The sequence below is a fragment of the Lathyrus oleraceus genome, chromosome 6, assembly GCF_024323335.1.
Source record: "Lathyrus oleraceus cultivar Zhongwan6 chromosome 6, CAAS_Psat_ZW6_1.0, whole genome shotgun sequence".
In the NCBI taxonomy this organism is placed as follows: domain Eukaryota; kingdom Viridiplantae; phylum Streptophyta; class Magnoliopsida; order Fabales; family Fabaceae; genus Lathyrus; species Lathyrus oleraceus.
This window is the reverse complement of record NC_066584.1, coordinates 51526788-51598876: the sequence shown is the minus strand read 5'-3', so window position 1 is coordinate 51598876 and position 72089 is coordinate 51526788. Positions and strand designations below refer to the sequence as shown.

Sequence of the window (72089 nt, the reverse complement as noted above, 5' to 3'; positions counted from 1 at the left end):
AGCAAATTGATGCGGGGTTTCTGATGACTTCTACATATCCTCAATGGGTGGCCAATATTGTGCCCGTGCCTAAGAAAGACGGAAAAGTCCGGATGTGTGTGGACTATAGAGACTTGAATAAAGCTAGTCCGAAAGATGATTTCCCTCTACCACATATTGATATGTTGGTAGACAATACAGCTAAATTCAACATCTTCTCATTTATGGACGGATTTTCCGGATATAACCAGATCAAGATGGCACCCGAGGATATGGAGAAGACAACATTCATCACACCTTGGGGAACATTCTGTTATCGAGTGATGCCCTTCGGTTTGAAGAACGCCGGAGCCACGTATCAACGAGCTATGACCACCTTGTTTCTTGATATGATGCACAAGGAGATCGAGGTGTATGTTGATGATATGATTGCTAAGTCAAGAACGGAAGTTGAACATGTAGGGCACTTGTTGAAGCTTTTTCAGCGTTTGAGGAAGTACAAGTTTCGTCTGAATCCCAACAAGTGTACATTTGGAGTCCGTTCTGGAAAGTTATTGGGCTTCATTGTTAGTGAAAGAGGTATTGAGGTTGACCCTGCAAAGGTCAAAGCAATACAAGAGATGCCTGCGCCCAAAACTGAGAAGCAAGTCTGAGGTTTTCTTGGCCGCTTGAATTACATTTCTAGATTCATATCCCACATGACTGCCACATGTGCGCCAATATTCAAGCTCCTCCAGAAAGATCAGTCTCATGATTGGACCGAGGATTTCCAGAAAGCTTTTGACAGTATTAAAGAATATCTGTCCGAGCCTCCGATCCTGTCTCCGCCTGTGGAAGGGAGACCTTTGATTATGTATCTGACTGTTCTTGAAGACTCAATGGGTTGCGTCCTTGGTCAGCAAGATGAATCAGGGAAGAAGGAGTATGCTATTTACTACTTAAGCAAGAAGTTTACTGATTGTGAGTCTCGATACTCAATGCTTGAGAAAACATGTTGTGCTTTGGCTTGGGCGGCTAAGCGCTTACGCCAGTATATGTTGAATCATACGACTTGGTTGATATCCAGAATGGATCCAATCAAGTACATATTTGAGAAGCCTTCTTTAACTGGGAGGATTTCCCGTTGGCAGATGTTGTTGTCTGAGTATGATATTGAGTACCAAGCTCAGAAAGCTATCAAAGGTAGTATTTTGGCTGACCACTTGGCACACCAGCCGATCTAGGATTATCAGTCAGTTCAGTATGACTTCCCAGATGAGGAGATTCTGTATTTGAAAATGAAAGATTGTGATGAGCCTACACTCGATGAAGGGCCGAAGCCGGGTTCCAGATGGAGTATGGTATTTGATGGCGCTGCAAATCAATATGGAAATGGTATTGGGGCAGTGATTATTACTCCTCAGGACACACATATTCCTTTTACAGCAAGGCTAACTTTCAAATGCACGAATAATATGGCAGAGTATGAGGCCTGTATCATGGGATTGGAGGAATGCATTGATCTAAGGATCAAGCATCTTGATGTATATGGTGATTCGGCCCTCGTTGTTAATCAGATTAAGGGTGAATGGGAAACGAATCAGCCTGGCCTCATTCCATATAGAGATTATGCGAGGAGGATATCAACGTTCTTTACTGAGGTTGACTTCCATCATATTCCTCGAGATGAGAATCGGATGGCAGACGCTCTTGCTACACTTGCTTCGATGATTGTGGTTAAATTGTGGAATGAAGTTCCCAATATCATCGTGATGCGCTTGGATAGACCAGCTCATGTATTTGCAGTAGAAGAAGCGAAAGACGATAAGCCATGGTATTATGACATCAAGTGTTTCCTTCAGAACCAGATTTACCCACCTGGGGCATCTGTGAAGGACAGGAAGACTTTGAGGAGATTGTCAGGTAGTTTCTACCTCAATGGCGAAGTACTTTATAAGAGAAATTTTGACATGGTTCTGCTCAGATGCGTGGATAGACACGAAGCAGACCTGTTGATGACTGAGGTCCATGAGGGTTCATTTGGTACTCATTCCAGTGGACATGCCATGGCTAAAAAGATGTTGAGAGCATGCTATTATTGGCTGACAATGGAGTCTGACTGCTGCAAGTACGTGAAGAAATGCCATAAGTGTCAGATTTACGCGGATAAGATTCATATTCCCCCGACACTTCTGAATGTGATTTCATCACCATGGCCTTTCTCCATGTGGGGAATTGACATGATTGGCATGATAGAGCCGAAAGCGTCCAATGGACACAGATTTATTCTCGTAGCAATTGATTACTTCACCAAGTGGGTTGAAGCGGCGTCATACATAAATGTGATCAGGTAGGTGGTAGTGAAGTTTATCAAGAATCAACTCATATGTCGTTATGGTGTGCCAGATAAGATCATTACTGATAATGGATCTAACTTGAACAACAAAATGATGAAAGAGCTGTGTAGTGAGTTCAAGATTGCACATCATAATTCTTCTCCTTACAGACCCAAGATGAATGGGGCTGTTGAAGCTGCTAATAAGAACATCAAGAAGATTATCCAGAAGATGGTTGTCACGTATAAGGATTGGCATGAGATGTTTCCATTTGCTTTGCATGGATATCGTACATCTGTCCGCACTTCAACAAGGGCAACCCCTTTCTCTCTTGTTTATGGCATGGAGGCCATACTCCCAGTAGAGGTGGAGATCCCATCAATGAGAGTCTTGATGGAAGCCAAGTTGACTGATGCTGAATGGATTCAGAGTCGTTATGACCAGTTGAATCTGATTGAAGAGAAGAGATTGACTGCCATGTGCCACGGTCAGTTATATCAGCAGAGAATGAAGAAAGATTTTGATAAAAAGGTCAAGCCTCGTGTGTTTCAAGAAGGTGACCTTGTACTCAAGAAAGTCTTGTCTTTCGCGCCCGATTCCAGGGGCAAGTGGACTCCAAACTATGAAGGTCCATATGTTGTTAAGAGAGCCTTTTCAGGCGGCGCTTTGATACTTACAACTATGGATGGGGAGGATTTCACTCGTCCTGTGAATTCAGATGCAGTCAAGAAATACTTTGCCTAAAAAATAAAAAAACAGAATAGCTCGCTAAGTTGAAAACCCGAAAGGGCGGCTTAGGCAAAAATGAGCGTCTCGGTGGATTGAAAACCTGAAAGGGCGGTCCAGGCAAAAGTTAGAGACATGAAAAAACAAATAATATATCCCGCTAGATTAAATACTTCATCCTGGAGCAATCTAGGCAAAAATTAGGGATTTGACAAGTAACTGCATCCTGACAAGACTTTGTTCTACAACTGTCATCCGTCAGGGATTCTTGTTCATTCGTTATCAACCAAAGCTTCAAATACATCGGATTCAGAATTGGTGGAGAAATGGTCATTATGTTCAATGTAGCCCTTTTCTAATATATATCACCGATTTCAAATTTGTAAAGATCTACGGAGTCTTGCCATTTGCAGACTACCATTCCATCAAATAAATTTGAGCCTTTATCCAATTATTTGCACTCTTATTTGTTTCCAATCAGCAAATGTTTCACATGCTTTAATTGAGAAAATGTCATTGTTTTAAACAATCAATTTTTTTTTGATAAACTGTTTTTAAACAAAGTGAACATTCACAATGACGAAAGGATACTTAAGAGATCCCCATTGCTCTCCCAAGGGTGGTGTGATCTCCAACAGGGTAAGACATTTGTTCATATTTCTGGCATAACTGTATCCTCTTCCCCCTGAATATTGTTGTGGTTTATCCCACCAAGTGGAGTGCTTGTTGAGGTTATTCACCTCTCTTCCCTTCAGCAGAGCAGTGATCTTTCCTCCTCAGTGTAGCGGTGTATTCGTCACTTTATGATTTATTGATTAAATCAAAAGCAAAGCATACAAAGAAATCGAGTCGCCACCGCACTTTTATTTATCCAAAGGATTGGCTAAAAAGCGAACAAAAGCCTAAGAAGTTTTACACATAGAAAACTAATGAAAAGATCAGAGAATCTAGGTAAGGGGTTAATTACGCAATGGGAAGGTGTTAGGCACCCAAAACGTCCTAGGTACTCCTAGGGAGCCCTTTTCACACTTGTTGTATAAAAATGTTTATTTGTTTATGACATATTGTGCAAACATGATTGGGAAGATGAGAAAAGAATGTACAATTTATTATTTTTGTGTTTGAACGGATGAACCCGTTGCCTACGTACCTTTCCATAAAAGGTAAAGGATCAAAACACCGTAGTTCGGCTAAAAGATTTCCAAAATATGAATGGATTCATTTTAAAACAAGAGCACTAAGGCTTTTCACTATCAACGGGAGAAAACTCAACCAAGACCAACAATCCACCATGCGAGGATAGCTTCAACATACTAGTGAGGGGTTAACCCTATAATAAGTATGGAAGACTTACAATCAACTCACTAAGGATGTGGTGAGATTTACATCAACCACTATGAGAATTGAAACCTATGGCTAATGTATGAAAACATATCAACAATGGACAAAGCCACCAAAACAATTGAATGGGTGAAGTTAATTGATTATGAGTATTCACAAAAGGATGGTCAAAGTGTGATTAGTATTCAATTCAGAAAGAAGTATTATAAAAAGGAAGTTTGAAAAGTCAAGGACTTAAGGTCCAGGTTTCTAATTTGAAAAAGACATGAAAATGTTTGCACAATATGTATTTACAAGTTTCAAAAAGTCAACAAGTGAAAAGGGGTTTTGAGACAAAAAGGATGTGGATGAAGGAGTGTAAAACTTCCTAGAAGTTCGCCTCTTGAAATCATATAGAAGATGATTCAAGTGTGTCCTTTGGAATGAAGCAACAAAGCAAGTAAGCAAATGCAAAACAAGGTGATACCGGATGCCAATAAATGGACTTATACCAATCTCACAAACAAAGGTGGATACCAAATACCAATCAATGGATTTACACCAATCTCCTAAAACAAAACAATGATATCGGATGCCAACAAATGGACTTATACCAATCTCACAAACAAACACGGATACCGGATACCAATCAATGGATTTACACCAATCTCCTAAAACAAAATAATGATACCGGATGCCAATAAATGGACTTATTCCAACCTCACAAAACAAACAACAAAACATGGATATCCGATGCCAATCTATCTGGGCTTATTCTAATCTCCAAAGACAAAACAAAATATGGATATCAGATGCCAATCTATCTGGACTTACTCTAATCTCCAAAGGATGATCATAGGAGTACAAATGCCAACAACATGGACTTACAATTGTATCCTCACATACAACAAACAAACAAGCACTAAGCAAAGAGGACATAAGTGGCCAATGAAATGGTCTTACACTCAATCCCTTCCAAATTATAGGAACAATGGCCAATGAATGGACTTACAGTTGATTCCTCAATGGGAAAACTCAAACAAATCACAAAGATATGAAATGATGATCATGCAATAATGCACAATTAATGATGATAAATGCACAAAGGCAAACAAGCAAACATGTACAAATGAATCAAGCAATCAATCAAACAAAGTCATTTAGCACACACTATACACAAGCAATTAGGCTCAAGCAAGGGTTAGACTTTAAAGCCAACTGGAATGGGGTAAGTGGTGCTCTTAACCTTAACATTGAGGATTAAGGTGAAGCAGATGAAAGGATATGAGGGGTGTGCCTCATTGCTCTTATCCCTAGCCTGGGAGAGCATTGAATATTAGAAGGGGTGGGAGTTCAGAAAGTTGGAACTCTCTCCACAAGTTAATGACTCTATAGATCTTGGGTTAAGATCCACAATGCTACAACATGTAATGTGAGCAAAGGGATGACACACAAAATAGTAGGAGATGGACTACACATCTCTTTTATCTACCAATTGCCTTATCAAAAGGACTTTTCCTGCTTGGGGACAAAGATAAACAATCACAAGCATTGCCTCTTAAGGAGGACTTCAGACAGGTGCCTGGCCAAGTAACAGGCCAGGTCTTCCAGACTACATGAAGAAGAGATGTTATACCTAATTGGTTAAGCAACCAAGCAAGTTCAAAATGAACTTAAGCAACTAATGTACCTGTGGAAACATCAAACAAATCAGTATACAACTCAGATAAACAACCAACAGTTAATGCAACAGACAACCAATATAGGCAAAGGCATAAGCCACAAGTCAATCCCAATTGAATCAACATCAACCTACGAAACACACATTAGTAATCAAAAGCAAATATCAAATGCTCTCAAGATGAGGCATCATCAATTGTGTAACTTGCATGTGCAACCTGAAACAAAGCTCCAAACATGAGAAGCAAACCACTAGGACAAAGCCTAGGGTCAAAGGGGGAGAAATAATTCAAAACAGAACATGAAAATTGACAAGAATCAAGTTCAATCAAATTAGAACATCATCCAAGTGGTCTCATGTCAATAGCAATTACCAAAAGAATTTCATAATCAAAACATGTCAAGATAGGCAAGTTGAAACCACATTGAAGCAACAGAATGATCAAAGGCATATTAATTCCAGAATGACTCAATAAATCTCAAGAAAAATCATGGCTAAACAGCACACATCAAATGATCAGCACACCAAAAAACATGGCATTTGGACAAGTATAAGCAAGTCAAAGAAATTCAGTAAGTCAAAGTAAGCATGAACAAGCTCAAAGGAGGCACAAATTGATACATCAACTTAAGGCAATCCTAAAACAGAAATGACAAGTGATGAATGACTCAAACCAAAGCCAAGACAAACTTCAATGTGTCTAGAAAACATGTGTAAAATTTCAAGTTCATATGATAAACATCAAGCATTTCCCAAATCATCTAAGTTCAACACTCATCAAAAGTCCAAACATGACCAACCAACAAAGAATATCTCAAACAAATCAGAAATAGATCTAAAAATTCCACAAAAATTCATGATCAATCCTAACATCCAGAAGGAGCATCTTGCAAAACATCAGACCATTTGGCATTTATTTGGCATGGTAAAGAAAAATCAGCAAATCAAGCAAGAAATGGTGTGACACACATTGTCACACCTTCATTAATCAGTTCATAACTCCATAACCAGAAATGCTAAAAATGCAAACTCTATACCAAAATGACCATTAGGATGTCTATTTTAAGCATGCAAATTTTCACAATCATTGGAGCAGCCATCATTATTTCACAAAGAAAATGGCAAGCAAGGTGAAAGATATGACATGCAAACATAAACCCTAGGCAAATTAAAAATCCACCCAAGCACAAATTCTGGAAAAATAACTAAAAAATATAAGACATCATGAAGATCATTATGCAAAAAACCTCATGTGATTTGGATGAGTATTCATGGAGTTATGGATTTTTGAATGAAGAGAAAAAAAATAAAAATGCATGAATGACATAGCATGATCATGGATGATGAAATGAATTAAAATGCAAGGCAACTTTGGAAAATGCTTGAACTCGGAATCGAACCGAGTAAGAATTTGAATGAAGCGCGCTGGCTGCCAAAATGCAGCGCTTCATTAAATTACGTGGCAAAGGCAATTAAACCGAACCAATCAAATGGCCATGTGTGTGATGATGTGGACCAATGCATGAGTTATAACATGAAAATACATGCAATCAGCAAAGGAATGGATCAAACAAGCACCTGGAAAAGAAAACCTAGAACATTCATACAGTTCATCGTGTTCATCAATCACCAAGAACAAACATGCACAGAAATCTACCAAACATATATCAATCGATTCATCCTTCATTACACATCATCAATCCAGCATTAATCTTACCTAATTCTAACTATATCAAACAGATCGAGCACAACAAGTTTCACATGCCAAAATTCAAATCAACATAACTACTTCAATACTTAATGAAATCAAGAGATCCAAAGCTCAGCATAACCTATGTTCAAAGATCTACAAGATGCATCTAACAATTTCAAGAATTATGAGCATCAAAATCTAACCTCAATGAAGATGCAGAAGTTAATTTGCTTGATTCAAGGCCTAGAAATGCGAAACAGATGCTCTACAGTGCTTGGATAGATGAATGGATGATGAAGAACAACTCAACAATGCTTGATTTCTCTTGAAACTTCAACTGCCATGGTTATGCACAAGCTTCCACAGTCCACGATTCTTGAAGAATTCTGCAGGATCTTGCTTCAATCCACTTCAATTATGCATGTAGATGATGAACAGATCGAAAGCAAAGCAAAAGATATGAAGAAAATTGATGAAAAAAATTGAGAGGAATTTGAGAGCAAATTTTCAGATCTGGAATTTGTGAAGTTGTTCTTATCATTTTCTGTTATGATTAGCTTTATATATCCACTGTTAATGAAGCTCACTAATCATGATTAAGCAAAATGCAATGGATTAAGTGAAATGCAAGTGTTGTGCAATTTGGCCAAAATACCCTTATGCAATGCAAGGCAATGGAACAGTGCTCGAGCTAGCTTGGAAATGCATTTCAAAATCTGTTTTGAAGCAAATGTGATTGGTTGGAAATGAAAACAATGCACCATTTTCAAATTGATACTTTCCTTCCAAAAATTCAAATGAAATCAAGTGAAAATGCCAATATTTTTATGATGAGAATTGATGAAATGTGATGCACATATTGGATAGTAGAGATCAAGAGAGAAATGTTCCAAAAAGAACCACTTCAAATGGCCATTTGGTTCAAAAGTTATGCAAGCTTGAAGTTCAAAATTTCTTGGCAATGATTGATCCATAACTTCTCAACCACAAATGGGAAATGGATGTTCTTGGACTTTTTGGAAAGGTGAGAGCTAGATCTTCAACTTTCATGTTGGACAAAATTTCATTTGAAGCTTGCTTGATAATGTAATTTTGAGGAGAAGACCTTTCCATTTTTGGCAGTTTGAAATTACAGGTCACTTACTATTTTTGGAAACTTTCCATCTGACCTCAAATTCTTCATTGTTGATGTTTGAAATGTCAAATGAGACTTGTATGGACATGAATGAGGCCTTTCTAACCATCTCCCACTTTCAAATCCATGATTGAATGCACAGTTGACTTGTGTTGACTTTTCTAGGGTTTCAGCTGTCCTAGCTATGCTCAGATGAAATTCAAGCCTCTTCCACTTGAGATTTTGATTCAAAATGATATCACAACTCATATGAACTCTTGTGAATGATCATGGTGCCCAAATTCTTCAGAATGGCCACCATCTATAGCTCAATGAATGCCTTTGACTGGCTTGACCTAGTGTTGATTCATCTGCAAGTAACAAGGTTAGATGACAATATTTTTGTACTTTTGGTTAGTAAGCAAATGAAAAGCAATGATATACAAATGCTAAACATGCTTGGTGATCAAGAACCACTCTCAAAAGATAACCCACCCACTAAGAAAGCAAGCAAAGGTGCACAATGATCCTTGAGGCAATGATATGATATGATATGATATGATGCCATGAGGGATCTTAGGGACAAAATTGGGGTCTTACAGATGCCCCTATTTAAGGTCATTCTAGCCGGAGAAGTGAAGTTTAGAAATCTTCATCTCGACGCGGTAGAATGGGCTTAAATAACAGTAATGAGACAAATTTTGGTCCCTAAGAGACCTCATGATGCAAAATGTATGCATGTAAAAGACACAAACTCTGTGGGGAATATGGTTCACACAGAAGAAAAGACGATCCATCGGAGTAATACACTCGCCAGGAACAGAGACTTTAACAAGACTCTCACAGGGACTCTTATTGGGGATAGAAAGAAAAAGAAATGCGTGAGCAGGACACGACTCTGAATTAGGAAAAACAAAACTGACACAGCGTGACCAAGACACGACTGGACTGGAGACTTCCCTGGAGGGTGAAAGACTCACACTGGGGAACAGAAGATTTCCAAAGGAACACATCCATTGGAAAGACACAAGCTGACTTCTGGGGAAAAGCAACAAGAGAGGTGTTACCGGTATAAGAGTAACAAACTCAGGAAGAATGAATATCTAAGACCGGTATAAGGGTGAGAGATATCAATCGACCAAACATCTGAGAAAGACCTAAAAAAGGTACATCAACTCAGGAAAATCTGACTCCACAGGGGACCAAGGTCGTAATAGGGAGCAGAAAGGAAGGAACACCAGGGATACTGAAGTATATAATAAGTGACCGACCAAAACATGAATTGGTATATATGCCAAGACACTCATCATCCGAAAGGAGGGCTTGAAAAAGCAAATCGACTTACAGGATGGACATTCGAATCCGCAAAGGGAAGACGAATCTTACTCAACTGGGGACACAAACCCAAGGAGTGCATGAGATATAATATCCATTACCGTCAGAACGTGGATAGAATACTCGCATGAGATATATTATCTATTACCGTCAGAACATAGATAATACACTCGCATGGAAGGAAACACCAGAGATACCGGGGTATATAATAGGTGACCTGCCGAAAACGTGAATTGGTATATATGCCAAAACACTCATCATCCAAAACACAAACTGGTTAAAGGATGGAATATTCGATTCTACAAAGAATACGAATCTTACTCGATTGGGGAAGATCAACAAAGGATTCCAACCAAAGAGTGAAAGAGATATATCATTCATTACCGTCAGAACGTGAATAATACACTCGAAAAGGAAGAGACACCAGAGATACCGGTTAGGGCATATAATAGGTGACCAACCAAAAAGAGAGACAATCGATACCAAGCATACGGGTAAACGAAAGACAACCCACAGAGGATAAATTGCAAGCATCCGGCAATTATCCAACAACAAATATTCGATTCCGCAAAAGGGAAATAACGAATCTTACTCGACTGGGGAAGCACAAAACGGCTTCGACTGAAGAGTGCATGAGATATATTATCCATTACCGTCAGAACGTGGATAACAAACTCGCATGGAAGATCATCCACAACCGGTATAAGGGTTAATAAAGGATAAATTGACCGAAAAGAAAGGCATCGGGATACCAAAACTAGGCATATAATGATGACCAATCAAAGGGAGCAACAATCATTACCAAGCAAACGGGTAAATGAAAGAAGACTCGCTGGGGATGAATTGCATAACAGCAATTATCCGGGCACTTACTGGCGACTTCAAAGAAGATAACATTGCAAGCATACGGCAATGATCCAGAAGACTGCTGGGGATACAATTGCTAGCAACCGACAATTATCCACGAGCAAGGGAGGAATATCAACATTGAATAACGAATGAAGACAACCACAAAGAGTAACCATCATCGGTTAGGATGAACAACAAGGTTAACTCTGCAAAGGGGGAAATTAGGGTTTACAACTACCGAATACGGGGTAGAATACCAAAACTCTGGCTGGGGATAAAATAGCTAGCATCCGGCAATTATCCACAAAAAGCACAGACTCCGTTGGGAATAAAATAGCTAGCATCCGGCAATTATCCACAAAAAGCACAGACTCCGTTGGGAATAAAAACCACAACAGCACAAAATCCACCATCAACCAGAGCGAACCACAAAGGTTACCTCTGCTAGGGGAAAAGAGATAGGACTTATGACTACCGAATACTGGGTAGTAGCCAACAACTCTGATGAGGATAAAAGATATTAGGGTTTACATCCACCGAATATTGGGTAGAAGACCACAACTCCGCGTGGGAATGAAAGAATCACAAATCCGCACGGGAACAAAAGTAGGGTTTATAACAAACCACAAACTGCTGAAGAGCAGAAAAACTAGGATTTACAACTACCGAATACCGGGTAGAAAACCAATCAACTCTTGCTGAAGAATAAAAGGTATATGACCACAAATTCCGCCAAGAAGAGGGAACATAGGACTTACAACTATCGGTATAAGGGTAGAGGCCCAAAAAGATTCCGCTGGGGATAAAAGAATTAATGCCAGTTACTGGGCAATCCATTCATTTATTCCACAGGGAAGCACGAGAAACAACCGACAAATAGCCAATTCGGGATTGATCCGAAAAGACAGACTGAATCAAGACACGTCCTAATGAGGATATAACTCAATAGGAAAATCCATCCCAATATATATGTTGGGAGGAAACGGAAGAAACCGTCATCCACGAGGATATATCTCAGTGGGGAACTGCAGAAGAACAGACAGACACTTTCTGCTTATGGGGCTGACTCTATATGGAGAGATTTAAACACCCGACATCTGCTTGGGAAAATCTATTGGAGAGATCTATAAAACCCATAGCAGGAGACAACAATCAAAAGATATATGGCAAAAAATGCAACATGAATATCTGAATGTTTTATGATTATGCATGAATATGCGTGATTTATGTTTGATGAATGCTGACAAAACGGACATATCTAACACAAACAGAGTCCCGGAATCAAACACCCGGTACTACACTTCCAGGGGAAAAACCAACTGGAAAGCCAATCTGCTGGAGATCCACATGCTGAAAAGCAAAGATCTGCGGGGAGACAAAAGATCAGAGATATCAAGGGAAACACCAAATCTCTGGGTAATGGATCAACAATCAACCCAACTGGAGTACAGAAAGTCACAATAGGCAACAACAGCCACAACGACCAATCTGTTGGGGAAAAGGAGAAATCCCGAGATATCTGCAGGGGGATCTTCAGCATCAAAAGTTCATTGCATAAGCGAGGACTGCTATGAAAGCAAACTCCGCACAACTCCACTGGGGAACAACCCTCTGAGGGAGAACAAATCATCCAAGTAGAATCTTCTGCACAAGCAACTCTACCTGGCGAGAACACAATTATCCACTCCATCGGGGAACAATCCACTGGAGGAAAAAACAGATCACACAAGTAGATTCTGCAACAAGCCACTCTACTGAGGATCAAGAGCAATCAGGAAATCAACCCAGTCTCTGGATGCTAAACCATCAACCGACCCTACTGGGGAAACAGAGATTTCAACAAGCAGAAACTGCCACAAAAGCAACTCTGTCAAGGATACCAGCTCTGGCGGAAACTCTGAGGGGAAACCACAGATGCAATCCTGACTCTGTTGGGAATACCAACTCTTTTGGGGATTTTGCACAAATACAATCCACAAATCTACTGACGGCTCCACTAGGGAAATCCACTGAAGAATCCACTGGGGATATGGAAGAGAGCTGGGGAATCAACCACCAAATGTTGACTCTTCTGAGGAGAACACCCACAACTGCTAAGGAGGAACATAATCACTGCTCTGCTGAAGGCTTAAACGCTCTGATGGGGAGATAGCAACTCCGCTAGCGACTTGACCGGGGAAGAGGGTACTGCTGGAGCAATCGAAGTCTTCCACAAGCGCTCTGCCCTGGGGATATATCACAAATCCCACTAGCGACCGTGCTGAGGAAAGTGGTAAAATACCGGGATATCAATCCACCAACCACTAAATCTTCAAAAAGAAAGCAACCATGCTGAGGAGAGAAACAACAACTCCGCTAGCGACTGTACTGGGGAAAGACTATTGCTGGAGAAGAAAACGAAGTCTTCAACAAGCACTCTGCTTAGGGAACAACCCACAACAACAACTCTGCCTGGGGAACAACCCCAACAACAAATCAGGAGAAAGAGGATACAACTAATGCAAGGAATATGAACAAATGTCTTACCTGTTGGAAATCATCCCACCCTCGGGAGAGCACTGAGAAATTCTTGAGTATCCTTTCATCATTGTGAATGTTCACTTTGTTTAAACAACAAATTTTGAAAAATTTATTTGTTTAAAACAATGACATTTTATCAATTAAAACATGCAAAACATTTGTTGAATTGAAACAAATAAGAGTGCAAATAATTGGATAAAAAGCTCAAATTGATTTGATGGAATGGTAGCCTGCAAATGGCAAGACTCCATAGATCTGTACAAATTTGAAATCAGTGATATATATTGGAAGAGGGCTACATTGAACATAATGATCCTTTCTCTACCAATTTGAATCTCGATGTATTCGAAGCTTCAGTTGACGACGAATCGAGAACCTCTGACGAAAAGACGACTGCGAAACAGAAAGTCTTGTCAGGATGCAGTTACTTGCCAAATCCCTAATTTTTTGCCTAGATTGCCCCAGGGTGAGGTACTCAATCTAGCGGGATGCAAATATTCTTTTTTTCAAGTCTCTAATTTTTGCCTGGATTACCCTTGCGGGTTCTCCACCGAGACGCTCATTTTTGCCTAAGCCGCCCTTTCGGGTTTTCAACTTAGCGAGCTATTCTGTTTTTCATTTGCATATACTTTTTTTTAGGCAAAGTATTTCTTGACTGCATCTGAATTCACAGGACGAGTGAAATCCTCCCCATCCATAGTTGTAAGTATCAAAGCGCCGCCTGAAAAGGCTCTCTTAACAACATATGGACCTTCATAGTTTGGAGTCCACTTGCCCCTGGAATCGGGCGCGAAAGACAAGACTTTCTTGAGTACAAGGTCACCTTCTTGAAACACACGAGGCTTGACCTTTTTATCAAAATCTTTCTTCATTCTCTGCTGATATAACTGACCGTGGCACATGGCAGTCAATCTCTTCTCTTCAATCAGATTCAACTGGTCATAACGACTCTGAATCCATTCAGCATCAGTCAACTTGGCTTCCATCAAGACTCTCATTGATGGGATCTCCACCTCTACTGGGAGCACAGCCTCCATGCCGTATACAAGAGAGAAAGGGGTTGCCCCTGTTGAAGTGCGAACAGATGTACGATAACCATGCAAAGCAAATGGCAGCATCTCATGCCAATCTTTGTACGTAACTGTCATCTTCTGGATAATCTTCTTGATATTCTTATTAGCAGCTTCAACAACCCCATTCATCTTAGGTCTGTAAGGAGAGGAATTATGGTGTGCAATCTTGAACTCAGTGCACAACTCATCCATCATCTTATTATTCAGATTAGATCCATTATCAGTAATGATCTTATCTGGCACACCATATCGGCAAATCAGCTGGTTCTTGATAAACTTCACAACCACCTGCCTAGTCACATTCGCATACGAGGCGACTTCAACCCATTTGGTGAAGTAGTCAATTGCTACGAGAATAAACCTGTGTCCATTAGACGCTTTCGGTTCAATCATGCCGATCATGTCAATTCCCCACATAGAGAAAGGCCATGGTGATGAAATCACATTCATAAGTGTCGGAGGAATATGAATCTTATCCGCATAAATCTGACACTTGTGGCATTTCTTCACATATTTGCAGCAGTCAAACTCCATTGTCAGCCAATAGTAGCCTGCTCTCAACATCTTTCTAGCCATGGCATGTCCATTGGAATGAGTACCAAATGAACCCTCATGGACCTCAGTCATCAACAGGTTTGCTTCGTGTCTATCCACGCATCTGAGCAAAACCATATCAAAATTTCTCTTATACAGCACTTCACCACTGAGGTAGAAACTGCCTGACAACCTTCTCAGAGTTTTCCTATCTTTCACAGATGCCCCAGGCGGGTATACCTGGTTTTGGAGGAAATTTTTGATATCAATATACCAAGGCTTGTCATCACTCACTTCTTCCACTGCAAATACGTGAGCTGGTCTATCCAAGCGCATCACGGCAATATTGGGCACTTCATTCCAATACTTGACCACAATCATGGAAGCAAGCGTAGCAAGAGCATCTGACATCCGATTATCCTCTCGAGGAATATGATGAAAGTCAACTTCTGTAAAGAACGTTGAAATCCTCCTCGCATAATCTCTGTATGGAATGAGACCAGGCTGATTCGTCTCCCATTCACCCTTGATCTGATTAACCACCAGGGCTGAATCACCATAAACATCTAGATGTTTGATTCTCAAATCAATACATTCTTCCAGTCCCATAATACAGGCCTCATACTCAGCCATATTATTCGTGCATTTGAAAGTTAGCCTTGCTGTAAGCGGAATATGTGTGCCATGAGGAGTAATGATTACTGCCCCAATTCCATTTCCATACTGATTTACAGCTCCATCAAACACCATCGTCCATCTGGAACCAGGTTCCGGACCTTCATCAAGTGTAGGCTCATCACAATCTTTCATTTTCAAATACAGAATCTCCTCTTCTGGGAAGTCATACTGAACAGACTGGTGATCTTCAATCGGCTGGTGCGCTAAATGGTCAGCCAAGATACTACCTTTGATAGCTTTCTGAGCTCGATACTCAATATCATACTCAGACAACAACATCTGCCAACGGGCAATCCTCCCAGTTAAAGCAGGCTTCTCGAAAATATACTTAATCAGATCCATTCTGGATATCAACCAAGTTGTATGATTTATCATGTACTGGCGCAAACGCTTAGCAGCCCAAGCCAAAGCACAACACGTCTTCTCAAGCATAGAGTATCGAGACTCACAATCAGTAAACTTCTTACTGAGGTAGTATATAGCAGATTCTTTCTTCCCTGATTCATCTTGTTGACCGAGTACACAACCCATCGAGTCTTCAAGCACAGTCAAATACATAATCAAAGGTCTTCCTTCCACAGGAGGGAACAAGATCGGAGGTTCAGACAGGTACTCTTTACTGTCGAAAGCTTTTTGGCAATCTTCGGTCCAATCATGAGATTGATCTTTCCGGAGGAGCTTGAATATCGGCGCACATGTGGCAGTCATGTGGGATATAAATCTGGAAATATAGTTCAAGCGGCCAAGAAAACCTCGGACTTGCTTCTCAGTTTTGGGTGCAGGCATCTCTTGTATTGCTTTGACCTTTGCAGGATCAACTTCAATACCTCTCTCGCTGACTACAAAACCCAACAATTTGCCGGAACGGACTCCAAATGTATATTTGTTCGGATTCAAGCGAAGTCTAAACTTCCTCAGACGCTGAAAAAGCTTCAACAAATGCTCAACATGTTCAACTTCCGTTCGGGACTTAGCAATCATATCATCAACATAGACCTCTATCTCCTTGTGCATCATATCATGAAACAAGGTAGTCATAGCTCGTTGATACGTGGCTCCGGCGTTCTTCAAACCGAATGGCATCACTCGATAACATAATGTTCCCCAAGGTGTGATGAATGTTGTCTTCTCCATATCTTCGGGTGCCATCTTGATCTGATTATAACCGGAAAATCCGTCCATAAAGGAAAAGACTTTGAATTTAGCTGTATTGTCTACCAACATATCAATGTGTGGTAGAGGAAAATCATCTTTCGGACTATCCTTATTCAAATCTCTGTAATCAACACACATACGGACTTTTCCGTCCTTCTTAGGCACAGGCACAATATTGGCCACCCATTGAGGATATGTAGAAGTCACCAAAAACCCCGCATCAATTTGCTTCTGAACTTCCTCTTTGATCTTCACTGCCATATCTGGATGAGTTCTTCTGAGCTTCTGCTTCACAGGCATGCACTCAGGCTTCAAAGGCAGGAAATGTTGCACAATATCTGTATCTAGACCCGACATGTCTTCATATGACCAAGCAAAGATATCGGAATATTCTCGTAGCAACTCAATCAATCTCTTCTTGACAGACTCTTCAAGAAATGCCCCAATCTTCACCATACGAACACAATCCTCAGACCCCAAGTTGACTGTTTCCAGATCTTCAAGGTGCGGCTGAATGATCTTCTTTTCGTGCTCAAGGAGACAGGTAATCTCATCAGGAATCCCTTCAACATCATCTTCCTCTGCCTCGAATACAGGGAATTCAAAATTGGGAGATGGCGTTGGATCATTATGTTCAATGGGTTTTAGAATCAACCTGCATAATGATTTTGGTTAATAAAAAACTTTAGAATTTAAACAAGCAAATCATTATGCAGATGAAAAATGATTGCTTTTATTCTTGTTTTTATGGGTTTTTTGTGATCACTGATTTCATGCAAAAGCAAAAAGTGAAAACAAATGGAAAAACAAATGTTTAACAATGCATTAATTGAATGAAAACATCATTGTATAAATGCTGCCAACAATGTCATCACTTCTCCTTTTGGCATGAGAGAAGGGTTTTGAACAAAGTGAACAATTACTCTGATCTATGGATGACTGTAGGAACATCTACAGCGACCCAATTGTGGCAGACACCACCAGGTATGATGAAGTTGCTCAAGTCTTCTGCATCCTCTTCCAAGATAGCAGCAGCCTCCTCAGGTTGATCGGCATGGATGGAACCTCCACTCTTGAACAGCCCTTGCTCGTTGAATGCCCCAGACGAATAGCCAATGCCAGCCCGAGATCTATTGTCTTCAAGCTCAATCATCTTCCCCAAACCAGCAACTGCACCACATTCAATGGCCAGCTTCGCATCACGGTAGGAAGCAAATGAAGGAGACTTCTTCTCAATCGGCTCAGCAATAGATAAAGCTTGGAAAGGCATTCCAACTTCATCCTCAGCATCAATGTATGAGAAAGAAGACAAGTGGCTAACCAGGAATAAATCCATCAAAAGCACTTAGTCTGGCAGATTTCCTCTTTGAGTTCACAATTATCTTGCTCAAAATGATCCATCAATCTAGCAGAGATAACCCAGTGTAGTACCGACGAGGTGCGTCTTCAAAATAAATGAAGAGCACGGGGATCAGACCACAGGACCAAAGGCTGAGAATAACGCCCGCTTATGCAAATGATGCATGCAATGCTCGTGCATATGCTTTGTTTTTTATTTCAAGGAACTCGAAGGTTTGATTTGCAAATCTTGAAATATTAAGCATTTTATTGCATCTTGGAAATCATCTCATTGAAATAATCCTTTGTCTTTCCATGTCTGAAAATTTTTGCAAAAAAAAACCCCTTAAGTTCCTTGAAAAAAAAATCTCATTTTTTGATGATATGGATGCAGATGAATGCATGAATGCATGAATGCAACAATCACACTCAAGGATCAAGCAAGTCACACCAAACAAAGGTCATGGGAAAGCTCATTGTATCCCTAATATCAATCATCCATTTTGGTGGATTTAGGTTTTCACCTTATCAACACCCAAGTTCCATTGATATTAACGGTACATGAACCGGCTCAATCATCCTTAATATCAATCATCCATCTTGGCGGATTATGGTTTACACCTTATCAACGCCCAAGTTCCATTGATATTAAGGGTATTTGAACGACTCAACCATGAATCACGGGTTTGTTGAGAGTCACGAGCATGGGGTCTCGGTTAAGAACCACCCAAAGGGAGTGTACTAGGGTTTAAACCTGCCAGACATGTTCTACCAGAGGTTCCCATAATCATCGTCCCATCTTTCGGATATTATCGGAGGAACGAATACTCGTATTCCAAAAATATTCTCAAGAGAGACTCTTATGAGTGTAGTATCGTGTAACAATCGCATCAGAACTGACATCTGAACGACCTCCGCACTACGTCCTAAAAATAGGCCAAGATGGGCTTGGTAAACTACGGTCCTTGGCTTCTAAGGCACATGATTGAAAGAATAATGCCTAACCACAAATAACTTGTGTGACATTATTAGTCCAACATGACCTCCACCAAGTGAATGGACTCGCAAGTCAACTGGCTAAGGAATACTCCACACCAGTCGACAAGACTACGCCATTCTCCTATCCTAGAGTGCACTCGAGTTCGGGTATAGAACTCATCTCACAGAGATCACCAAAGCAAACAGCAATTGTATATCAAGCAATTCAAACATTACAATCAATACAGTTATCCCAAATTGTACAAAAATATGTCACATAACAAATAACAATATATCACAACAAGGGTGAAAAGTAGGCAAAACCACCAGGGAAGGTCTAATGTTACTCCCCAGCAGAGTCGCCACTTTTCTGTAGCGGTGTATTCGTCACTTTATGATTTATTGATTAAATCAAAAGTAAAGCATACAAAGAAATCGAGTCGCCACCGCACTTTTATTTATCCAAAGGATTGGCTAAAAAGCAAACAAAAGCCTAAGAAGTTTTACACATAGAAAACTAATGAAAAGATCAGAGAATCTGGGTAAGGGGTTAATTACGCAATGGGAAGGTGTTAGGCACCCAAAATGTCCTAGGTACTCCTAGGGAGCCCTTTTCACACTTGTTGTATAAAAATGTTTATTTGTTTATGACATATTGTGCAAACATGATTGGGAAGATGAGAAAAGAATGTACAATTTATTATTTTTGTGTTTGAACGGATGAACCCGTTGCCTACGTACCTTTCCATAAAAGGTAAAGGATCAAAACGCCGTAGTTCGGCTAAAAGATTTCCAAAATATGAATGGGTTCATTTTAAAACAAGAGCACTAAGGCTTTTCACTATCAACGGGAGAAAACTCAACCAAGACCAACAATCCACCATGCGAGGATAGCTTCAACATACTAGTGAGGGGTTAACCCTATAATAAGTATGGAAGACTTACAATCAACTCACTAAGGATGTGGTGAGATTTACATCAACCACTATGAGAATTGAAACCTGTGGCTAATGTATGAAAACATATCAACAATGGACAAAGCCACCAAAACAATTAAATGGGTGAAGTTAATTGATTATGAGTATTCACAAAAGGATGGTCAAAGTGTGATTAGTATTCAATTCAGAAAGAAGTATTATAAAAAGGAAGTTTGAAAAGTCAAGGACTTAAGGTCCAGGTTTCTAATTTGAAAAAGACATGAAAATGTTTGCACAATATGTATTTACAAGTTTCAAAAAGTCAACAAGTGAAAAGGGGTTTTGAGACAAAAAGGATGTGGATGAAGGAGTGTAAAACTTCCTAGAAGTTCGCCTCTTGAAATCATATAGAAGATGATTCAAGTGTGTCCTTTGGAATGAAGCAACAAAGCAAGTAAGCAAATGCAAAACAAGGTGATACCGGATGCCAATCAATGGACTTATACCAATCTCACAAACAAAGGTGGATACCGGATACCAATCAATGGATTTACACCAATCTCCTAAAACAAAACAATGATACCGGATGCCAACAAATGGACTTATACCAATCTCACAAAACAAACACGGATACCGGATACCAATCAATGGATTTACACCAATCTCCTAAAACAAAACAATGATACCGGATGCCAATAAATGGACTTATTCCAACCTCATAAAACAAACAACAAAACATGGATATCCGATGCCAATCTATCTGGGCTTATTCTAATCTCCAAAGACAAAACAAAATATGGATATCAGATGCCAATCTATCTGGACTTACTCTAATCTCCAAAGGATGATCATAGGAGTACAAATGCCAACAACATGGACTTACAATTGTATCCTCACATACAACAAACAAACAAGCATTAAGCAAAGAGGACATAAGTGGCCAATGAAATGGTCTTACACTCAATCCCTTCCAAATCATAGGAACAATGGCCAATGAATGGACTTACAGTTGATTCCTCAATGGGAAAACTCAAACAAATCACAAAGATATGAAATGATGATCATGCAATAATGCACAATTAATGATGATAAATGCACAAAGGCAAACAAGCAAACATGTACAAATGAATCAAGCAATCAATCAAACAAAGTCATTTAGCACACACTATACACAAGCAATTAGGCTCAAGCAAGGGTTAGACTTTAAAGCCAACTGGAATGGGGTAAGTGGTGCTCTTAACCTTAACATTGAGGATTAAGGTGAAGAAGATGAAAGGATATGAGGGGTGTGCCTCATTGCTCTTATCCCTAGCCTGGGAGAGCATTGAATATTAGAAGGGGTGGAAGTTCAGAAAGTTGGAACTCTCTCCACAAGTTAATGACTCTATAGATCTTGGGTTAAGATCCATAATGCTACAACATGTAGTGTGAGCAAAGGGATGACACACAGAATAGTAGGAGATGGACTACACATCTCTTTTATCTATCAATTGCCTTATCAAAAGGACTTTTCCTACTTGGGGACAAAGATAAACAATCACAAGCATTGCCTCTTAAGGAGGACTTCAGACAGGTGCCTGGCCAAGTAACAGGCCAGGTCTTCCAGACTACATGAAGAAGAGATGTTATACCTAATTGGTTAATCAACCAAGCAAGTTCAAAATGAACTTAAGCAACTAATGTACCTGTGGAAACATCAAACAAATCAGTATACAACTCAGATAAACAACCAACAGTTAATGCAACAGACAACCAATATAGGCAAAGGCTGTCATACGGTGAACTGACTTTTGGGTGTTTTGCTTTTTATCGCAATGTCGCGGATAGCAAGAGTCGCCACCGACTTTTCTTTTATCCAATAAGGAAAGGTGGAAAAGAACAGGAAAGACCTCAATAGATTTTGGGTTCGGGAGGTACATTATACAAAGGGAAGGTATTAGCACCCTTTGTATCCATGGTTATCCATGGGCTCTTAATTGCTGGATCACTTATATTTTTGTCTGAAAAGTGTTGGTGAATTGTTTAAAAATGTTTCGAAAAGAGAGTTTAACTTTGTAATGATTCTCGTATGAATGTATACAAAGTATTTATCTCGTTTGATTTTGAAAACGGTTTAGAAAAATGTAACTTGGTAATGATTCTAGTATGAATGTATATCAAGTGGTGATTTTCCAAAAGAGGTTTTGAAAGGTGTGAGGTGTTGAAAATATTTTAGGTTAGGATCCAGTAATTGAGAGTTATACCTTCCTAAGGTCGTTATGAACGTTTCCTATCCTTATGAGGGTAAAACTGTCCTTACTATTGAGAAGTAAGTAATTTTACCCTTTGGATGTTTAAGGGTCATCGTAGGGTCATCGATAGGTCATTGAAGGCAACAGTTGTAAGGATACCTTAGCATTCGAAGGGACGATCATCATTTAACCGTAGGCTACACCGAAGGGTCATCGAGGGACAAAATCGTAATTTCGAAGGCAACATCCGAGGGACCATGATTTATTTTATGATGATTTAACCGAAGGGTCTTTGCTAAGTGTATCCCTACATTCGCGGGACATGACCGTTATACCGTAATATCATAAGGCAAAAGAGGGGTCCAAGATCACATATTTAAAGGCCACATTTTAAAGTTAATTAGGTGATTATGATGAATCTCCACATTAAAATCAATACATTAAAAATAATACATTAAAATTAATACATTAAAATTAATTATTAAAATTAACACATTAAAATTAATTAAGCAATTTAGGGTGAGCCTCCACAAGGGTATCCCACAAATAAAGTGGAAGACCTAACGGCGGTCTTTTTTTCTGGGACATATGAACCTTTGCAAAATTCAACAAACGGGTTAACATACCAAATCAGGGTGCAATCGAGGATTACACCGCAAAAGAAATCACAACAGTAATAGGATCAAATAAACAATGCCTGGTTATGATAAAACATGAATGAAAAGTCAGAACAGAAAAGCTGGCTACTGTCGGATTCGCGCCTGCCTCGCCTAGCGAAGGCTTAGCGAATACTCGCTGCATGCTCGCTTAGCGATATGCTAGCGAGCGGCTGCGGATTCCGGTTTTAATAACGATATGATGGCAGCAAGCTTCACACTTTATAGCATTCATTACAGAGATTATGTGGTTAGACATTCAACGGTTCATGCATACTTAAATTCATATGTAAAACTTAAGATAGTTTCATAAATCCAATCATGATACCATGTGCAAATTAAGAACATAGGGTAGTAATAGCAATGCCAACCTGTTTGTAATCGAATTGTAACCTTGAATTGGCTGATCGGATCGAATTGAGCGGAAGTGACCTTGCCGCCGCCGGCTTTTCCCTCAGGGCTTCCTTTAGGGTTTTCCGTCTGTGAGCGCTAGGGTTTGCTTGCTAGAGTTCTCCCCTCTCCTTTTTCGTTCTCCCTTTTCATTACTGAAGTGCTGGTATTTATAATGCCCTTTTTCATGACCTAATGGGCTCAGAACGAAGCCCGAATTTTTTTTGTTGTCTGTCAGCTTCGCTAGGCGAGCTGGTAGCGAACGTTTGCTTCGCTAGGCGAGCGTGTAGCGAACGTTCGCTAGGCGAGCGTGTAGCGAACGTAACGTTCGCTAGGCGAGCGTGTAGCGAACAAGCCAGTTTGGGCCATTTTCTGGATTGGGCCATTCGTGAGCTGGGCCTTCGTTCCTTTGGGATCAGTGTCATAAAAATGAGTCAGAGTGCCCTGACAAATGTCTTGAAATATTAATGGGCAAATTTTGGGGTATGACAAAGGCATAAGCCACAAGTCAATCCCAATTGAATCAACATCAACCTACGAAACACACATTAGTAATCAAAAGCAAATATCAAATGCTCTCAAGATGAGGCATCATCAATTGTGTAACTTGCATGTGCAACCTGAAACAAAGCTCCAAACATGAGAAGCAAACCACTAGGACAAAGCCTAGGGTCAAAGGGGGAGAAATAATTCAAAACAGAACATGAAAATTGACAAGAATCAAGTTCAATCAAATTAGAACATCATCCAAGTGGTCTCATGTCAATAGCAATTACCAAAAGAATTTCATAATCAAAACATGTCAAGATAGGCAAGTTGAAACCACATTGAAGCAACAGAATGATCAAAGGCATATTAATTCCAGAATGACTCAATAAATCTCAAGAAAAATCATGGCTAAACAGCACACATCAAATGATCAGCACACCAAAAAACATGGCATTTGGACAAGTATAAGCAAGTCAAAGAAATTCAGTAAGTCAAAGTAAGCATGAACAAGCTCAAAGGAGGCACAAATTGATACATCAACTTAAGGCAATCCTAAAACAGAAATGACAAGTGATAAATGACTCAAACCAAAGCCAAGACAAACTTCAATGTGTCTAGAAAACATGTGTAAAATTTCAAGTTCATATGATAAACATCAAGCATTTCCCAAATCATCTAAGTTCAACACTCATCAAAAGTCCAAACATGACCAACCAGCAAAGAATATCTCAAACAAATCAGAAATAGATCTAAAAATTCCACAAAAATTCATGATCAATCCTAACATCCAGAAGGAGCATCTTGCAAAACATCAGACCATTTGGCATTTATTTGGCATGGTAAAGAAAAATCAGCAAATCAAGCAAGAAATGGTGTGACACACATTGTCACACCTTCATTAATCAGTTCATAACTCCACAACCAGAAATGCTAAAAATGCAAACTCTATACCAAAATGACCATTAGGATGTCTATTTTAAGCATGCAAATTTTCACAATCATTGGAGCAGCCATCATTATTTCACAAAGAAAATGGCAAGCAAGGTGAAAGATATGACATGTAAACATAAACCCTAGGCAAATTAAAAATCCACCCAAGCACAAATTCTGGAAAAATAACTAAAAAATATAAGACATCATGAAGATCATTATGCAAAAAACCTCATGTGATTTGGATGAGTATTCATGGAGTTATGGATTTTTGAATGAAGAGAAAAAAAATAAAAATGCATGAATGACATAGCATGATCATGGATGATGAAATGAATTAAAATGCAAGGCAACTTTGGAAAATGCTTGAACTCGGAATCGAACCGAGTAAGAATTTGAATGAAGCGCGCTGGCTGACAAAATGCAGCGCTTCATTAAATTACGTGGCAAAGGCAATTAAACCGAACCAATCAAATGGCCATGTGTGTGATGATGTGGACCAATGCATGAGTTATAACATGAAAATACATGCAATCAGCAAAGGAATGGATCAAACAAGCACCTGGAAAAGAAAACCTAGAACATTCATACAGTTCATCGTGTTCATCAATCACCAAGAACAAACATGCACAGAAATCTACCAAACATATATCAATCGATTCATCCTTCATTACACATCATCAATCCAGCATTAATCTTACCTAATTCTAACTATATCAAACAGATCGAGCACAACAAGTTTCACATGCCAAAATTCAAATCAACATAACTACTTCAATACTTAATGAAATCAAGAGATCCAAAGCTCAGCATAACCTATGTTCAAAGATCTACAAGATGCATCTAACAATTTCAAGAATTATGAGCATCAAAATCTAACCTCAATGAAGATGCAGAAGTTAATTTGCTTGATTCAAGGCCTAGAAATGCGAAACAGATGCTCTACACTGCTTGGATAGATGAATGGATGATGAAGAACAGCTCAACAATGCTTGATTTCTCTTGAAACTTCAACTGCCATGGTTATGCACAAGCTTCCACAGTCCACGATTCTTGAAGAATTCTGCAGGATCTTGCTTCAATCCACTTCAATTATGCATGTAGATGATGAACAGATCGAAAGCAAAGCAAAAGATATGAAGAAAATTGATGAAAAAAATTGAGAGGAATTTGAGAGCAAATTTTCAGATCTGGAATTTGTGAAGTTGTTCTTATCATTTTCTGTTATGATTAGCTTTATATATCCACTGTTAATGAAGCTCACTAATCATGATTAAGCAAAATGCAATGGATTAAGTGAAATGCAAGTGTTGTGCAATTTGGCCAAAATACCCTTATGCAATGCAAGGCAATGGAACAGTGCTCGAGCTAGCTTGGAAATGCATTTCAAAATCTGTTTTGAAGCAAATGTGATTGGTTGGAAATGAAAACAATGCACCATTTTCAAATTGATACTTTCCTTCCAAAAATTCAAATGAAATCAAGTGAAAATGCCAATATTTTTATGATGAGAATTGATGAAATGTGATGCACATATTGGATAGTAGAGATCAAGAGAGAAATGTTCCAAAAAGAACCACTTCAAATGGCCATTTGGTTCAAAAGTTATGCAAGCTTGAAGTTCAAAATTTCTTGGCAATGATTGATCCATAACTTCTCAACCACAAATGGGAAATGGATGTTCTTGGACTTTTTGGAAAGGTGAGAGCTAGATCTTCAACTTTCATGTTGGACAAAATTTCATTTGAAGCTTGCTTGATGATGTAATTTTGAGGAGAAGACCTTTCCATTTTTGGCAGTTTGAAATTACAGGTCACTTACTATTTTTGGAAACTTTCCATCTGACCTCAAATTCTTCATTGTTGATGTTTGAAATGTCAAATGAGACTTGTATGGACATGAATGAGGCCTTTCTAACCATCTCCCACTTTCAAATCCATGATTGAATGCACAGTTGACTTGTGTTGACTTTTCTAGGGTTTCAGCTGTCCTAGCTATGCTCAGATGAAATTCAAGCCTCTTCCACTTGAGATTTTGATTCAAAATGATATCACAACTCATATGAACTCTTGTGAATGACCATGGTGCCCAAATTCTTCAGAATGGCCACCATCTATAGCTCAATGAATGCCTTTGACTGGCTTGACCTAGTGTTGATTCATCTGCAAGTAACAAGGTTAGATGACAATATTTTTGTACTTTTGGTTAGTAAGCAAATGAAAAGCAATGATATACAAATGCTAAACATGTTTGGTGATCAAGAACCACTCTCAAAAGATAACCCACCCACTAAGAAAGCAAGCAAAGGTGCACAATGATCCTTGAGGCAATGATATGATATGATATGATGCCATGAGGGATCTTAGGGACAAAATTGGGGTCTTACACTCAGCAGATGTGTCCTCTATGGAAGATTCGACTTTTGGTGGTTGGTCCCCAGAATCCCTTTATCCCTCGGATAGATTCCCCAGTAGAGTTGCTGTTGTGGCAAATTCTATTTGGGCATTAAACTCTTTTCCCCAATTGTGACTAATGATTCATCCCCTGCAGAGATATTGTTGTTTCCTGGTATCTCTGATCCTCGGCAGATTGGATACTCTCTGGTGATCTTGGCTTTCTCTCTTGAGATGTAGTACCAGGTGGTTGATTCCTGGACCTGTTTGTGTTAGATATGTCTGTTTGTCAACATTCATCATGCATAAATCACGCATATACATGCATAATTATAACATTCAGATATTCATGTTGCATTCTTTGCCATATATCATTGTTTGTTGTCTCCTGCTATTTGGTGATATATATCTCCCCAAGCAGGTGCGTGTGTCTGATCTCTCCATATAGAGTCAGCTCCATAGGCAGAAAGCGTCTATCCTTTTTTCCATATTCCCCGCCGAGATATATCCTCGTGGATGATGTTTATTTCTATTCCTTCCCAACACATACATTGGGATGGGTTCCCCTATTGAGTTATATCCTCACTAGGACGAGTCTTGATTCGGTGTGCCTCTTTGGTTTGATCCTAAACTGGCATCTTGTGACAGCTTCTTTTGCCTCCCTGTGGTATAAATGAATAATTGCTCGGTAATTAGTAATCATTCATATTATCCCCGGCAGAAGCTTGTGGTTTTCTACCTTATACCGGTAGTTGTAAACCCTATTCTCTTTCCCTTGCAGAGTTAACCTTTGGTTCATCATAATCGATGATGGTTACTTTTTCGTGGTTTCCTACCCAGTATCTGGTAGGTGTAATCCCCTCCTGGGTGGTTATCTTCATTCAATATTCGGTGTTGATATCCCCTTATTTGCCTGGATAATTGCTCTGATTTTGCAATTTATCCCCAGCGGGTCATCTTTCGTCTACCCTGTTGTTGTTGGTAATGATTGTTTCTCTCCTGAATTGGTCATCATTATATACCTAGTTTCGGTATCCCGATGCCTTTTCTTTTCGGTCAATTTATCCTTTATTAACCCAGTAACCGGTTGTGGATAATCTTCCATGCGAGTGTATTATCTACGTTCTGACGGTAATAGATAATATATCTCATGCACTCTTTGGTCGAAGCCTTTTGTTCTTCCCCAGTAGAGTAAGATTCGTATTCCCTTTGTGGAGTCGAATATCCATCCTATAATCGAGTCTGCTTTTAGCCCTCTTTTGGATGATGAGTGTCTTGGGAATATTCCCCGATTCACGCCTTGGTTGGTCACCTATTATATGCCCAGTAACCGGCATCCCTGGTGTTCCTTCTTTCTGCTCCCTATTATGACTTTTTGTCCCTTGCGGAGTCAGATTTCCCTGAGTTGAAATATACCTTTTTAGGTCTTCCTCAGATGTTTGGTTGATTGATATCTCTCACCCTTATACCGGTCTTAGATACTCATTCTTCCCTAGCATGTTGTATCTCTCACCCTTATACCGGTGTTCAGATCACATGTCTCTTTGAGCTTATTACCTAATAACCGGTAATACCTCATCCCGCTGCTTCCCCGGGAGGGTCTCTTTAGACATCCCCAGTGAAGTCCCTTAGTGGATCGTCCTCGTCCGGATTTTTATCCGAAGTATCCGTTGTGGATAATTTTTGCTGTATTGGCATATTCCCAAATACGGGCGTCTTCGAGTCAACTCGATTCTTTCCATTGGTTTATTCCCTTTGGAATTCTGCTCCCCAAACTTTGAGTTGTGCCCTGCTCACGCATTTCTTTCTTATCTCCATAAGAGTCCCCAAGATTTTGTCTTCCATGTATCACTCATATGGATTGTCAGTGTCTCCTAATTTTCTTTACTCCTTTGTGGACACATACCCCCCACAAAGTATTATCCTTTTACATACATACATTTGCATCATGAGGTCTCTTAGGGACCAAAATTCGTCTCTTTGTTATTATTTAAGCCCATTCTACCTCGTCGAGACGAAGATTTTAACCTTCACTTCTCCGGCTAGAATGACCTTAAATAGGGGCATCTGTAAGACCCTAATTTTGTCCCTAAGATCCCTCATGGCATCATAACATTGCATTGCATAGCCTCAAGGATCATTGAGCATCTTGGTTCCTTTTCCCTTTGGGTAGGACTCCTTGTGAGTGGTTTGAGATCACCAAGCATGCTTGAATTGTATATCATTGCTTTCCTCATTTTGTTTACTAACCAAAAGCACAAAAATATGCCACTAACATCTTTTGTTTGTAGCTTGAGCAATCATAAGGTCCAAAGCTTCAAGGAGATCATTGGTACAAAGACTTGGTCAAGAGGAGATGAAAGCAAGCATGGTAATGTGTCCCAAGCTCTCATCCATCAAATATGCCTCCCTAGTATCTCAATTCATCATTTTTGATCAAAGCAAGTCAAAGGATTTGAGGTTTGTTCCCCAGAGAAGCCCTAATTCATCTGTGCGCCACAATGCCTTGCTCATGAAGCAACCTCAGCCCATGGTCAAATGAAATCAATGGAAGTTCTTTAATTCATCATTTCATGCATATTTGAACTTATTTGAGTGTCCTCAATCATCAATTCATCAAGATATAAGGCATGGACTTGAGAAGTTGATCAATCAATTCATCTGACTATCTTGAAATGCACTGAGACCTAACTTTTTATGTGTTGGTCAAATGGAGATGGTTCCAAAAGAAAAAATGTTATTAAGGACAATGTGAACAACTTTCATGTTCATAAAAATTTGATTTGAAGCTTGGAAAACCATCTGCCATTCCAATACATTATAGGTCATTTTGACTGAAACCCTAATTTTGGGTCAACTTCCCAAGTACATAACTCATTCATTTTTTATGATTTTGAGGTGGGATAAAATGCATTGGAAATCTTGAGATGTCTAATTCAAATGTTATGTTGAACAAAATTTCAAAATCTCAAAGGAAATACATGTGATAATGCAAGACATTATAGGTCCTTTTGGGACAAATGCATTAAAAGTCAAAAAAGTCCAACTTCAAGTGCCTATAACTCTTTCATCAAAAATCGAAATGATGCAAAATTTAAGTCCATTTTGATTGTCTTGAAACGATATACAACTTTGATGTTGTAGGTTTTTCCATTTGAAGCTTGCATCATCAAAACAGAAGGGCTTGAAAGTTGGCCAATTTTAGAAACCTTGCCTTGACATATTTTGCACATCACACTTTAAACTCAAATTTCATAAATTTCCACACTTCAAATGAGTTTTTTCCCAACATAACATTTGTTCCTTATATAAATACCTTTGCAACCATTACTCACATGCCCATATTTGGATTTTTTAAATGGTACTTCCGAAGAGATGAATTTTTAGGTACAAAGAAGGAATTCACTTGAAATCTTGGTGCATAAGCAATTGCCTTGCAATTCACACGTCCATTTCCATCTGGCTGGTGTTCAGAACTCATTTGGCATTGTTTTTGGGCCTTGTGCATGATCATGCAAGCCCATGCAATGAAGCTTCACATGTCATGCAGACGGATTGCTCACACTCTCCTTGCCACTTTCTCTATAAATAGAGACTTCATTTCACTCATTTCAGACGCCCAATTCAACCTGAAATGCTGCAGAATTCTCTCCCTAACCAGCACTAAAGAAGCAATTGCATTTCTCTCAAAATTTTCAGATCTAGAATTCAGCTTCATCTGGTTGTATTCTTAGATCTAATGCTTCTAGACCTTCACCATACATCTCATTGAACTTCTTTTTTGGTAAAGCAATCAAGGCATCAAGCTCAAGCTACCAGAATTCAAGCACACACTCCAACTGGTATTTTCTTCGATTCTCCTAATCCATTGACCTTTTGGGTTAGATTTTGTGTTGGCCGAAGTCCTCTCAATAGAGGCATCATGTTTATGCTTTTAATTTTTGAAATTCATTGAGTTCATGATGAACACCAGATTTTCCATCTCTGATTTCTCATACTATGGAGATCTATAGGGAAAATGGATGGTACAGGGATGATGTACATCATCCCAGCTTTCTATTGATGTATAGATCGCACGATTTGGTTAAGGTTTGAGTTTCTGCAATTTGGCCGGAATCCTGAAGCTCACCGGAGAAGACGGTGGCTCCGGTGGCTTCATCATGTCCAGTTTGAATCCTGGCCATTGGATCTATTTCCCAGATGCAATCCTAGCCATTGCTTGTTATGACTTCTATTTCTTTCCCATGCGCGTGCATTGACTGTGGATCACCATAGGCGTGCGCCTTAGGAGCGTGTGATCTGCCAGCTCAATTAATGAACTCAGATCTAACGCTCCACGTTTTTTTGCATTTTTATTTTCTGGTTTTAATTTCTTTAATTCCAATTATTTTCAAAAATCAATATCTCTTTCATTTTTTATCCAAAAATTATGGGACCAATTGCATTATTTCCCAAATAAATTCTAGTTTCTATTTCTGATTTTTAATAATTTTTATTTTGTCATTTGATATTTTTTGTGAATTTTCTCTTTTCTGATTATTTTTAATTCATTTTAAATAGTTTTTTATATTCAAAAAATACAAAAATATTTTCCTAACCTACTTGAATGATGATGGATCTATGAAAAATATTCTCATCAATTTTTGAATTGATTTGAGATTTATTTGAGATTTTAGTTCAATTAGGTTATTTTTATTCATTTTTAATTGATTAAAAATAGTTTCTGACTTTTAAAAATGCTGAAATTTTTTGTCAAACTTTGTTTGACCTTGTTGAGCTTGGAATAAATTGCTTGGACCTTCCAAGGTTGATTTGAAGTAATTTTGAAGTTTGACCTTTCCATTTATTTTAATTCAAGTTTATTTTAAATATTAAAAAATGCCAAAAATAGTTTATTCATTTCTTGACATCCAATCTTCATCTCACTTCTGTTTTTGATTGTTTGACCTTGACTTTCAATGTTATTGGTCAACATATGAGGATTGGTATATGTTACTTCATTTAATGCACTTTAATTTTGCCATTTCTATTTCTCTTATCCATCTCCTCCTTCTTCTTCTACTTCTTTTATTTTTGATCAATGAGTTGAAGGTTGATAAGTTAGCATTGATTAGGGAGATTTAACCTTCCTTGATTCAAATCTAATTCATCTTGATCAATTGATCAAGTGAATGGCTTTGCATTAAGGATAGGTTGTCTTTTAAATCATGTAAAGGACTTAAACCAATACAAGATCAATTCTCATTTTCTTTTTGGCATGGCAAGTTGTTGGGACTTGGTTCACTAATCAAGACTCCTAACTTGTGTTTGTTGCCTACATTATTATTGACCGGCCTCAGATAGTTGTGACTTCTACATAAGTCCAATTACGATTGCTTAACATAGCGCTAAATTTGCCTTATGGCACACTAATTACTAACAATAACTAATAACAATTAACATTTACTTTATGCAATTTACTTTTATGCAATTTACTATTCTTGCACATATTATCCATTTGATTTTCCCTTTGCTCACTTGAGCACATGTTTATGTTAATGTCATTTGCCTTTTGCTCACTTGAGCACATAATTGTGTATATATTATTGTGCTTGTGTTTTTGTTTTGATTATTGTGGACCAAAATGCAAAGAAATGGACTTAGTTTCTAGGACTTTCCCTATGCAAAGAAATGCAGAATTGGACTTAGTTTCTAGGACCTTCCTTATGCAAAATTGGAGTAAAAGGATCCTAATGATGAAGATGGATTAGAAGGACCAAATCTCTAAACTCACTCTTATCCTTTCTTGTTTTACTCCATGAAACTTTTGATGTGTGTGCTTTTGTGCTAGGAGTTTCCATTTGAACTTAATTGGAGGACCATTGCCATGTTCATCTAAAGAGAGAGATGCAAAAGCCATTGGAGGATTCTTAGAAGCATGACCTTGTGTTTGATTGCTTGAAATATTTGCTTTGTGGTTGCTTTGTTCCAAAGGATGGGAGCTACTTGGATCATCAATATGATCTCAAGAGAGGAACTCCTAGTGTGGTTTCATTTCTTATCCCTCACCTTTTTGTTTTGCTTAGGACTTAGCCATTCTTCTTCTTCCCTCCACTCTAACCCAAGCCAAAACTTTTTGAGCAAACATCTAACTATTGTTTTCAAACATTAGAAACCTAAGCCTTATGCTTTTGATTTCCAAACTTTCTTTTCATAACACTTATTTTGAATTGAATCTTTAAGTCAATTTCGACCATTTTTGTATAGACTTCTAATTGGTAAATATAACCCATTTAAATGTGCTTTTGTGGTTTCAATGGCCACTTTCTTAATCAACTTTTTCATCATCTTTAGCTATTAGGTTTGAGTTATCCTTGAGGTAGATGTAATGCTCACCTATATCCTTAGTGATGGACAATGAGTCTTCCATGCTTATTATAGGGTTAACCCCTCACTAGCATGTTGAAGCTATCCTCACATGGTGGATTTGTGGTTCGGTTGAGTTTTCTCCCTTTGATAACAAAAGACCTTAAGGCTTTTGGACCAATCAATTCACCAACTTGTTTTGAGATTTTTACCCCGAACTACGAGGTTTTGATCCTGATCTTTTTATAAGATGGTATGTAGGCAATGGGTTTATCCATTCAAACACAAAATGTAAATAACTTGTATATTCTCTTCTCATCTCTTCAATCATGTTTGCACAAACAAATTTTCACAAGACAACAACCTTACAACAAGTGTGAAAAGGGCTCCCTAGGAGTACCTAGGATGTTTTGGATGCCTAACACCTTCCCATTACATAACCAACCCCCTTACCCAGATCTCTGTTTTCTTTTACTAGTTTTTGTTAAAACTATTAGGTTTTTGTCCGCTTTCTAACCATTCCTTTGGATAAATAGAAGTGCGGTGGCGACTCGACTTGTATGGTTTACCTTGGATTTAATCAATATCTCTAATGGTAACGAATACCCCACTACAGTTAGCATGCAAAGAATATGGGAATTCTACCTATGTTATCATACAAAGGGTTCTACCTAATGGGTGCTACCTAAACGGAACAAGAGTCGACGGATGGAGCGCGGTGAGGAGTTACGGATAAGGGTAGATGGCGATGCCGGAGGAAATCGGCTTACAGGTAGATGGTGATGCCTGAGGCAATCGACTTACAAGAGGATGGATGAATGTGTGCTGGTTCTGTTAAGTTTTGAAAATGATTACTCGACGTTGGATCGAGCTTTTGATCTTATTTTGAAATGGTTATCGGATGTTCATTTTAATTCTTGTATTAACAGGTGACTAAAGAAATAAAGAAATAAATATTATACACTTTGTGGGAGAGGGGTACATTTGTTATGAATGAGGATTGTTCATGGCAAACAAACAATAAGAATATATGCCTCATACATCATACAAGTAGGCAACAGTTATCAATCAGATCAGATAAATAAACAATATATAATCAAACCAAAGAATCAAATAGTGGAGCATTTAAACAATGCATGGGATTATGAACATGTTAAATAGTCAAGCAATAGAAAGCATGAATGAGAGAAAAAAAGTATAAAAGATAACAGATGAATCAAATAGATGAAAATATGCACACGGAGGGTCCACTGAATAATTTAATCAGGACATGAGGTAAGGACCAAATAAAATCAAGGTAAAAGGCCTCTAATACATGGCATATGAGATGAACGAGGGAGGATAAAAAGATCTCTTCAATTGCCATAAGCAATCCCTAAGTCAAACATCGATCATAAAGAAGTCAACTGAAAATTCAAGTCAATTTAAAAAATAACAAATAAATAGCAAATTAATCAAGAAAATTATAAAAAATTAAATTAAATAAGGTGGGGTCAGGACATCATCATCCCCCAAAAAGATTTTAAAAATAACGAAAATTGATACATAAATTAATTAAAATAAAACAGAAGTCAAACCAAAAGTCAATTAATGAGACTAGGTTAGAAATAAATCAAGAATAAATAGTAAATTAATCAAGAAAATCATGAAAAATTAAACTAAACAAGGTGGGGTCAGGACATCATCATACCCCAAAAAGATTTTAAAAATAACGAAAATTGGTACATAAATTAATTAAAATAAAATAGAAGTCAAACCAAAAGTCAATTAATGAGACTAGGTTAGGAATAGATCAAGAATAAATAGTAAATTAATCAAGAAAAATATGAAAAATTAAAATAAATAAGGTGGGGTCAGGACACCATCATCCCCTAAAAAGATTTTAAAAATAATGAAAATTGATACGTGAATTAATTAAAATAAAACAGAAGTCAAATTAAAAATCCACCAACCAAACTAGGTCAAAAATAAATCCAAAAATAAATTGAAAATGTGAAATAAAATTCCAAGAAAATGTCAGGTTGACCATGAGACAGTGTTCAACCTTCATCCCAAAAATCAAATGCTAAAAATAATTTTAAGTCATAAAAATAAAATCAATAAAAAAAGTGTGTTAAAATGGACCAATTAGAATAAATAATTAAAATAAAATATTAATATTAAAAAAATACGAAAATAAAAATTATATAAAATTAAATAAGACATTAAGAAAAGTGAAAAATATTTTTGGGTAATTTTATGGACGAACAAAATATTTTAAATAAGAAAAAGAAATATGAAAATGGAAGGATTAATGGTGATGAACATGGTAAGCAAGCGCAGATATATCAAAACATGGTCATGGAAGAGATGATTACCTAATGGAAAATAGAAGTGGAATGGAATATGATATGTGATGAAGCTTTGCCTCCTTGCCACGAAATTTCAATACTCTTTTAGGGTTAGGGTTTCAGCTTCTTAAATAGGGTGGATTAGGTGTTCTCATGAGCTTTTTAATAAGTGATTTATCCATAAGAATAAAAGTGTGAAGTGAGGTTTAAAATGTTGTTATTTTGGGCCAAACTTAAGTGAATGGATGTCTAATGCATGGCCAAAAGAGGTAAAAAACATGACTGGTTTGTGCAGCATGCTTAGAAGATCTGATTGGGCCAGCCAGACCCAAAATCTGCCTAGAAAATCAAGTCATGATGCCCACTTTAAATGAATGTATCTCTCAAACAATGGATCCAAATGAGATGATTCCAAAAGAACGTGAAAGAGGACATGGCAAGGTACAATTGTTATAAAGAAAGTATTTTCAAATAATGCCTTGAAGTGCAAGAAAACTGGCCAAGAAGTCTTGACAAATTTTGAAGATTTTGGACTTAGAAATTTTTCTAAGTGTCCTAAAAAAATGTCTCACTTTGACTAAGCATAACTTTCTCAATTCTATCCAAATGGAGCGAACTTTATATCTCTAGAAAGCTTGGAACAAGAGGAACAACTTTCATGTTGGAGAAATTTTTAAATAGAGCTTTTGTCTTGATGCAAAATGGGCTTAAAGTGAGTGCAACGATCATAAAAACTTGCCCTAAATGGAAAGTCAACCATTTCCAAATTAAGTAACTTTTCCAATTCCTGATTAAATGATGAATCCATGATCCAACCTTGATCAAATTTCACATGTAGGATCCCCTAGGCATGGATTTTGAGATTCCACTCTCAAAATGTCAGGAGTTGACTTTTCTGGCCCCACAGTTGACTTTTCCCAAACTGTCTGATTCCCGATTCCATTGATCAATTGAAGCACTTCTAGCTCAAATAAAGAGCTGATTTTTCTTATGTAGACCCTTGTGGACATATGGAGGGCCATGGAAAAGAGTTTCACCCAAAGAATCAGAAATAAATTGATTTTATACCAAACCCTAATTTTAGGGCAAAATGATCAAGAACTGATTGCACTGATTGCCAATGGATCTTTCTGAGATAATTGTGAATCTTCCTAGGCCAAGATGCCTCTCTAATCATGACATGGATAATCTCTTCTACTTCCAACCAAACATTGTCTGTTGCATGTAGTCATGAAACCCTAATTTCCTGATTAAATCCAGATGAACACTATGATAGCTCTGAATCCTTCCCTGATGAACTGAGGATCATAATAAGATACCTGGACCCCCCTGAGACCCTTGAGACTTGTATACTTAGAAAATGAAGTCCAATTCTCAATCTTGCTTTGTGTGGGCTCCTTCTGTTAAGGAGTGATCAATCAAAACCTGATTTCCATGTCACTAATGCAGTATGCAATAAGTATGACCTAGTATGATGCTAATGAAGTGTGAAACATAATCCCATGCTTCCAGGAAAAATAAAGGGTAAATTTTGGGGTATTACACATGCTGATGGAGACAAATGGTGTTGATCACGTTGCCGGAGGGTTGTACCGCTGGCTGTGACGTTGCAGGTGGCTTTTCCATTGTCCAAATGTTTTCTTTCGGTTTCCTTCCTGTTACACTTGGGGTTGATTGGCAAATTGCAAGTTGCAGGTTTGTCATGAACTGGTTCGAAGTCGTTATTGTCGTTGGAGAGTTTTGGTCAGGAAGGGTGAAGTGAAGTTTTTTTTTGAGCTGATTTCTGCCTGCTGAAACAAATCAGAAGAAGGTTTAAATGAGTTGTTGAGAAATTGTTATGAGGTAGGTTCTAAACTGTTTTATTGATTCTGTTTTGCAGGTTATCCGGTTGGTTGGTACGGTTGAAGACAGTTAGAAGTTGTTCTGCCTCTTGCAACTGAGACTTTGTCATTATATATCAGGAACTGCCATTGCTTCTTTGTCTAGGAACAATATGAAGTCATGAATTTGAGAAACTGCAACTTCTATATCAGAAGTTATCTGTGTATATTGAGTAGGTTCTTGGGATGAAATGGGTTCTTTTTCTACGACTGAACCAACACCTTCAGAATTATCCTTTTTATCACATGGAATATCGGAAGGTTGGACATTAAGGGGAATGACAACCGCAGAGTCTTGGATGGATGTATCATGCGCGTCTTCAAGAACACGTTTAATATCATTCAGGATCTGACCCACATCAGCATCCTTTGCCATAGACTCAAAAACTGATTGTATTCTTGATTGAAGTTCTTTTGGTGATAAGCCATCAATCCCATCGGAACTGGGTGATACTGCAGCAGGGGACACTTGAATTGCCAATGGATTCAAATCATTGTTCTTTTCAGACTCTGAGGGATCATCTTTGCTAGTAGCAACTTCGGATACCTCATTGGTCATGCTTTCGTCCGTGTAATTGTTTAAAGTAAATGATGCAGAAACATCTTCAATAGAATCTAGTGATAATCCATCAAACTTCTCGACCTCTAGAAATTCACCCATTAGTTCTAGCTTCTCAGTCGCTTTCAGATTTGCTGTAAACCAAGACTTAGCACAACTTCTTGCACCGTCGTTGCCATCTTCCAATATGGAGATCATGCTTGGTGCATAGCCTGTATTTTGGCTGTAAATGCTTTCATGGTTCATATGAGTGGTAGATTTTGTAGATCTCTTCTGATGAGTACTTGGTTGAACTTATGCTTCCCAAAATTTGAAGTTTGCTAAGTGTTTTAGCATACACACTCCTTGAAGCCTGCGATTCACTGTTACGTTTTGCCAAAGCTTCTTTCAGCATCTTATCTGTCGGATACACTCCTTAAGAGCACCATCTGACTGCGATGCCTGATCCTCAGCAGTAAGTCTTGAAAGAGTGACAGATCCTAGATGGTTCTTCAATGCCAAAGCTTCTGCTTCTGCCTTTTCCCAGCCTGAGACAACATCTTCAGCTACTTTAGCATGTTGTTTTACCAAACCTCCCTTGGTATTTATCTTTGTGTTTGTGGCTGATAGTTTTTCATTCAATTCTGTGATCTCATCTTCAAGTATCTCTTCCTTTCGTCAAAGGTCCCAGCCTTGCTTCGTGTTATGAATGTCATAAAAAAGATAGGAACAAGGCTTCCACATATTCGTCGCCCGTTCCGGAGATCTTTCAACAGAGGTGTTGGAAATTGGAAATGTCTTTTTGAAAGAAATGATTCTTTTATTTTTAGAGACTTGATTACTCTCTCCAAAGGAGTTGTACTTCCTGTGATGGCGGAAATTGTGTCGAGGAAAATCCTGGAGCACCTTCACTAAGCAAGGCTTGATTACTTCCTATGATTACTGTACTTCCTGTGATTACTGTACTTCCTGTGATTACTCTCTCCAAAGGAGTTGTACTTTCTTAGAGACTTGATTACTCTCTCCAAGGGTTTGTTTCAGTTCTGCACCGTATGTGAGGCATAACATGACCCTGTCTCATGTTGTTTAGCTTGTATGCAGGTTCGATGGTGACCCTGCAGGTGGTTTTGGCCCGTTTACCGCATCATGTTTTGTAGAGCATGTTCGGGCGTGCAGGTTGGTTCATGGCCTTACATTGAACCTGAGTCGTATTTCCCTTCCCGTGTACACAAGTTTGTAGCTTTTGTGGTTTCAGTTCCGGTAGTTTTGAAATGTGATCAGAATTGGTATGATGCAAGCCATGCTTTGAAGGGACTTGCAGGCTGCGTGAACCTTGAACTGGCATGCCTATGGTTTGATTGGTAAATGGCATTTGTGAGTATACATGCTGGTTAGTTTATGGAAATGTTAAGAATTAGGATTATGTGCTGATAGGTTGTCATGTTGAACTGTCAGTTGTGGTTTTGTTTGTTGTATATTGCAACCAGTGTGTTTATTAATTACATTTATTTCGATGTTTAACAATGATGGACATGGTTTGGTATGTTTGGTAATAGGTCTTGCGGGATTTATGTTTGGCTTCAAGTTCTTGTTCAAATCATATCGGTTCTCCGACTTTGACGAAAAAGGGGCTCCCCAAGAAAGAATGGTGATCCCAAGAGACAATGACAGCTGCTCTGGTTCGTACTCCAACTTAATTGTGGCAATGCAGAATATTCTTTAGCTATCTTCGAACTGCTATACCACTTTGAGGACACCTACGGGAGAATATGCGAGGCATGCCTTACAACCAACAAATTCCCCAAGAGTTACACTAAACCGTTTATTGATCGAAGGAATGATACTTGTGTGCTACCCATCACGGGAGATATCTCCAGAACGGTTTAGAAGGTTGTGTCGAGGAATTCTTACTGAGCCGAATTTTAGAGCTCCATTAGCAACACGGCTAAGACCATATTTATGACCGCAATCATGTATCTCAATCCCATGAATTGTTTGGTAGGTCTTACTGGTGTACTGATCACTGTCGAGTAATTGGTTATAATGATGCTTTTTTATCGACTCCCACACTACCGATCTGACCTACTGCTGGCTATTTCTGCAGGTCCTGATGGCAAGAAGCCTTTATTCCTGACCATGTGCCCCTGCAAGAATCGGTGGCCGTCTGCCTACAGGAGTTTCCCAATAGCCACAAATGGCTGGACATCCCCCGTGTACCAACTACAAGCATGGCAATTTATTGCGGTTTGTTGCCGTCTCGGTTCTATCTTGTTGTCATGATTGGTTAACAATTACAGGGTGAGTTGCTTATGATGGGTAACTTATCTCAATTTATGGGCAATGTGGAAAATAAGACGTTGGCGGGTAGCTCTGTCGGTACAAATGTATTTTGCGGCATGATACATGTGTAGAACTTCATTGGTTCCGCTGGATTAATAAGGTATTGGTCATGCTGCAGCAAGGTGAACTGTCATGGACACTATTACAGAATATGGAGGATGAAGCTCACATGTCTGTCTTTGCAATCCTCTTATTGTAGGTGAATGACCTAGTTTGATGGTTGTGTAGAAGGTGTATGATAGTTCACATATGCGAGAAGAAATCGTGAAGCCGGTATGGTTATGTCATGCCTTGTATGCTGCTGAACAGGAACGAAGGTGATGTAAAGTTGTTGTAGCATTACCAATTGTCCTGAATAACATGGGAATAGAAAACAATATCTTGTTTTGGTTTGCCGGTTTGTGAAGTGGTTATGCAACCGGGCTTAGACTGCGATTCCACTAGCTCCTTATTGTATTTTGTTTATTGGAAGGATTGCTCCAATTGGCTTGTGGTATCCCTTGGCAATGGTTCTCGTTGGTTCTGACTTGCGGTCCATGGCAATGCAACATGCCCATGAGTGTAGTCTGCCATGAACCGTCATGCTGCTTGTGAATGATCTTATGGGCATACTGTCGTTATGACAGTTATAGGTTGGATGGCAATGATGCCCTGGTTTGCTGCATGACTTCGTGTTTTAACTAGCTGCGAGGGTCACCTACAAGTTTGGCTGGGGCGTAAGGCAGGTTGGTGGGTCGTGATCCGATAGGTATGGGATTATCCGCTGAATTCACATCAGCTAGTGGCGGAGCCTGTAACAAGAGTCTTTGACAAAAGAAATGGGTAGTTTCGCTCCCCTCATGGTTTTTTGCTTATACTAATTTTCACCAACTTAAATTTCCTTGTTAATATCGGCGTATTTTGCAACTCTTGAAGCCCAGCTGAACACAAATCAATGCCTGCAGCATCTAGTACTTCAATAGACGTGCTCAAAAATCTTTCCAAAGCTCCGGCTACCTTGCTTCCAAGGTGATTTTAGGCAGTGCAAAGAGACTTCAATGGTGCATTGAAGGGAGAACAGGAATTCAACAGACGATTGACTCCATCATGGGACAAGTCACAAGCCTTTAATTTCAAGGAAGTCACACGGCAGCATGTTCCAGACGTCCTAGCAAACTATGCAGGTGTCGTTAATAAAGACGACAGTCTGTTATTAATACTTGGCGGAATCTGATTGTTAATATCGTTCCGGTCTCTTGTTGGATGCTTTCTTATGGGAGCAAGATGATTTCGTAGCAAAGATGGCCATGCTGGTAATGCCATGACGTTGGCTTATCACGCCATTTGGACAAAGTAACACCAACGACAGGTCTTGGACTATCATGTACACAATGCAAACACGCACGGGCCAAGGATCAAGGAATGAAGACTATGGATGGAGATAAGACCAGGTTTAGGGAAATGAGGGTTTGGGGGAATTGGGTTGACTTTGGTCAAAGTTGACCCAAAAAGTCAACTATTGACCAAAGTCAACACTCGATCAAAATTCCAATTTTTTTTGTATTTTGTAGTGTATGAACATCTGTATGACTTGTAATGAAATTTGAAATTATATGAACGAAGTTTACATTGAATGAATGAATTTGTTATTTGAATGATCTTGCATGGTTTGGTATTGAAGAGAAATAAAAATACTTGGATTGGATACGGACATGGACTAATGGAAGGTAATGAATGAACCATATTAACATGAACCAAGGGATACCAATTGTGAATGAACCATGGACCTAGCAAGGACCGAAATGGGAAATGACTATGACATGACCAAAGACCCATGAATCAAACACCAATGGCACGAAGTGGATTTATGATCTATGACCAGATAAAAACAAACCATAAACGGACCATGCACTTGGGATGACTAGATGAAGTGGACCCAAGAAAGGCGTTGTCGAGCTAGGGGCTAGGGATGACGAGATGATCAGGTGAAGTGTTGTGGAATAGATGAACATGGTGGAACCAAAAACCTATGATCCATGGCAAGAGAACAAAATGAAAGGGTCATGCACTAAAGGTTACTAAATGAACCTTGACCAAGCAAAAGAATCAAGCCACAAAGGAATGGTCGGATGAAATTAGGGTTAGGAAGCCACCCCCAAGGGCGCGGGACATTATTCGGGGTTTGTGGCAACCATGATCAAGTGAGGATCCCAAATTAGGATTTTGCTTCACCCGGAAGCCACAGTTGACTCTTCAATGTTGAGCATGTACATAGGCTTCAAGAGATACCTCAAATTAAAGTTTGGCTGATTGAGCCACCTTTGTCTGCGGAGAAACCCTAACCCTCACTAGGTGCAAGCACAAGGCTTCGAATCCATGGTACCTGTCCTCTTGTATTGGACCAATGAATATGCAGGTAAAATGAATGAACACAAGGATATGCATATGATTAAGGTTAGTGACCTAGATGAACTTTGTGAAAGGTATGGTGAATTTTGGGGTATGACAAACGGCGTATGCAAAGGCATTAGAAAGCTACCAATAACCGCATTGGTCAGAACAACCTATTTTAGATTGGCATCTACCTTCGCAACCAGAGGTGAAAGATGGAGTGCAGTGTTAATGTCAGGTCAAATATTCAATGAACATTGTATGAAAGTGATGAAAGAGAAAAGTATCAAAGCTAGCACACACGCGGTTACAGTCTTTGACCGTCATAGGCAAAATTTTAGTGTACAGGAAACAATGAGCCACAATGAGGGAAGACCAAATTTATCCTATGTTGTCAAACTAAACAAAAGTTGGTGCGACTGTGGAAAGTTCCATGCCTTCTGTATTCCTTCTCCCATGCCATCGCGGCATGCGCACATACTCGTCAGGACGCTTACATTCATCTATCTGATGTTTACAAGGCGATTATCGTCATGAATGTGCATAACAAAAGCTTCTTAGTGCTTGCTACCAATGGAGGAATACTAGCCTCCATATGAATGTGACATAATTTGGCAGAACGATGAGATGCGAAGAAAGAAAAAAGGATTGCCAAACAACATGCATATTAGAACAATAATGGATACGACTGATAAAATGATAAGATTATGTAGTATATGTCGTCAACCCGGACACAATAAGAACAAATGTCCCAATCTATGAGCAACATCTGTATCATAATTTAGGAACTCCTTTCAATTTTTGTAACCTTGGATTTTTATATATCATTAACTTTTTGTTACAACAAGGTTAACAACAAACATCACTTCAACATAAGCACACTTAAAACAGAACAAGTCTAAAGAAACAACACAAAAAACAAACATCGAATGCAGATGAAAGTACTTAAGCATAATATTTAAAAACAACATTTTTAACTGATTACAACAATTAAACTGACGTCATCTGGTCCAAATATCATTTTCCTAGCATCTTTATCAGTTTTTACTCGCACCCAACCAAATATACTATCGAGTCTCTCTATACTTCTAATTTTTTTCCCTTCTGGTATTTTTTCATCTAACCAACGAACCATCTCCCTCTTCAGTTGATAGAAACTACAAATGTTCCAGAAGAGCATCAACATCAGAGGCTTGTTTCTCGAATAAATCACTTTTTCATAGCGGCGACGAACACCAAACATGTTTGCAATATGACGAAATGAGACGTAGAAAAATGAATCACACAACACCTTTATTTATAATTGCAGATAGAATGAGATTTTTTTTTAAATCTGGATTATTTTTTATTTTTTTTAATGTGGGGTATTTAAGTAAAAAATTCTTTGGAGTGCCCTTCTCTAATATTATTTTTTTATTTTTTATTTAAATTTAGTCACTAAAATATACAAATATAATAAAATCGTCTAGGAACTATACATAAATTCTCATTCTTTCATGTCATTAATAGAACCAAAGGGCTAAGATCTTTATAAAAAATAAATAAATAAAGAGCTAAGATGGTTTGAAAACATTTTAAAATACTTATTATATTTTTAGGGTCAGCATAAGCTCTGAAGAAAATATGTATTAGAAAAAACTAATTTTAAAACTTTAAAATAGTTAATATACAATTTCCATACTTAGTATCTTAACTTTAACATTGTCCATATTTTATATTCAAAAGATAGTGATAATTTAAGTACTTAACAAAAATGAGTATCCCAACCTTATCTTCAGGACATTTTCAAATTCCTGCCACCCTTTGGCTGTTAAAGCAAACAAGTTAATAATTTGACAAATCACAAGAGCTACTACCACATATACAATATACAATATGCATCCTACTCCTACAACACTTCCCAATGGTTTGGCCAGAATGACTATGATGCCATGGCCTAGGCTTCCTATACCATTTCCAATTGACAACATTCAAACTCACAATGTAAGCTTGTGTTGTGACTTTAAAGAACTAGATTTGAGCAACCAAAGAGGTAAAAGCCTTAGGTGTGGAGCAAGGAGGCAGGTTAGATACCAAGATGAAGATGAAGATGAAGATAGAGATGATGAGTATGGATACAATGAAGAGATTTCAGAGTTGGAATTCTACAGTCAATCAGCAAGAGGAGAAGCACTTATTGTTCATGCACTTGTGGACCAAAACGAAGTAGAGGTGCTTATCTTCAAGGTCAGTTTGTCATATACATGCCAATAATTGATTTTAAGAATCTTGCTCTTCAAAAACCAATAAAACAAACAAACAATTGAAAATATTTTAGCCTTAATGAATCTACTTGGAAAAAGGCAAAAAGCACATTAATTTGTTCTGAGTTTTAGGATTTGTTTCAGGGGTTTTCTTCATCCTTAAGCTATAGTACTTCCCCTGACCCAACAAGAAGCATTCTTCCAGCCAGAGCAGTGATAAAGTCTATAGATAGAATCAAAGGGCCTTTTGACCCTGCCAATATAGAGTATCTGCAGAAGGATGTGCCATGGGAAGAATTCAAGACAAAGCTTTCTAATTAAAGACCATTCAATTATCTTCTAAATTTTTTTAATAACTATTTTTTTTTTCTATTTGATTTAATTTGTATGCATTATCCTAGAAAACTGTATCCCTTCGGTAATTTCGATCTCTGCCTAGTACATAATGAAGAGCATATATCGAAAATTATTCCCTTACCTATAGCATTATTGTCTCTAACTTAACATTACAAGTTTCTTTTTTTACCTATAGAAAATAATAAAATAATCTTTAAATTTTTATTTTCCAATTCAATATAAAAAATAATCGACTAACAATAAACCTATGAAAAGTCTTGCTTACGCGGTTGATGGACAAAAATGAACTCAAAACTTGTTGCATCTTATTATTTCCAAGCCACTGAATCAATGTCATCCCTAGCTTGCTTGTACAATTCAAGCCTTTTAGCTAATTGTGTTCTCTTTTCCATAAGTGCGGGATCTTCATCCAACATGGTCCCGAGTTGCTCCTTCTGCATAGACCATACATTTATTTTTAGCCTTAACACCAAGGTGGTTAAAAACAAATATCTTATTGAAAATTGTTTGCATAAGTCTCGTAAGGGCAAAGCGTAAAAGCAAATACTAAAGATAGACTTGAACCTCTTTTTTTCCAACTTGAACATAAAAGCGGTTAAGCAATGATCTCTTTGCTTCTCTAACTTGACAATAGACCACAGCCTTTGGTATAGAATTTTTAAGTGTGTCACATATCATGTTGATATAGGCATTAACATTTGATCCTGAAATAAGAATCATAAAATGTTTTAACAATCAAGAACGAGTTAATGAGATTTTAAAAAGGAAAATCTCATCATCATGAATTTCAAATGTTTACAGATTTGTTTAGTGTTTAGTTAAAATCCAAAACAAGTAAGAACATAACAGCCAACAAGTAGGAACATCATGCCATGAACCATGTTTGTAGATTGACCATTTAAACCATTTCAAACAATCATGCCACAGCATTTAAATTCAAATCCAACTTTAGCATGTGGTGGGCAGGGATTATTACTTACCAATTTTCCTGAGGTGATTATCCGAGTAACTGTCCAGATTAGGATTAGGATTATTAGGGGTATTCCGGCCTGGGTTTGTTTCTGATTCAAGATTAATCTTTCGAAAAAATTCTACTGTTAGATAGCTAGACTCCATATCAACTAGCCGGGTCACTGTCTTTCTACTTTCTTCTCGGAATCTATCCAAAGAATCATTTGCAGCTGTGGCTATTTCATTTTTAAGTGTTGGAAACCTCTTCAATTCCTGCATGCCATGAAGTTAGAACAGTATGTTCTTTATTTCACCTTCAAATTCCTGGATTCTGAGTGAATTAGGACTATGTAATGTTAAATTTCCATGCATATAATGCCAAAGTTGATGAAGTTTTAATTAATAAGACAAAAGAGTAATCGTTTCAAAGCTATTCTTTCAGGCTTCCTAGTGAAAAAATTATATTCGGACTGTGTTATTTGAAATCAGGATTTTATCCGAAAAAGTTATATCAACTTGCTGAATTAATTGGCCTTAAATATACGAAGAGAAAGACTAAATAATTTTGAAATATTGTTATGGTGTAATATGATTGATAATTGACTTGATACAAATAACTACACACTAGCTCATATTCAAGATAATGTCAAGATATTGCAACTTTTTTTTTTTTTATACTTTAGCATAACTTAAAGCATTGCTAACCTCAGTTGCTGCAATTGCCTTCCGTACAAGTTCTTTTAAAACAAGATGGACCTGAAAGCAGATGACAATAAACAATTTCTAAGTGGAGTAAACAAGGACAGAAGAAACTGAAGAGGGAGGAAATATTTTAAAAAAAGAACAGCATGTAGTTAAAGAAACATAGAAGAAAACCATCTTTGGACTAACTTGTTTTTGTCATTCGAATACAAAAGGGAAAAAATAGATATTGTGACAGTTCTCGCTATGAAAGCTTTGGCCTCAAAATAGATGTACATTACCAACCACAATTCCATATTAAACAAATTTTGATCAGGGAATAAAAACATTAGAGTTTCCTCCGTAGAACAGATATTTAAACGAAAAAGAGTCAAGAGGATTACAGCGTCCACAGAGGCATCAGCTGGGCCTTTGAAGTAGCCTAAACAACCTTCAATAAGTCTTCTGTACCCTTGCTCTGGAGCAATCAGATGGGGCTGATAACCATCGGCTTCAGTAACAACTCGCTGTACATTTTTTAGTGAAAGATGACGATCAAAGGGGAGCTTTTTCAAAGCAGCCGGTAATTGGTTGTCAAAAACCCCATAAATTTTGTCCCCACCTGGACGTCTGAAATATAGCAGTTAGTTACTCGATCAAATGTATTAGCTTCGCATAAGAATAACAGTGAGAAATATTAGTTGCATAAAATTATTTCATGATAAAGTGATTGTATACCGTAAAGGTGTATCTGTAAAGGCGTATCTGATTAAACTCAATTTCATTTTTCACATTCAACCACTCTGTTTCTGAAGTGAGTTAAAAGAACTTTGGCCTAAATATACTGTGGTCATTTTGTCCCTAGTGTTTCAAAACAAAACCTTTGAAAAATCGTGATAGACATTTTCTATTTACACATTGTCGTGCACTAAATCAACCCAAACGCTAAAGCTAATTGCTACTCGTTTTATATCTTGAACATGCCCCCGCAAGCAAGATTCATTAAAGCATGGACAATGCACAGATTCTAACAAGAATAGAAAATATACTTGAATAATTTTAGAATGAATGACTTGCAATACACAATGAGCCTGTACAAATATATACACAAATAGAATCTCTCAAAAGAGGAAAAAAAAAATAAAATAAACTTTAGAACATCATACTGATAAACATCATACTGACATCTACAATAACATCATACTGACATTTACTGCCAAAACGCCTCATATTAAGTTGTCATAATTTCAAAAGCCACAATTGACAAATGATAAACAAATGGCTGAAGGTCAACACAAAAACGAACCCAACTAGAGTATTAAAAATCCTCTAAAACAAAAGAAACACAGGTAAATAATAAGTTAGAAGCAAACTATTAAGCTGATAATGATCTCCAAATATTATAAGAGGAATCCCCCTATTAGATTGAACTTTCAAGTAGAGATAACTGTCTATGAAAGTGCTTTTGTTGACAAGTTATTGTCAATCAAGTAAGGGGTGTATTAAGAGTTTGCCTTCCAAGAGCATATTGAGTTCATTTATTCTACGGGTTTTTTCTACTACCTTCATTTCTACTTCTACATGAGGATATATCTTATAACTAGCATTTCGTACGATATATTAGCTTTCAGTAAATTAATGTCCTTTAATTAAAAAGGAAGCACTATTTGAAATGAAGAAAACAAAATAAGTTCATTAGCATTTATTTGATCAACACATTTAGAGTAACCACTATTAGTTGATAAAAAACTTCAACCTTTTCTACCTTATCTTAGTTTTATGTTTCTAAAGTCTTTCTAGGAGGGACCGTTACTAAGTCAAAGCTAATATTCTGTTAGATAAATGTTATTGGTTCTATCCAATTTCTATCAGTTACCAACTGATGGAATGCTATCATATACCTTTGTCCAGACTTATTTTTTCCTTTTCTCAAAAAATTGAATGAGTACACTTCATTGTAAATAATTCTAGCAAAAGAGGGAATTACTAGGACACTGCAAGCATAGACATTAAAAACTGTATCCAATAGAAAAGAATTTAAGAAAGAAGGCATAAATGCACACAAGAAAAGCAACGGGCCAGTAGAATGTGAGTGAAATTCCAGTTGAAGACTGCATTGATGTATACGACCAGATTACCCAGAAACATGGGTAACCATATCTAAATATCATACTTTGTCACTCTATCACAAGGTTGTTCGCGTTAAATAAAATGAAGCCATATAAAATTAGTCAACTACAATTTGTAGCTAATGCTAAAAACTCAACAAATGTACTTACCCTCCATCGATGTGTTCCTTAAATACTTTGTCGAATGCTCGACACATCTCTAAAATAGTGTATAGTTGGGCCTAAGAAAAAAAAGTGACACTACTTAAAATGAAGAAATCAACTAGTTTCAAAACTAAGAAGATTGAATTCAGAAATGGTCTAAGTTCTGACCCCTGAATCCACAGCTATAGGCCTGCCAATGCGGTCCAACTCTGCATTAAGCTCGTCAATGGTTTTATTTATTAAGGCAATGATACTAGGAATCCGCTGCCTAATGACAATCTCCAGATGCTGATGTCATAAATGCCAGTAAAGGAAAGGAATGGAAATGACTAGTCATTTGATGAATTACAGCCTAAAAGTCACTTAAAGAAAATAGTAATATAACCAGAACATTAAAAAAAATAATGTGAAAAGTTTTGATGAGATGAGAATACCTCAGATAGAAGTTTGGCAAGGTATTCTGCACCCATTTTATGTGCCAAATGTCCATATTCAGGGCTCGTCTCAAAATACTCACGCTCCTTCTTGCGGGCAAGAATCATGTCAACATTTTTATTAATATCCGCTTGTGAACGGTTAACAATTCCAACCCATGGATGCTGCAACCTGTAATGTCTTCCTTCCAGAACCTTTAAGATTCACATAATAACACGACTCAATTTGGTGTAGAACATCAAAACAGTAGAAACCATGAAGTTTTTTGAGAAATTATACATCAACGGCATTTGTTCCTTTATCCATAAGATCAAGTTTTGTCACCACTCCAAATGTTCTTTCACCTGAAACAATGTTTTCCAAAATGAATCTTGGCTAAAACAGAAAGACAGAGAGAGAGAGAGAGAGAGAGAGAGAGATTGATCAAAGGAAATAGTATCTAAACTTTAAATTCCTTCAAGAATAAAATGACAGACCCGAAGGATCAACTTCTTTTGCAATTTTTATTGCATCTGAAGTGGCAATATCTTGGTTTGCAGGAGAGATGGCCAATATAATGCAGTTGGGCTGCACAGTCAGAAATCAGATAAATTTTTATTCAGTGCTAATCAGAAAATGTGACTTTTAATTTTTTTCTCTTTAGAAGATTTATAAAGAAAACTGTGAAAATAATGTACGGAATTATGGATATTTGAAAACAAGATGACACCCATGTAATTATTAATGAAAATATAAAAGGTTGTTACTTGAACAGGGTGTCATATCTAAGTTTATGATTTCCATTGTTGAAGTTTAATGATCAGTTACTTGAACATGGTTGTCTTCTTTAAAGGGAGTTTATACTATAAGAAATTAATTTTCCTCTTTTGATAACTTCGATTTAGTTAATGTGTTGTACCACACATGATTATTATAATTCTTAAACATATCTACTTATTCTTACATCAAGACAATAATTACCTTCTCAACATAGGATCGGACCATGTGTTCAATATCTTGAACAATACTTTCTGATTGTCCCTCTGTGTAAGAAGCATAAATTATGTTATTCAAACATCACACCAACAATTTTTTTCTCTGAAATTGATAAGAAATGGTGAAGCATTACCTACGGCAACCTTTGTCAATCCAGGAAGATCTATGAGGGTTAAGTTTACAACTGCCAACAAAAACATGCAAATTTATCATGCAATTCAAATTAAAGTTCCACCAAATGAGGAATATTTATGAAGAGGAAATTATGTTACATTTCTCAATTAGTAGGGTGTCAATTAGAAATAGAGTATTGTTAGACGATAAGAAACTAGCCCTCTGAGAAGACAATATCAAGATATATTATAAGATATTTGTCATATGATCTTACAATGGACTCGAGAAGTTCCCGAAAGGCTCCTATATAAGTTGACATTTACCCCAAGTGAAGGTACAGTTTCATTCACAACTGATACATCCATCTCACACAATTGATAGTCAAAGTCTCTGCAGGTGGCCACCACTAGGAACGCCCTCAATTGTGATCTGTCTCATCTGCTTGACATCTATCTTTACGAACATAAGCTAGATTGGTGAGCTTTTCTCATCTCTTTCATCCTTAAAGTTATCTGAACAGTATGTGTATCTGTCATGTGCATCTGTAGTTCTCTATAGGCTAGCTTCTTACAGACTAAATTATAATGTTACTTAAGATAAACTGAAAAAAGAGAAACCCAACACCTCTCTTTTCAGACTGGATCAACCGGTCAAAATTAATTATTCAGATACATACCTTCCTCTAAGTTTGGAGAGTTATTTATAGAGAGGAAAACTGATAGAGTACTATCCAATTGGATGTTGCCTAATATAACCGAGAAATGATATTTGGACACCTAAAATTGGTGTCTAAAAAAGCAGAAGAGAGATAGAGACATTGTATATGGTGTCAAATACGGTGTCTAAAATTTGGTGTTCAAATAACAAAACTCAATATAATCTAACTGCAACCTAAAAGTTAAGAATGTGTTATTTAGCCTAACTCAACAGTACAAAACCAGCTCGGTGAGGGGTGCCTCTCTCTATATAAACTCTTTAGAATCTCTATCTCTAACCAATGTGGAACTTGGGATCTTCCCAATACTAACTACCTAGGTAACACCTTATAGACCTGTTTTCTGCTTCTTCCTAAAGGAAATCTGCAGGGTTCTTAGTTCCTGTGGGTGGCTCACTCTCATCTCTAACAAAAAGTCCTTCCATATTTAAGAGAAGATTATTACAGCTAATCCACAATAATTAGCCTTACTTTTAACACATTCTGCCATTGATTACTGCTTCAAATTGCTCATCGAAAGGGTAAAATTGGTATAAAAAAAAGACACAGTACAATGTTTTATAAAAAATGAACAAAATTGTTTTCATCTATCATGTTATGAAGGGGCATTGTAAACAAAATACCATTTGGAGAATGTATGCTGAGTTGAATTGGAATGTTTGAAATTTGCTTCGACTTCCCAGTTATACGATCTGTTTCGTCTGCAATTTCCTGCCTTACAGCAACTGCATGGGACAAAAAGAATATCAAAGTTCAGTATCTACTACTAATATCTTTATCATGAACAAACTACTCCAAAAAACATATTGTGTAAATGAGTTTGTATTATATCACTAATAAGCCCCTTCAGAGCAGTACTTCGGAGCACATGGTTTAATCGACTATCATCAATCAAAAGACTCTAAGTTTAAAGTGGCTTTGCTACCTAATGTTATCAGCTTATCATTACTGCACGTGTATAAATCTTACTGAAATTTTAAAAGAAATGTTGTTAGAAACTTCATTTACCGAAGTCAGTGAATCTCTTTCTAGGCGCATGAAGAAACTCGGCATAATCCTGTTGTCCATCTTCTGTCTTGTGAAGTTGCAACACTAGCGGCCTTCGTGTAACAATACCTTGCAAATAGTTAATAACAAGAAATAAATCACCACTCTCCACACATCAATGTATTCATCTTCAAATAGAAAGGAAAAACAGCATAACCACGCGATAAACACATCCACTGAGAGCGTGTTTGGAAGAACTTATATATATCAGAAAATGCTAATCTAGCAAGCAACGGTTACATACCAGATCCACGAGGCAGAAAATCCCTTCCAACCACACTCTCTAACACCGACGATTTCCCTGAACTCTGGTTTTCATTTTCCACAAATACACACACATTCCGAAAAATCAATCATATTCTAGATCAAGCACACATGATATAACTATGGAAATGGAAAAAAAGTAAGTAATTGAAAAAAGTGAGACCTGTCCTCCAACGACGGCGACGGAGGGAAGAGCCTCCCAGAGTGACAAACCACCACCGCCATGGTCACCTAAGACAGTGCATGCACGTTGGATCTTGTTGATGAGACCGATCAAACTCGTCATAGTCGCCATTTTGGGATCGGATGAAGAAGAGTGAATGAATGTATGGTTTTTAGATCAAAAATTGCAGAGAAAATGGGAATGAAGAATGTGAATCCGAAGGGAAGAGATAACTAAAAACGGTTTTTTGGCGGGGATTGAGGAATTAATGCTGAAATGGATTTTCAGTTTCACTTTCATTTTCACTTTCACATGTCTCTCTTATTTTTGCTTACCATTTATTAATTAGAGATGTATTTTTAGAGAATAATCAATCTTATTTACACTCAAATGAGTTTTACTATAGTATTTAATTTTTATGATGAGGTTATTCAAGTGATTTTTTTTTTAAAATAACCTAAATTTTTAAATAAAATATCAAAATAATCAAAATTTCAAAAAATATATCAAAATAATTATATTTTTTAATTGATGTGTCAATTGAACTTACGCATCCAATTAACCTAGAGTGGAGGCGTCATTGGAGCTGGCGCATGCTCCCAATGGCTTTGCACATAGGTGTCACATGCATTGGCGCATGCATGTGTGGTGTCACATGCATTGGCGCATGCATACACTACATAGTGTATGCGCCAATGCATGTGGCGCATGCACCTTTAATATATTTTTTTTTTTTAAAATTTTAAATGTTAACATTTTAATTAATTAAAAAAACTGAAAAATTAAAATTTTATTTATATTATAATAAAAAATTACATGGAATTGACAAAAAATTAAATGACTCGCCTGATTAAAACACCTCATATTCCACATCCAGGTGTGTGTGTTAGTCTGTCTTCGAGGTCTCCCACGACTTTCCTGAGGTGTTTAGGGTCTTTGAGTGCTGACATGATCCAACGATGACTGGTGTGAAGGTCTGGTGGAAGGTCCAACGGTATTTGATAGATGTGTCATCATTTGTCCCCAATAGCGGGGGAGTTGTCGCCAACGACGCTTCCGTAATTGAGTTTGGTGCCCATGTTGTCGTAGTTGGGTCGTTGTGGTTGGGTGAAATATGGACAGTATGGTTTCCCGAATTGGGACATTGAATTGGTTTGGAAACGAATCAATGGTTCCTGAGGTGTACTATAGTCAAATAATGGTTGAGTGTTATGGCGATAGAATGTTTGGGTGGTCATTGGTGGGGAGCTACGATGAAGTGAATCGTATGAATCATTTGGGCTATAGACTGTTGTGGTGGTTGCGTATGGTTGTTGGTGGATAGGGTTTGATTCTTGGTTTTTAGATTGGGTGTGTGGCACGAATGAGTTGCGAGGTTGGGTGTTTGGTTGTTGTGTGTATATGGTAGGGTGATGGCGTGAGGTTGGTCGTTGGGTTTGGGTGGGTTGACATTGTTCTTGGACAAGGATTTGTTGTTAGGCGTATGATGACGAAGCTAGTTGGCGTGGATCAATCAAATACCTTGACTCATACACAAATTGTGGCGTTGTTACTGACCTAAAACATGTCATATACTATTGAGTTGGTCTAGCACCCTGTATGACTGGTTCGTTTAAGATGTATTATCGTTGATTCCTCCAATGACGACACATCTTTTTTGCGAAGTCTCTCAAGTCGGAATAATCTCATTGGGCATCGACTCTTTTTTGATGTCAATCTCCCAAACACGTCGGAGGTTCTGGAAATTATTGTTGCATGCCGAATTGCAGTTTTACCCGATCACTCTGGTGCATCTCCACAGTAGTGAACCGGATAATTGGTGTTTTTGCTGTCCAAACTGCAACATCATCATGGTTAACCTGATGATTGAGATCCATATATAGCATCCAGATAAACTGTACAAGAATATGACATGATTAGATGATATGTAATTTGATAATTATTTTTAAATCAAAAGTAGAGTTGTGTATGAGTATTACATTGTCTGGTCCAATGTGGTCCAATAGATTGTGATAGACTATTACAACGTGTTTTAGACACCTGTTGTAGTTCATCCCTCTAACTGACCACCTACACCCAAAACATTTGAAAAATATTATTTACAGTTAGTTGTAATATAGAGTCTAATAAATTAGATGGTAAAGTTTTAAACTTACTTTGTTGCAAAGGGAAATATGAATGGCTTCTCATTTACCGGGGCGAGTGACGGCATTCTTGACCAACCTCATGCTTGTAGCAAATATGCGCATGAATAAAACGTACAAGTAGTTTTTTTGGCACTTTTACACATTGCACTATATAGATGAGCCAAAACAGCTGAACCTCAACTATATATGCTTACCTTATTTATGTTTTGTAACAACAGTAAATACATAATATTTATCGTATTACTAGTACTTTCGGGAAATAAAAAATTACAGAATATAATCATAATATAACACTGAGCTTTAATTATTTTTTCATACTCGGTAGATTCTTCGGTCAATGTTATACTCGCATAATATTGTTTGAGATATTTTAAGTTAATACCTTGACCCCTAGCTTGACCAGATGTTTGTCCTGTAGCTTGATCGTCACACAAAGGGGCATCCAACAAATCATTGCAAATAGATTTATCCTGGTTAAATCTACCATTTACGGCCTTACCATCGATACATAGACCCAACAACATGTAGACATCCTCAAGCGTGATGGTACACTCACCGAAAGGAATGTGAAATGTGTGGGTCTCGGGTCTCCATCTCTCCAACAAAGCAAGAATAAATTTGTAGTCAACCGAGTATGAGACTATGTTGAGGAGATTACCAAAATCGCATCCTCGTATATATGGTTCTATCAAATGATCGTAGGATGCATATTCATGTACACGACATCGAAATCGTTTTTGGTCCTAATAGAACATAAGTAAGAAATAAAGTAAGAAGAAGTAATAAACAGTAAAAAGATAAGTAAGAAATAAGTAAGAAGAAGTAATAACATACAAATGTCGAGATATTGTTGATTGTTCCTCGATGTTCATCACCCATAGTCAATAGAGACATAATGCTGCAGAGGTTGAGTGTTGTAGAGGGATATTGACTCTAGGGACCTTTTAGAACCCCCCCCCCCCCCCCTTTGAGGATAGTACATACCTATGATAGGGATATTGGGTTTTTCCTGCAGGAAACCAAGACCCTTCATACCCATTTTCTTGTGTATATGTCGGACTTTTGAACTTGCAACAAACAAAATATATAGTTTATCCAGAACATGTCGAAATTATGATTATGTGATATCTCACCATCATTGCATCATATAGCATAATTGCATTATAATGTTGATTTTTCTTATTACATTGGCATTTTTCAGGGACTTACAATTGTCAGTTGCTATTGTCGACTCAGTTATGGAAAAGACAGATAGAAGAAACACGTATCAGTACAAGTTAAGAGACTCCAAGTTTGATGAACCGAGGAAGCTCGGTGAATTTTTGGTTGAAGATTACAGGGTAGCCTTCAAGAAATATTATGGTAATCTGTTGGGAGACCTAGCTACTAGAGAAGACATATAATTGATAATCATGTTTGAACCGTTCTACGACCCCACATTACATTGTTTCATATTTCAGGACTTTCTTCTAGCTCCTACTCTGGAAGAATTTTCTCACTTGCTCCAGCTGTCGGTTAAGAACCAAGCGCCTTACATGATCGAAGATAACTTCCCAGATTCTGCTGAGGCAACACAAGCATTACACATGAAGAATGATTTGATTGAGTCCAGTTTCTGAGTTAAGGGTAATACTAAGGGCCTTCCGTCTAAGTTCTTATTCGAGAAAGCCACTGTATTTTCCAATAGTGGGAGTTGGGATGCCTTCTATGCTAGCTTTTCACTACTCATTTATGGTTTGGTGCTATTCCCAAGCGTCGAAGGTTTCATTGATAAGGTCACCATCACCATCTTCATCTCCTAGAACCCAGTTCCTACACTACTAGCTGATGTTTTCTTCTATTTCCATTGGAGAAACATGAAGAAGGGTGGAACTATCAATTAATGTATTCCTCTACTTCACAAGTGGATCATGACCCACTTGCCAAAGAGAGGACCATTTGCTGATAATGTGGGGGCATTGAAATGGTCACAAAGACTTATGTCATTGGATGCTGAAGACGTCTTCTGGTACAACCATGATTATATGGGGCTAGAACTTATCTTCCGTTGTGGGGAGTTTCCAAATGTTTCACCCATAAATACTATCAACTATAACCTTATTCTATCACTATGTAAATTAGGGTATCCACTGAGGGAAAAAACGGAAGACCGATAATTGGAAGAAATACTTTTAGTTGAAGGGGTCAAAAATCCGGATTTGATGAAGAAAATGCGCAGAGCCTGGGGTAAGATACACCGTATTGGGAAGAAAGAATTGAGCAAATAGACGTGCATTACGACAATAACATCTTCTACTTAGGTGAAGTCAATAGCTAAGATGATTAAGTTTCCATACCCATGGGAATCTTCCATGAGTCTCAAGACTATTGAACCACCTTTTGCTACCATTTATGAAGTGGATTGTCTCAAAGAGACTATCAGGAAGTTGGAAAAAGAGAATGTCGTGTGGGAGAATTGCCATCCAAGGCGCAGCAGAATTTAAAAATTTCTCCATTTAGTGATCCTTACGAATGGGCATGATCATTAATAGAATCGTTACCTCTTGTGGCGATTCAAACCTTTGGTGCAGATCTCTGATAATGATCAAAACCTTTGATACAGATCCACGGGGCGATCACGAACGTTGAACAATGACAACGTCTCTACTCAGTCCACACGAACGGATTCCTTCAATCGCAGTGCTAGCTGTTATGAATGAAGGCTTTGATTGAGAGAGAGAGATACGAAATTCCAACTCTTCAGTTGTGTTTTCTGTCTCAGTGAGTTACTATGCTTCTACCCAAGGGGTTCTATTTATAGAACCACTTGTGTGGGCTTCAAGCCAAAAAGCCCACTTAAGTGCATTTTGGCCCATATCTCATAAAATGCCAAAATCACTTAAGTATTTGGTACCTTACCATATTTCGTATTCTACTTAAGTACACCGTACCTTACGATGTTCCTTAATTATTCTATCTCTCATCAATCCGTCCTTTGTGTGTGACCCTATAGGTTTTCACGGCGTTGACAATTATATTAAATCACGCATTTAACATAATAAACAATGAGCGGTATCTAGCAACACATCGCTGCTACCCAAGTCACGAAAATGTCATGTGATCTGACAAAACCTCCTGTGATAATAATTATGTGTATAATTACCCTTTTGCCCTTATGTCTATATTGAACATAAGGTATAGACCGTGTCACCCTTGTCCAGTTCAATATTGGGCCCATAGACATTTATCCTGTTACGCAGGATTGGCAAATTCCGTCTAGGACACTCATGTCCCTCAGCATGCTTCGTGGAGTACCCATCAACTGTCTTTATGGTTATCCAGTTACGGACAACGTTGGATCAGCAATAAAGCACTCGACTCTACATCTAGGATCCATAGTGGTTTCAGGTCGAAGAGTGGTATACACTATTATCACCATGAGAATAACTTATGACACTTTGCATAACTTTCTATATAGTATTCTCATAGCGGGTCAATCCGGTATAAATATTACTCCTAATATTCATACCTATGTTTAAGACTTGATAACTCTTTATCCATGATCCATGAGATGTGATCATCAGTCTACAAACATAATAGTCTTAATGCTTTAATGTTATCCCACTTCACACTAAAGCTCGACTACGGATACTTTAAGAATAGTGTCCTTATGTTTAATGTGTTCTCATGATTAAGTCACACTTAATACATTAAACGGACTATCTATTCCAGGAACTTTATTAATCAACCATAATAAAGAAAATGCCTTTAAATAATTCGATACAAGTACCGAAAGTATTGGCCTCTAGGGCTTACACCAACATGTCGGCCTCCGGTCCAATCTAGGAAATATCACATCAGAAAGGGATGCTTTAAAGACCAACCTCAGTCAGAAGAGAGAGAGATTCAACAAGGCAGACATTAACATTCAGATTGAGCAGAATAAGAGAAGAAAGGTGAGGGAAGCCTTGAAGGGAACTTTTGAGACCCTTGAAACCAAGAAGAAACAATTAGCTGAAGCCTAATACCACACATGCAAATTGGAGATTGATTACCAAAACCAAATCAAGAATCTGCAAGACCAATTAGAGAAGTGTCAGAAGGGGTTGAAGGAAAAGCAAAGTCGTAACAAAAATCTAGAAGAAACTCTTTCACAACACCAGAGCGACCTCGATAAAAGGTTTGAGGAGATTCGAGAATTGAAGGGTCAAGCACATCGTAGTTTGAAAGATAGGAACCAACTTAAAGATGAAGCTACTCAGTGGGAGATCCACAGTCGTCACTTGCAGGTTCTCTTGGATCAGAAGGAGGCGTTTGTACATGATCTCTTAAGCGGACCTAATCATTCCCTATTGTACAACCTTGTCAAGGATGCACAGTACTGGAATGACAGACATGCACGCCTGGTCAAGTTTATTGACCATGCACTTGAGGACCTTCATGGATTGCTGAAGAAGGCATATGCTGACATGTTCCATCACAATACTCCATGGGCTATTTTTCATTTTGTATTAGTGTGCAGGGTTGTATTTGAAAGGATCAATGTTGATCTTCTTGTAGCTCATTAAAAAAAATCGAGTTGTAATAACTTGTATTAATGATTCTTCAAATGAATAAAAGAGATTTTTGTTGAAATACTTTTGTTGCCTTACTCCTACTCACTGTATGACTATAGATGCACACTGACACACTGGCACCCTAGAAATATTTTTCTTTCTTTTTCTTACATGCATCTATACATTCACGCATTCATACATTTTGCCAACAAGAAAAAAATGCTTACCCTATCCACCTTTTCAACAGCAACTACGAAGACTCGTCATCGCTATTATACTCGTGCCAACAAATCTAGAATCATGGCTGATTACGAATTTGATAACGTTGTTGTCAAGGAGACTCTCGTCCAATTCCATGGAAAAATGGACCTTTTTCAGGGGAACATGAAGACCATTATGGAAATTCTCCAAGCTCATAGAGCGTCTAACTCTGCTAGCCATGTTGCTGCCAATGTCACCAATGTTGCTGGGATGACCAATACTACTATTGATGTTGCTTCCGCTGTCGAAACTCCTGTGGAGATCGTGGTACCGACTACTGTGAATAAACACATGTTTCCTACTGCTGCAAATAGGCTTGTTGCTGCCTATCCCTGGGGAATTTCCCCAAATTTTGCTGCTCATTTTGCTAATGGGGATGCCTCTATCCCTCATCAAGCTCTTGTCACCCCTAATGCTACCGGGAATGTTGTTGTCCCATGAGGTGTCCCCACGATCTAGACTCCTCCCACGGTTGATGCTGCCAACCCCGAGGATACCCAAGGTCAAGTTCTTGCTAAAACTCCTGACAATGAAGATGAGTACCGAGGCCCACACCCCCACTTTCAGATTCCTTCCCAGGATGCTCAATTTGCAAATTCAAATCAGTTTCAAGCTGCTCCGTTTGCATACACTAGGGAAACTTCTGTTCTGATGATGGCATACACACCCATCAACCCTGCACTCTAGTACGTATAGGTCGGGGCACCTCAGGCCCCTACTTCTCAAGCTAGAGAGCAGTTCCCTTATATGATGCACGTTGCTTCCCAAATTGTGCCTCCCGGTTTCTCTTATCCACCGCAGATGTTGTTTGCTCCTTAAAGTGCACATATTCAGGCAATGACTTAGGATACCTATCGACTGGCCAGTCAGGTCGTCGTTCCCACTGCTGATCTGGCATGGCCGACGGATTACCAGTTGTTAGTGTAGCGGGGTATTCGTTACCTCTAGGTTTATTGACTAAACCAAAAGTAAACATACAATTTGAGTCGCCACCGCACTTTTATTTGTCTAAAGGAAAGGCTAAAAAGCGAACAAAAGCCAAGTAAGAAGTTTTATCAAATCAAAAACTAATAAAAATGTCAGAGATCTAGGTAAGGGCGTTGGTTATGAAATGGGAAGGTTTTACGCACCCAAAACATCCTTAGTACTCTAAGGGAACCTCTTTTTGCAAATGTGTGTTGTAGGTTGGTATTTGTGAAAATATTTGCAAAATATTTGGGGGATGAGAAAAGAATAGATTATATTTACAATTTTGTTGTTTGAATGGATGAACCCATTGCCTACATACCATCACAAAGGTAGGGTCAAAACCTCGTAGTTCGGGGTAAAAATCTCAAAGATTGGTGAATTGATTTGACCAAAATCCTTAAGGTCTTTCGTTATCAAAGGGAGAAAACTCAACCTAAACCAACAATCCACCATGTGAGGAGAGCTTCAACATATTAGTGAGGGATTAACCCTATAATAAGTATGGAAGACTTATAGTCCAATCACTAAGGATAAGGTGAGATTTACATCAACCACTATGATAACTCAAACCTATGACTAATGTTTATGAAAAGGTTTTAACAAAGGTGGCCATTGGAACCACAAAAACAACTTGAAGTGATTTGTATTTACAAGTTAGATGTATTTACAAAATGAAGTCAAAGTTGGATTAAGATTTATTCACAATGAGTATTAATGAAAAGATTTTAAAAAGTCAAATGCATAAGGCCTACGTTTCTAGTTTGAAAACAATGTCAAAGTTTGCCCAAAAAGAGTTTGGCTTGGGTTAGAGTGGGGAGAAGAAGAGAAGGGCTAATCCTAAAGCATACAAAGATAAGAGGAGAAAGATAAAACCCTTGGAGTTCCTTTCCTTGAAATCATAGAGATGATTCAAGATGCTCCTTTCCTTTGGACTTAGCAAACACAATCAAGCAATCACACAAATTAGATTTAAGCTCCTAGGATCTCCATTTGGCTTGTCTCTCTTAACTTGGCTACTCATGACAATGGTCCTCCTTACTATCTCAAGATGGAATCCCTATCACACAAGAGCAAACATAAAAAAGTTCACAACACAATAAGAAGAATGGACAAAGAATAAGTTTGGAAAGGAAGTCCTTTGAAGTCAATTTGGACATTTAGCATTCTAAAGGCATGGGGCCTAGTTGCTCTTCAATAAATTTAGCATTCTAAAGGCATGAGGCCTAGTTGCTCTTGAACTCCTTTAAGCATAGGTAAGTCCTAATTCTAAGTCCTTTCTCATTTTGCAATGGTTCACACAAAACAAAGACAAAAACAAACACAAGGCAACAATATATTTATATACAATAATGAGCTCAAGTGAGCAAAAGGAAAATGACATAAACATAAAATATGTGCTCAAGTGAGCAAAATGAAAAGCAATATGAATAAATGAGCAAGAAGTAAATTGCAAGAAATTAAATGCTTGAATTTAAAGTTAGTGATTAGTGAAGTTATGTTAGTTTGTCATAAGACAATTTAGCGCTATGTTAAGCAATCGTAAGTGGACTAATGTAGTAGTCACACCTGTAACAACCCATTTTTTTAGTATTTAATATTATTATATTTTTTAAATTTAATTATGTGGAGTGTTAATTAATTAATTGGTGTATTAATTCATTAACTAGCGGTGATGAGAAATAATTAAATAAGTGAATTATTAATTAATTAACTTGGTCGCATAGTGAGTGGTTAATTATTTAAATAGAGGTATTTGAATATTAGGCATTTTGGGCCTAGTGATTAAATTAAATGATTTAAGCCCAACTAGAATACCATTATAAATAGTAAGAGGTAAGGAAGTGAGAATCATAATTCACTTGAGCACCGAAGGCAATAGAGAAAGAGGAGAGGGAACGTAAAGAAGAGATAAGGTTTCCATCAGATTGACAAGGTAAGGGGGGAAATCCTTATCATTGTGGGTTAGTATGATTGGGTTAATGGGTAGGAACATGATTTAGGTTGAAATCCTTAATTGGCATGGTTTGGAATTATTAGGTCTTGATAAATACTCTTGAATTGTGATGATTAAATTATGCTAAAACTGTGAATGAATATATATTTGGATGAGTCATAAGTTTCTGAACGTGTAGCTTTTTACGGAATCGAAATCGGAGGTCCGGAAGTCCTCCAACGGTGAAAAATGCGGGCTTTCTGTTTTGCGTTAACCGGTTAACACTGTTACGATTTATGAAAAATTGCGTTCTGGGTTGTCATCAGTGGGGTTCAAACCTAGGACCTCCCTGAAACTGTACATACCTTACCACTAGGCTAGAGAGGTTGTTGTCGAATACTTATGCAATGAATAAATATTAATCTAAATCTTGATTAAGATAGATTAATGACTTAATTAAGCATTATAGCTCCGTTTTGAATGCGGACGGATGCATTGGTAAGATAATGAAAAAGGCTATTATTATGATATCATATTATAGTGTATTATGCGTCTTACAAAGTCTATGAATTTTATTTTGATGGGTGTTAAACATGGTTGATATGTTTGATTGTGAAATAACATGACTAAAGATAACGTAAAGGATTATTATTATTGTTCCAGGTTATAAAATATTATGTGATTTATAAATGCCATGAATTTTATTATGATGAGAATAAAATATTGTATGAATGTGTATGTATGTCATTATTGAATTGTGAAAGGTTTATGATGATGAATGTGTATATGTACCAATTATGAGTTATGGTGATATGTGGGATGTTAAGACGGTATAGAAGGTCTTAATTGCATATGTGTTGGTATGTGTGCATTCATTCATAGCATGGTCAAGCGGTGATCCTTTATTGGAAACAGACATAGCAGACGTTGATTCTTGATTGGAATCAGGCGTAGTATTAAGCGGTGATCCTTAATTGGAAACAGACGTAGCGGACGTTAATCCTTGATTGGGATTAGGCGTAGTATTAAGCGGTGATCCTTCATTGGAAATAGACGTAGGCTTTGGTCTTGTCCGGATCTGAAGCGTGGCTTGGATTCTAGATATTGAATCGGAAAGCGGTGAAACTTTGAGTTCACATTGCGGTACCACATGCATAGAGTCACATTGTCTTGCATTGAGTCGTCTATAGTTATGTGATCATTGAATGTGTGTATTGATGTGAGTGTGATGTACATTTGAATTATGTGGAATGATTGTCTGTTAATATCATTGATATAATTATACCAAGTGCGATGAATTCTTAAATTGTGTTTTAGATCATTGTGCCTTATTATGCTATTTCATAATGATTTGGAATTCTCACTCTTTCTGTTTGAATGTTACCTTTACATGGGTATCGTGCAAATACTACAAAGTAGTATTGCTGGAGTAGGTGGACGGTAGCTCGCTCAAGATTAGCTGGAGAGTTCCGTATTTAGTTTGAAATTTGGTAATGAGTCAATGCTCTGGTCATGTAACACTGGGTAGATTAGTGGTATTGAACTCGTATCTTATTTTGACATGCTTTATGTCATTAATTGTTTTATTTTATTTTGAAGTGATTATGATGATCATGGTATGGGACATGAGTCATTCTATGAAATACATGAGTACTCTTTATTTTCCGCTGCGAACGCATATTGCTTGAATACTCATGATGAGTGAAATGTGTTATTTTGAATGACCAGGTGTATTGTTGGTTTTTGAAAAGTTTTAACTTTCGAAAACGTCGATGTGACGCCCTTTTCTTTATATGCGTGCTTATTTACTCTGATTATATGCTAAATAATTTGGGGTAGTGTAAGACCCCAATTTTGGCCCTAAGATCCCTCATGGCCCATATCATATCATACCATGGCCTCAAGGATCATTGCATGCCCTAGCTTCCCTCCTAGTGGGTGGGTCACCTTGTGAGTGTGGTTCTTGATCACCAAGCATGTTTTGCATTTGTATATCATTGCTTTTCATATGTTTGCTAACCAAAAGTACAAAAATATTGTCATCTAACCATGTTACTTGCAGATGAAGCAATCATCAGTCAAACAGTCAAATCAGCCATTAAACAGTGGATGGTGGCCATTCTTGAAGAATTTGGGCACCATGATCATTTATCAAGAGTTCATATAACTTGTGACATCATTTGGAATCAAGATCTCAAGTGATTAGGGTTTGGAATTCATCAGAACATGGTTCAGTCAACCAAAACCCTAGAAAGTCAACTGTTGGTCAACTGTGCATTTAATCAGTGATTTGATGGTGGGAATTGGTTTGAGAGGTCTCATTCATGTCCATATAAGCCTCATATAACATGTCAAACATCATCATGGAAGAATTTGAAGTCAAACAAGAAATTTCCAAAAATAGAAAGTTGACCTATAATTGGAATTTGCCAAAAATGGAAAGTCTTGATCCTCAAAATTACATCATGATACAAGCTTCAAATGAATTTTTGCCCAACATGAAAGTTGAAGATCTTGTTCTCCCATTTCCAAAAAGTCCAAGAACACTCAATTCCCATGTATGGTTGGCAAGTTATAATCAAATCATTCTTAAAAATTTTTGAACTTCAAAAGGCCATATCTTCCAAACCATTTGGCCAAATTGGGTGGGGTTTTTTGCTACAAGTCACATTTGATGCCCTCTTTCCAAATATGTCATCATAATTTACCAAAAGTTCACCATTCAAAATGGCATTTTTGAAGTGGCATGAATTAATTCAAGTGAGGTGGAAAAATGAGTTTTCAAAATAACCAATTCCAACCATTTTTACCACTTGCAATTGATCAGAAATCATGTTTTGAGTTTGCCCAAAGGCCCAAATTCGCAGCTGTACACACACACCTTGCCACTTAAGTGAATTTCATCAAATTAGCAAAAACACCTCTTTTACCAAATTCCAATTACCACATAACTTAATCATGCTTAGCTTCATTAAACAGCATACATATACTACTTTTTCTGCAAAACCCTAGCAGCCACTCTCACAAACAGACCAAAATCTCATATTCTCTCAAGCTTTCATTTTCTTGATTGGAAACTTTTTCTGAAAAAACTCAAAAGACCTCGAGCTGAGCTTGATTGTTTCATCACATACCATCATCTTGGACCCTTTTACAAGCATCAAATCCCAGCTGTAAGCAAGGAATCCATTACTGTTTTGAAGAAGCACATCCATGGCAGATTTGGTTTGGAGTCATTTCAAGGACTGTTGAGCCAAATTCCTTCACTCATTCATCATCTGGAAGCTTGTAGTGCATCTGTTTCGAGTACATACAACCAAACAACAGCTGAATCATCACTGCTCTTCAACTTTGGTAAAATTTCGATTCTCTTGTTTCTCAAAACCATGATATGCTTTGAATAGATCCTTTCATGCTGGTCATGTTGAACTTTAAATCGATGAAAATGGTTGCATATTAAGAAAGTTACATGGAATTCAAGTTTGACACTCCAATATGTTTTTGTTTGATTCATGTTGATTAGCTCGAATTACTGAAAACTAAGCTTGGATTTGGATTGTATGATGTTTGCTGAGTTGAATGCTATGCTTGTTGTCCAATTCTGGGAGAAAATTTCATGCTGATTGATGATGATGATGAACAGTATCGAGAAACCCTAATCCCTACCCAGAAAATCGTGTTTCTGCATTTTTGAAATTTTGTTTTGCATGAATGTACTATTCCATTGGCCATGCACGAATGACTGAGTGACACGCCTCTGTTCGATACGCTGCGTTTCATTAACATGAACGCGTATTTACTAAAATGCCACTGCCGTGCCTAATTGTCCCATTAAATCATGTTATTTCACAATATTTATTTCATTTTGAACACAAACTTACAAAAATCGTAGCACATCCATTTTTAATCCAAAATTCATGGGACTTTTTGCAAAATGTTCATCTTGATCTCTAGTTTGTAATCATGATTTTTCCAGATTTTTTGCATGAATGGATTTTTAATTGTGCTAGGGTTTGTGACATGTGCTCATTTCATGTATGTTTTACCAAATCAATTGTGAAATGATGATGCTTTATCCAATGCCTTTGAAATTTTTTGTGCTTAAACTAGACACATTCATGGTGATTTTGGTGTAGAGTTTGTGAATTTATCATTGCTGGTTATTGAGTTATGATTTTTTGAATTAGGGTGTGACAATTTGTGTCACACCATTGATGTCCAACTTCGTGATTTTTATTACCATGCTTCTTGAACTCAAATTGGTCTGAATTTTTGCATGAACATACTTGTGGATGTCTAGTTTACATGTGATTTTTTCTGGAATTATTGATGGCATTTCCTAATTGTTTGGGATTTTCTCCCCTGTGTGGTCATATGTTGACTTTTTTGTGACACATGTTCTCATTTGATTTGTGAAATTATCATACTTAATTGGATGGACATGAAATTTGACATGTGATTAGTAGACATCTTAAGATTTGTCATGGTCTTGATCCCATTCATTTCTCATATGTTGTCACTGATTTATGATTTATTGAAGTTGGTGCATGTTTGGTTGACTTCTTTGAGCTTGCTTGAACTTGCCTTGCCTTTCTGATTTTCATTGACCTACTTCCCTTGATCCAAATGAGCTGAAATTTGGTATGCATATCATGTTATGGTTGATGTCTGATCATGAATTATTTTATGATTTTTTGAAATGTTTATGATTGGTTTTGAGTTAAGTCTTGCTGTTGACTTCTTTGAGCTTCTATATGCCATGCCTTGACCTAATTTGCTCATGAAATGATGATGATGATTGATATGAATGTGCAACCAATTGAGTTTGTTTCTTGATTGTTTGAACTTGATTTTGGACACTTGTCACTTGCTGTTATGACTTTCTTATCTCTTTTTGACCCTAGGCTTGTCCTAGTGGTCCTGTTGCTCATGTTTAAGTTTGTTGTTTCAGGTTAAGCAACAAATTCCCAAAGAGACCAATACAAATTGATTGAGCTTGATTTGATTATCATGACTAACTTGTTTGTTTTGTAGGTTGCTTAGCTCACATGCTTTGAGCCTTGTGCATTGCACATTTAACTGATTGTGTTGACTGTTGATCTCTATCTCATTTTGGTTTGACTTTGAGTTGTGTACTGATTCTGTTTGACTGGTTTCAGGTACCCTTAGTTGCTTAGTTCTTTAAGAACTTGCTTTGCTTTGCTTTAATAGCAATTTGCATTGAGGTATAACTTCTTATCTTCATGTAGTCTGGAAGACCTGGCCTGTTACTTGGCCAGGCAACTGTCTGAAGTCCTCCTTAAGAGGCAATGCTTGTGTGTGTTTACATTTGTCCCAAGCAGGAAAAGTCCTTTTAATAAGGCAATTGGTAGATCAAAGAGATATGTAACCTATCTCCTACTATTCTGTGAGTCTTCTCCTTGCTCCCATTACATGGTTGTAGCATTGAGATCCAAACCCAAGATCTATCGAGTCAATAATCTGTGGAGAGAGTTCCTACTTTCTGAACTCCCACACCTTCTGATATTCAAATGCTCTCCCCGGCCAGGGATAAGAGCAATGAGGCACACCCCTCATATCCTTTCATCTGCTTCACCTTAGCCCCTCAATGGCAAGGTTAAGAGCACCATTAACCCTATTCCAGTTGGCTTCAATGCCTAACCTTTTGTGTGAGCCTGATTGTTTGGTTATAGTGTGTGCTGAATGACTTCATTGATTGATTGCTTATCTCATATACACATGTCTGCTTGCATGCTTTGTGCATTTACCATCATTAATTGCTCATTAATGCATGATCATCTCATTTGTCTTTATGACACATCTTTGTTGTTTACCCATTGAGGACAATTGTAAGACCATTCTTTTGGCCATTGTTCCTATGATATGGAAGTGAGTATAAGACCATTTCATTGGCCACTCATCTTATCTTTGCTTGATGCATTTGTTTGATTGTATGTGAGGATGCAATTGTAAGTCCCTGTAAGTTGGCATTTGCTTTCTTATGATCATATGTTGCATTGTTTGGTTGTATGTGAGGATGCAATTGTAAGCCCGTGTAATTTGGCATTTGTATTCCTATGATCATATGTTGGAGGTTAGAGTAAGCCCAGATAAATTGGCATTTGACATCCAAATTTTGTCTTTGTTGTTGGAGATTGGTATAAGCCCAGATAGATTGGCATCCGATATCCACTTTCATTTCTTTGTTGAGGAGATTAGTATAAGCCCATAGAGTGGCCTCTGATATCCGGTTTTATTTTAGGAGATTGGTATAAGCCCAGATAGATTGGCATCCGATATCCACTTTCATTTCTTTGTTGAGGAGATTAGTATAAGTCCATAGAGTGGCCTCTGATATCCGGTTTTGTTTTAGGAGATTGGTATAAGTCCAGTGATTGGCATCCGGTATCCGCTTTTGTTGACTTTCTTATTTTGCTTTGCTTGTTTGTTATTACCCATTGCCTATTCCAAAGGACACACTTGAATCATCTTCAATATGATTTCAAGAGGTGAACCTTCTAGGAAGTTTTACAATCCATCCTCATCCATGCATTCCCATTTCGTCCTAAGCCTTTTCACATATTGCTTTCAAAACTTGAGATAAATATTGTGCAAACATCTTCATGCTTTTACATTAAAAACCTGGACCCCAAGTCCTTGACTTTTTTTTCAAACTCCATTTCATAATACTTCTTTTGAATCAATCTTAATCATACTTTGACCCTCCTTTTGTCAATAATCACAATCAATTAACTTCACCCATTCAATTGTTTTGGCTTTGTCCATTCTTGCTAAGTTTTCATGCATTAGCTATAGGTTTCAATTATCATTGTGGTTGATGTAAACCTCACCTTATCCTTAGTGAGTCGACAGTAAGACTTCCGTACTGAAAACAGGGTTAACCCCTCTAGTACGTCAAAGCTATCCTCGCATGGTGGATGTTGGTCTTGGTCGAGTTTTCTCCCATTGATAATGAAAAGCCTCAGTGCTATTGTTTAAAATTGAATCCACTAATTTTTGGAAATCTTTTAGCCGAACTACGGCGTTTTGATCCTTACCTTTGATGGAAGGTACGTAGGCAACGGGTTCATCCGTTCGAACACAAAAACAATAAAAATTGTATATTCTTTTCTCATCATCCCAATCATGTTTGCACAATACTTATGTCATAACAAATAACAATTTAGTACAACAAGTGTGAAAAGGGCTCCCTAGGAGTACCTAGGACGTGATGGGTGCCTAACACCTTCCCATTGCGTAATTTACCCCTTACCCAGACTCTCTGATCTTTTTATTAGTTTTCTACGCGTAAAACTTCTTAGGCTTTTGTTCGCTTTTTAGCCAGTCCTTTGGATAAATAAAAGTGCGGTGGCGACTCGAATTCATTGTATGCTTTGTTTATGGTTTAATCGATAAATCATATAGCGACGAATACACCGCTACAGGTAGAAAAAGGGGTGTTACAACACCTATCTGAGGCCGGTCAATAAAACTATAGGCAAATAAACACAAGTTAGAGATCATGACTAGTAAGCCAAGCTCCAAAAACTTGCCATGCCAAAAGAAAAGAGGAAAGGCCTTGTATGGACTTTAGGTTTTTTGCTTGACCAAGAAGCAACCTATCTTGGGCACAAAGCAACTCACTTGATCTTGGATCAAGTTGAGTTTGATTTGGATCAAAGAAGGTTAAACCTCTCATTTGCCAAGACCAACCATAAGACATAAACTCATTGGCCAAAATAAAAAGAAAGAGATGAAGATGAAATGAATGGAAAGAGAATTCAAATATCAAACACAATTGGTCAAAAGTGAATCAAATCATCATCAACCAATGTTAAACAGAAGAGAAATGAAGGTTATAAGTCAACAAGTCAAACATATTTTTTTGAATTAAAAATAAATGCAAAATAAAATGGACAAAATATCGTCATACCTCAAATTCAATTCAAATCAACTTCAACAAGTCCAATTAAATTCTCATAGGTCTAACATGGTCAAACAAGCTTTGACAAACTTTTTCAACAATTTTTGAAATCAGAAACTATTTTAAAACAATTAAAAACAATGAAAAATAACACAAATGAATTAAAATCTCAAATCAATTAAGAAATTGATGAGACTATTTTTCATTGACTTATCATGATCCATATGTGTTAAGAAAATATTTTGGGATTTTTCAAATATCAAAAAGAATTTTAAAATGAATTAAAACTATTAAAAACCAAATAATTCACAAAAAATATTAAATGAAGTCACAAAAATAATTAAAAATCAAAATATAAAACTAGATTTTTCAAGAATTTTTTTGGCATTGGTCTCATATTTTTGTGACTTCAAATAAAATATTTATGAATTTTTGAAAATAAAAGGAATTATCTAAAAATAAAAGAAAATAAGGAAAATAGCAAAAATGCGCTGCCATTGGATCACTTCATTAATTGACGTGGCAATGATCTGAGGGCTCAGAGACGCGGTCACACGAAAGACCAAAGTCAAGCGCGCTACACTTTGATTTAAAACAAGTCAACATAATACAAGGTCACGATTAAAACGTTTTATCAAGATCCAAGGGCTCTAGAGCTCCCACGTGGGGATGGTGGTGGAAACCACCATCTTCTCTGGCCAGACAACCAATTTCGGTCACCACGTGCAGGAAATCAAACCTCATGAAAATGAAAAAGCAAGGTATCAAAATGAAGCTGAGGTGATGTACATCACCCCTGTAACCATGAATCATTCTCAAAGTTTCTATTTAGAGAGAAACATGAGCTTGAAGATCATGGTGCTTGATCTGAAATGTCAGGATTTATGAAATTAAGACCACCACTGGCCTGCCTCATGCATGAGGACTTCAGAAAACAACACAAACCAAAGCAATTCACATTGTATTTCAAGATCTGAATCAAAAAAGTTTGGTGATATATTTCTG

General features: G+C 37.6%; 2 protein-coding genes across 2 annotated transcripts; one reads left to right on the top strand and one right to left on the bottom strand.

The window, feature by feature from the left end:
- Positions 1 to 44851: 44851 nt before the first annotated feature.
- On the top strand, positions 44852 to 45823 carry LOC127096896 (uncharacterized). The gene is made up of 2 exons (XM_051035432.1): positions 44852 to 45323; positions 45485 to 45823. Exons 1-2 carry the CDS (start codon positions 44973 to 44975, stop codon positions 45659 to 45661), a joined length of 528 nt encoding a protein of 175 aa, XP_050891389.1. The 5' UTR covers positions 44852 to 44972; the 3' UTR covers positions 45662 to 45823.
- Positions 45742 to 53640, bottom strand: LOC127096895 (phragmoplastin DRP1C). Its single transcript, XM_051035431.1, has 16 exons — positions 53316 to 53640; positions 53133 to 53196; positions 52850 to 52957; positions 52465 to 52566; positions 51146 to 51196; positions 50998 to 51059; positions 50514 to 50604; positions 50317 to 50381; positions 50037 to 50231; positions 49771 to 49890; positions 49609 to 49679; positions 47734 to 47959; positions 47354 to 47404; positions 46678 to 46921; positions 46262 to 46401; positions 45742 to 46131 (listed from the first exon to the last, which is right to left on the bottom strand). The coding sequence occupies exons 1-16, from the start codon at positions 53445 to 53447 to the stop codon at positions 46006 to 46008; spliced, it is 1848 nt and encodes a 615-aa protein (XP_050891388.1). The 5' UTR covers positions 53448 to 53640; the 3' UTR covers positions 45742 to 46005.
- Positions 53641 to 72089: the final 18449 nt, after the last annotated feature.

What these genes read in the sequence shown, in the direction of transcription:
- LOC127096896 (XM_051035432.1), top strand. Translation starts at nt 44,973, where the DNA reads ATGCATCCTACTCCTACAACACTTCCCAATGGTTTGGCCAGAATGACT. An exon ending in TAGAGGTGCTTATCTTCAAG is followed by an intron (nt 45,324 to 45,484) that starts GTCAGTTTGTCA and finishes GATTTGTTTCAG; the next exon opens with GGGTTTTCTTCATCCTTAAG.
- LOC127096895 (XM_051035431.1), bottom strand. Translation starts at nt 53,447, where the DNA reads ATGGCGACTATGACGAGTTTGATCGGTCTCATCAACAAGATCCAACGT. An exon ending in TTTTCTGCCTCGTGGATCTG is followed by an intron (nt 52,958 to 53,132) that starts GTATGTAACCGT and finishes ACTATTTGCAAG; the next exon opens with GTATTGTTACACGAAGGCCG. An exon ending in CTATAGCTGTGGATTCAGGG is followed by an intron (nt 49,680 to 49,770) that starts GTCAGAACTTAG and finishes TTTTTTTCTTAG; the next exon opens with GCCCAACTATACACTATTTT.